Below are 63,526 nucleotides of genomic sequence, written 5' to 3'. Positions count from 1 at the left end.
AAAGTTAGTCAATCTTTAATAAGTCTGATTCAATTTGTTCAATAACTGAAGAACGCAAGAATCACTCTCACACGTCAAAACTAAAAAAATCTAGAAGTAATATTCATCAATGACTGCCAAAATTTAGGTTACGTATGTTTAAATAGTTCTTAAAAATAATTCTAATGAATCTATCATTGTGAGCTGAACTGACTCATATATAAAATTGACCCAAAAACCCTAAACTAAAAGCCCATAACTTGATCCAAACAAGCCTTGAATCCTAACTCAAAATAAAGTTTTAAATAAGCCCAAAGATTAAAGAAAATAATAAAAATATTTAACATGTCATTAAATAGCACCAACTGTTATTTCCTTATGTAGCTATGATTAATAAAGAATCCTTATAATTGGTAGACTGGAGACACATTGGCTACTTCAGTAGGTGACGTGTTACCTAATTAGTTTTGACCGTCCCTTAAAAATATTTTAAAAAAATCCAGGTGGACTAGCCTGGGCCACGAGGCCCAAATGCCTAGGCTCATTTTTAACGGGCCCAGATGCAGTAGGCTCTTTTGTGCAATGTTTTTTTTGCAATTATTTTATTCTCTTATTTAGATGCAACATAAATGTAATAAATAAAATTATTAGACCTTGTTGAGTTCTTGGTTTGGATCGGTGATTCGACATGTTATGACACTATACTTGGAAGGTTTTTTAATGCATTTTCCTCTTAGTTTTTTTTTTTAATATAATTTAACCCTTTGTTATCATTGATTTTTTTTATTTCACTTAAAATTTAAAAAAGAAGCAATTTAATAATTTTTTTTCACTTATTTTAAAATAATTATGCCTAATTGGGATCATGTTTTTACCTGAGTTCTAAATTTTATTTGTTAATTAAAATTGACTTAGATCAAATATATTATGATATATTTTAAAACATTTAGCTTAAATTCTTTTATTTACTTCTAGATTTAATCCGATTTGTGATCAATTAAGATACAATGGAGGTCCAGTCGGGAAGATAATAAGGGAAGGAAAAAGAAAGATAAATTATCTAGTCACTTTAACTCATTATAGTCATATCATTACTCGGATTGTAAAGTTTACATGTTAACTAAGGTCTATATAGTTTATCGTAATCTTTTCATTTAACTCCCTCATTTTTTTTTCCAGATTTAATCATTTGACAATTCTTTATTTTCACATTTAAGCTAGGGTTAAACAAGACTAAAATGACAAATGCATTTTTTTTTTTAACCAAATCACCATTTGAGTGAAGCATCTAGTTTGTTGTTTGTCCGCTTTATCAAACAAGTTATACAAACTTTTTTTTTTCATTTATTATGATATATTGGTAGAGTTTTTAATTATCATTTCAAATATTTTATCGTATGCAGGTAAATGAAAAACAACGTTTATATATAATTATATGCTTTTTATCTGACATGTAATGAATCATGGGTCCAAAGCCTAGTCCACATGTGAAAGGATTTTTAAATTGAGTTACGTAAAACATTAATATATTTGGTATGTGCAATAAAATATTTATTATTATTTTCTTAACAAAATATTTCTCTTTTAACAATAATATGTTTGCATACAATATTTTCCTTTTCTTTTTGTTTTCCCAGAAAGAATGGACAAAGTGGATTTGATGGGAGAACTTTTCTTTAAAAAAGTGCATTTTTATTGAGTAAAATTTATAAGATTAAATTAGAGGAAGAGATAAGATGTGTGTGTGTACATATATATTAGAGAAATAGATAAGATATATATATTCGAACAATTGACAACTCTGTGTGCATGGACCTGCCTTAAATATTGTGTATATGATAACTTCTTTTAGTAGAGTAAGCTTAAGTTCTAGTAACTCTTTTTTTTTTAACCCCCAGTTATAATGAAACTAGGGAGAGCTGCTTTTATTTAGTAACCTCTTTTAAACCTCTTGATGAACCAAAAAAAAAAAAAATCTTTAGATCTAGTTACAATTTTAATAATTAATTATATGCGAGGATTACCTTACAATACTGGGAAGATGATAAAGGTGTCGTGAGTAAAAGGGAAAACTCCGTTTTCATTATCAATAAATATGGGAAACAAGATTTAACTCTAAAAAGAATTTAATATATTTTGCAATTAATATTTAGAAAACATTTATTAAGTTTCTCAAAATATACTGAATTAATATAGAGAATATATTCTTAAAAACATTTTTAAAAGAAAGTTTAAATCCTAATCAATGATTTAAAAAATATCTACAATAAGATATATTAAAACAATATTATTTTGAAAAAATAAGTTCATGAAAAAAACTTAAGAGATTGACAGTCGGGTCAATGCAGGTTTTTAATTAGATTAACCTATTTTTTTTATATTTTTTTTTCAATCCGAATCAATCTAGATCCTAGTTCAACCTATCAGCCAGACTGAGTTTTAAAATATTTTTTTTACCATCTAATTTTTGTGTTCTTGTAAGAATGATAAAATACTCAAAATTAATTTCAAGCCTTTCATTATATATTTGATAATGATATATCTTTTGTTAATTAAAAAAAATATTCCTCATAAAAGCTAATAAACACTAGATTTTAATATTAATGGGTGGTCTAGATGAAAGCAATTAGATATTTTAATTTTAAAATTATTCATAGAAAAAATAAACATAACAACATAACCAAACATTAAAATAAAAAGAAAAAGAAAAATTAGAAAACTATCAACAACACTTTAATTATCATTAAAGTGATTTAACACTGGCTATAGTAATTATTGATTTTCTTTATTTTTCAAATTAAAAGTAAATACTTGAGTCCTTTTTTTCCTGAAAAGTTCTTTTCAATTTGTTTATTTTTTAAAAAAATTGATCTACAAAAAAATATTTTTTAATAAAAAAATATTTAGCATAGTTTTAAGAAAAGTGTTCCTTTTTATTTTGGGTGAAAAACACATTTTAGAAATTATGAAAAATTTAGAATATCTTATTGTTTGTTGATTATATCAAATTTGATTTTAAATTTTAAATTTTCTATATATTTGTTTTGACTTTTTTTTTAATTTTTTTCATTATAATTTGATTTAATTTGGATTTTATATTAACTTTGGGTCTCTTTTTTTTATTTCTATTTATTTGAAATAATTTATAATTTTTTTAATTTTTTATCTGTTAGGTTTGGTCTTTATTATTTTAATTATTATTTATTTTATTTAAAATAATTTATGAGATTATATTATTTTTAATTTCATTCCTTTAACTTTTTTATCTATAAAATTTGATGCTCATTCTTTTAATAATCTCAGAAAAAAATTAAAAACATTAATAAGTTATTTTTAAGTTTATTTTTCATGCCATAATTAAATACTGAAATATATTTTCCTACTCATTTTCTATGATCATAGTTTTGAAATCTAGCCTGGCTTGACGGAACCCAATCAAGACCCAGCCGTAAACCCGTTGATTTTTGTTCTTTTTTTTTTAACTAAAATGACGTTGTTTTGATTTTTAAAATTTTTTTTTTACCCGGCCGACCTCAGGACCTGGTCAAAACCCAGAACTTGGATCCTAAATCAGGCCGGGTCTTAAAATTATTCCTATAACACTATCAAATATTATAAAAAAATTATTTTTCAATGGTTCATTTTTTATAAAAATCACTTTTAAAAAAATTATTTAAACGTGTTAAATCTCAGATAATTACAAGTACTCTTTAGTCCTTACAAAATGAGCACTCATGGGTTAAATTTCTTAATATTTATACTATATCCATTATTCATGGAGTTTTGAGTATTTAAAAAAATATCCATTATCCACTATTATTTATTAATCAATAAAAAATAAAATAGTTAATATATATATAGAAATAAGTATGTATATGTATACTAAATGATAAATATTATTTATATGTGTGTGTGTTTAATATCATATTTTACAAATATATTTATATAATATAAATATATCCTTCAAATTAGATTTAGATAAATTTGATAATATTTATATTCAATTTATTATTTATTATATATAAAAAAAATTATCCTTTAAAATCAGGTAAAGTCATTTCATATTCATAAGATTAGATTAAATTATCATCAGTACTTGCAACTTCCTTGCGAAGGTTAACGACTTCAAAATATCGAAGTCCTTACAACTTCTTTAGGAAGATTTACTGCTTCCAAAAATAAAAAATCATCGCTTTCAACCATCACATGCCCTCCCCTCCGTGTATAAAAATCCCCACTCACATTAACACACCCCTTCTTATTTATATATTTTTTTTATTTATTAACTCTGGTTTTTATTATTTTAATTATTATTTATTTTATTTAAAATAATTTATGAGATTATATTATTTTTAATTTCATTCCTTTAACTTTTTTATCTATAAAATTTGATGCTTATTCTTTTAATAATCTTACAAAAAAATTAAAAACATTAATAAGTTATTTTCAAGTTTATTTTCCATGACATAATTAAATACTGAAATGTATTTTTCTATTCATTTTCTATGATTATAGTTTTGAAACCTAGTCTGGCTTGACGGAACTCGATCAAGACCTGATCGTAAATTCGTTGACTTTTGTTCTTATTTATAAACTAAAACGATATTTTTTTTGATTTTTTTAAAAACAAATTGACCCGGCCAACCCCGGGACCCGATCAAAACCCAGAACCTGGGTTTTAGATCGGGTCGGGTCTTAAAACTATGCCTATAACACTATCAAATATTATAAAAAAATTATTTTTCAATGGTTCATTTTTTTTATAAAAAATTACTTTTAAAAAAATTATTTAAGCGTGTTAAATCTTGGATTAATTTTAAATTAAAGTTCGATGAATAATTACAAATACTCTTTAGTCCTTGTAAAATGCTCACTCACGGGTTAAATTTTTTAATATTTATACTATATCCGTTATTTATGGAGTTTTGAGTATCTAAAAAATATCCATTATCCACTATTATTTATTAATCAATAAAAAATAAAATAGTTAATATATATATATATATAGAAAGAATTATTTATGTGTATATTAAATGATAAATATTATTTATATGTGTGTGTGTTTAATGTTAATATTAATGTAAGTATATATCATATTTTACAAATATATTTATATAATATAAATATATACTTCAAATTAGATTTAGATAAATTTGATAATATTTATATTCAATTTATTATTTATTATGTATATAAAAAAATTATCCTTTAAAATCAGGTAAAGTCATTTCAATATTCATAATATTAGATTAAATTATCATCAGTACTTGCAACTTCCTTGCGAAGGTTAACGACTTCAAAATATCGAAGTCCTTGCAACTTCCTTAGGAAGATTTACTGCTTCCAAAAATAAAAAATCATCGCTTTCAACTATCACATGCCCTCCCCTCCATGTATAAAAATCCACACTCAACACCCCTTCTCCTCTCCCAAGTTCCAAAGCTCCACCACCACCGATTTACGGCCATGACTTCCGCCTCCATCACCACTACCACAATCAATCCCCCACCATGTGTTCCCCACCTTATCGAGTCATGCTAGCCACCAGCACCTGGCTCCGAACTCGACGGAGCCGTTGCGTCTTCCTCCTCCTCTTCTCACCGATCCTCCTTCCATTCCTCTGTGTCACCTTGCCTCTACTCTGTGCCTCCGAGCTGTGCATCCGCCTCTGCCGCCGTGGCCGGGGCAAGAACAAAGATGACGGAGGCGATCGGTTGCGGCTGTGTGAAGAGGGGTTTTGTGACTGTGATTGTGAAGAGGAAGAGGGGAAAGAAGCTGGGTTATTGCAAAGGTATTTAGAAGATCAGCTACGGCTCGTTGGATCTGTGTATGAGTGTGGTGATGAATTCGATGATCGTGACGATGATCAAGATGGTCAAAATGATCATGAATATAATCTTAACACTCCTCTTTTGGGTTAGTTTTTTTATAGATTTTATTTTTTTGTGGGGTTTGATGTAAATTACATCTTGGATTTGATGTTGTTAATTATGGTATGAGTGATCTTGTTAATCTTAGGATTTGGTAATGTAATTTCAATCTTTGAGACTTAAAGTAATGATACTTCCAAGTGATAATTTTTGCCTTCCAAGTAAGAAAACATAATTTTGCTCGTTAGTTCCTACTTCCTTAGCTTCTGGATTCATCCTAGGCAGGCATTACAATTTCATTACATTTAAATTAGATTAAAAATTAAGAAAAAAAACCGGGAAAATACTGTAACGAGCTGCACTGTGCTTCTCTTCACATATTTAGGATTTACAGTTACTGTTTTTTATTTATTATCAAACTCTTTCTAATTGCCCTGTTGAAGGACCAAAAAGAAGAAAAACAATCGTAACCTATTTGAAATTCGGGCGACAAAGTTAGACTTCTTTTTTTGTTCTTTTAGTCTTTTTACAAAGATGATTACTGCGGTCAAGTTAATTTTTTATTAAATGTCAAAATAAATATTTAAATATTGTAAATATTTTTTTTCTTAGTATAAAAAAATAAATTGTGAGAGGTTGTATACAGTGTATCTCAGTTGACTTTAGTAATCCAAAAACAACTCATAAAAAGACTATTTAACTAAATGAAATTTAAAAATAATTTTTTTATATAATATTAAAATAACAACATATTAAAAATGATCTAGAACAACCAGGGTTAATATGTTAAATTTATGACTCATGTTATGAAATTATGATAGCTCTATGGAAAGTAAATCACAATAAATTATGAAACTTAATTTTTAATTAATCAAATATTAAATGATGAAATTAGAAAAAAAAAATTAAAAATAACTCGAGTTAACATGTCAAACTAGGTTATAAGACCGAGATAAACTCATGAAAGCAAATCAAAATAACTAATTTTAATCCCCAACCAGCCTAATATTGAAGGATGAAATTAAAAAAAATCAATAAAAAAATACAAAAAATAACCTGAATCAATCCATCAAACTTATAACCCTGGTTATCAGACTGTGATAATCTTATAGAGAAAAAATAAAAAAAATAAAATGATTTAACCTGAGTTAATCTATCGAATCCACAATTTTGGTCTTGAAACTGAGATAACTTATAGAAAAAAAGTCAAAACGAATTATAAAACTCGATTCTCAATCGCTCGTGTCGAACCTAATGTTGAACGATGAAATTTATAAAAATTTTAATTAAAAAAATAACATAAAAAATAAGTCAAGTCAACATGAATTACCCGTTAAGCATTATTTATGAATCATGAGACCAGAATAATCTAGTAAAAAACAAACTAAAACAAATCATAAGCCTAATTTTCAATTAAACACAATATTAATTGATGAAATTGAAAAAAAAATCAATTAAAAAAATAAGTCAATTGGGTTAACCCGCCAAACCCGCGACCCGAGTCATGAAATGAGGACAACCCAATATTAAAGAATGAAATTGAAAAAAAAATAATTAAAAAAAAGTGTAAGCCAATCATGTTAACTTGCCAAACTAGGTTAACCTGCCAAATCTAGGATATGTATTATGAAAGTGTGATAACTAAATAATAAAAATATAGTAATAAATGATGATTTTTTTTTAAAAAAAAAAAAACATTGATTGAAAAAAATCAAACAAGAAAAAAAAAAACAAAACATTATTCCAATAAATAGTGTTTTGTGAGAATAGTACAATAAAACTACCTCCTTTTTTAGTTTGTGGTTAATGTTTTGGTTTAAAATTTTGTTTTATTCATGTTTCTCCTTCTGAATTTAAAAAGATAAAAGATAAAAAAAAATCATCTAAAAAGTGGAGGAGAAAAAAAGTTGTTGGATGACTATCTTGGTTAATGAGTTTTATTCATATTTCAAATCCTGAATTTATTTTTTAAAAAAAGAAAAATAGTTGTCTATCAAGAGAAGGAGAAAAAGAAATTTGTTAGTTTGTCATGATTAATAAATTTTATTTGATGAAAAGAGTTTTGATTGAGATGTTTTTATTTTTTATTCTGTAAAAAAAAAAGATTATGAGAATATCTTTTGAATTTTGACAAAATAATAGTTGGTCAGGAGTTATATATAGATTTGTTGAGGTTTATGATGTATTTTTTTAAGTATTTTTAAATGAAAAAAAAAACTTACAAATAGATATTTTTGCATACAAGAGGTCGAGAAACATCTTTTTAGCCATCTTAGAGCATCTCCAATGGAGAAGTTAAATGGAAAGCCAAAAACAAAAAACTAATATTTTAGCTTTTTTTTGCTTGTTTTGCACACTCCAGGGGGGAAGCCAAACAAAATGCTAAAATGTCTTCTCTCCCACAAATGTTATTTCTACATATCTCTCCAAAGAGTCAAAACCAACAAAGTAGGGCCACTAAAAAAATGAACCAATTAAATATAGCCATGTGAAAAAAAAAAACATCAAACTTATTAAAAAATAATAAAATATTTGTTTCTTCCACTTTAATATAAATGGCTTTTTTCCATTGGAATAAACATGATAAAAAAAAGCTATATTTATACTATTTAAAATGTTATTTTATTAATTTAGTTTTTCAAAATAGTATTTTGTATTGGAAATGCTTTTAGATCCTAAAAAAACCAATTAGTAGACGATGAGAAATCTACTTTATATATAATATTATATATAGAGGCGAACAACACCCATTAAAAAAAAAATATATGAGGTCATGACACGCGGTCTTAGCTTTGCAAGCCCACTCTCCCTTGTCCTCCTTTGTTATGGACCATAAACAAATACTTGATTTCTTTTTGTTAAAGCCTTTATGGTTTTTTCTTAGATTTTTTCTTCTATTTTAATTAAGTGTTATTAAAATAAATAAATTAAAAGTATATTTAAGATATTACTTTATTAAATATCATTTTATATTTACTTTGTTTTCGAATAAAATTATAACATTTGTTATAATATTAGTGAATGATTTTTTGTGTAGCTCTTCATGATTTTTTTTTTTAAATTTTATCAGTTAACTTTCCTCGACATCTCTAATTTTGTTATTATATAATTAAATAAATTTTTTTAAAAAAATTTTCCCTACAACATCCCGTGAGCAATATATTATTTTTATATTTTGTAACATACTCATGTAAACATTATCAAAATATTTTTTTATTAAAACTTGATTTTATAATATTAATTAGTTTTTGTTTTAAAAAATAAATAATCAGGTAAAAACAATCTAAAAGGGAAGTGCATTATAAAAAAACGTTTTGAATAGAGAGATAATTTTAAATTGTCAGAATCTTTTTTATATATATTTATTCTAATTTTTTTCAATTTTTTTATCAAATAAAGCACATAACATAGAAAAACTAATTGTTTTTTGCGTAAAATAGATTAATAATAAAAGAATGAATTTCACTAGCAAGTTATTTTATTTAAATGGAATTTAAATTATAACTTTTCTTAAAAAAAATATTATTGATATAATTAAATAAAAAATAATTTTTTATAGCATGAGATGAAATATTTTAGTGTGTGTGTGTGTATATATATATATATATATATCGTGATAAAGGACTGGTTAATCTAGTAAACCGGGTAAAATATCCTCCCCTTATTTGTTTCTTTTTGGTGCGCCATTTCTTGCTAAAAAACAAAGAAAGATATCAATTAAAGTGGGGTTTTGTTTTAAGAAATTATTAAAATAGGATCTGAATTCCGGATTTGAATCAAATACATAATATCACAGATTTGGATAATGATTTTTTATACCTTTTTTCACACACGAATAATAATAATAATAATAATAGAAAAGGGAACATTTTATATAGGAGGATGATGGACATCAAACAAAGGGTAGAATTCAAGAAATGAAGGTATTGGATAAGTAGTCAAGTACGTATAATTTTTTATCCTACATATTTTCAAGCATAGTTATTAGATACATAATATATTTATGACAAAATAAAAATAGATTAACTTGAGTATGCCTAGTCAATTGTTCAAAAAGAAAAGAAAAGGAAAATAATAACAATAATACAATAGTAGTGAATGGTATTTGCAATGATTTTTTTTTTTTTTTTTAACTTTTAGTAAAGTTAGAATTCCCTTCATAAAACTTTTGATCAATGTGGGCAATCACATCCAAAATCTTCAAGTAACTTTCTCTGGATGGGCAAAATTCAACCTCGTTACACCACTTTCTTGTCGCCCTCCCTTGTAAAAAACCTGCAAATTAACAAAGGCAGGATCACAATGAAAAAGACATTATGATTGGGCAAAAAAAGAGTGCGAAGATTCTCCATTAGGGAAGTTACTTAGGTGGGCTAAAAATGTGCCTAGCTTGGTAATAATCTTAGCCTCACATCTTTAATTCATTAAATCCTTTCTTGCAAGTAATTAATCTTGTGGGTTGTCTTTGAAAATTTTTATTTTTTTTAAATTTTAAATTAATATATTTTTCATATTTTTAAATTGTTTTTACGTATTAATGTTAAAAATAAAAAAATATATATTATCTTGATGTATTTTTAATTAATTGTTTTTTATAAAAATAATATCTATTGTATTTCCAAACAAATTTTAAGGGACCGTTTGGTAGTGCGGTCGAAACTGCGTTTCGTTAAATTTCAAATTTTTTTTTTTTTTGCTAAAATTGAGTTCGGTTTGTACTTTTTGGATCGTTTTGATGTGCTGATGTCAAAAATGATTTTTAAAAAATAAAAAAACATCATTAACATGTATTTCGGCACGAAAAGCTATTTGAAAAGCAACCGCTACCACACTACCAAACACGCAGTGTGTATTTTGAATTGAAGTGTGGTGAGGTGAAATTGAGTTTTTTTTTAATAAATACATTATTTTTAAAGCATAAACTATACCCACCGGAAAACTAAAAATATATATTTTTAGTTTAAAAATAAAATCCTCATTGAGATCATAATTTGATCCCACATGTTGGTAATGAAAGTGAAAAAAAATAGCTATATTTATATATGTTTAGAATATAATTATGGTTGTTTTTTAAAGTATTTTTCATATTAAAATATATTAAAATGATATTTGTTTTTAAAAATTATTTTTAAAATAAATATACCTAAAATATATTATAAATATTAAATTTTTTTAAAAAACAGGTCAACCCACGTCTCTATACAATCGAATTGATGAGGGTTGGTCTCTGCAACAGTACTCTGCCATATGTGTGGTCGTTGGAGTTGATCCCTTGGTCATGTCTGAAATGGCCACTGACAACTGAAAATCCATTACTACAAGGCACAATCAAAGGGCCATCTTGTCTCCAAATCCAACTCTGTTGGCTGTAGATCAATCAGCTTCTGTCATTACAGGTACAGTGCTTGAATTCTCAACTCCTTTGAAATATTTTGAATCCGTTGAAGAAAATGTACATGAAAATCCATGTTGAAAATTATATTTGATGACAGGCTCTGTATAAAATGATATTCTTGTACTTTGGTGTATTTTTTTAACAGATCTGTATAACTCAATTAATCTTACAAGTTTTAAAATTAATAATTATATAAACTTTTTAATGATTATTTTATAAACAAACATAAAATTCAAATATAAAATTATAAAAAAACCAAATCTTTAAACTCAAGTTTTTACAACTAAACCACTTCCTAAAAACTTTCTTTTACTTTGTATTTGTTCTGGTGTAGAAATGGCCGAGAGCTTTACATTTTATGTGCTTGCATCGAACCTTACAGCATATTTATGCAATTGAGAAAGTTAATGCATGGTGTCTACAATGAATGATTACATGAACTGATTTCTTGGATTTGGGATTCCCTGTTTCATGATTGTTCTTGCATTGGTTCTCTTCTTGTTTGGACCTCAAACTTGAAGTTATTAGATCAAAGAAGGGAATTGCTTCTTTACGACAATTGGTCAGGTTTTCGTTGCAGCAACGATCGAGTAATATGCAGACCATGGAAGATGATCATAGAACCTTGGCCCATGAAGGCTGCGACCAACTCAAGTAAGAGAAACTATATGTGAACAACTGGAACTTTAATGTTGTCTATAGATAAAGAAGTTCCTTGACCTGGAAATTTGGATCCTCCGATGTTACAGGTTCCTCAACAAAGCCTTGCTTTCGCTGGATATTTGGTTTGGAGAAGACGGGTTATGCAGTATTGATGAAGATCAAGAAGCGAAGGAAGTCCCAAGGGTTTATTCCTATAAGGGCTACAGAATCTATTATATGCCATTGCAGATGCACAATACTCAACATTTTTCACCATGCGAGGAGCTAGTAAGGATAGAACAATTGCATCAGGCTTCATAATACCAACTGCTACACTTCTATCCTTCACAAGCCTGACCCTTTATCAAGAGCTTTAGCTGGGAAACCCACTGGAATTAGAATGCTTCAAAGGATTGGAACTGGTTTCTTCTCAGCTACCATTCCCAAGAGGGTTGCAAGCTATTCCTTTGAGCAATCAAAATAACGGTGGCCATATACACAAAATGTACACCAGTCTAGTATAATTATTTTGAATACAAACAGTATTTCTTATAATCGTGCTTCGATTCTGCTAATTAACTAGGGAATTGATTGACAAATTTGTGCACTCAATTGCTACATCTCCAAGGACCTGAAGAAGACAGCAAAGCATCATTGCAGAGATGCCACATCATTGTACCTGTCATTCTACAGCGAAAAACATTAGGTAGCAAAAGCACAACAACAAGTCAACGTTCATCACCTGCCATTCCAAAACGATGAATGATGAACTCTCCCCAATCTCAAATCATTTGCCCGCATCTCTTCGTCAGCATATGTCGGCAATTGTCCTGCCATGGGGCTCCAGTTCCCATGGCTGCTATAGTTATTAGCACCAGGAGGCCAAGTATGGAGCAGTGGAGGCTGAGGCGGGCAGTTACATCCCCATGCCCCATCCACCATCGGTGGTGGTGGTCCTGGCGGCGGCGGCGGCGGCGGATAATAGGCTTGTGGTGGTGGTGGCGGCGGCGGCGGATAATAGGCTTGTGGTGGTGGATAATAATTCTCTTGGGAGGAACATTGTATACAATCTGATGTATAATGAACTTGAGACAGAGTGTCTGTTTCCTGGGAGTTGCCTTCCAAATCCAACGTCGGATAATGAGCTTGTTCTGATAAACTTTGAACTTCCGATGTTGGATATGGCTGATTATTGACTATTGGATACCCAGTGATGCCAACTTGTGAAGAATTAGTCCCCATGTTCTTCACTTTACAGGAGAATTTTAGCACCCCATTGGGTTTCCCATCTGGAGTTCGAACCTCGTAACTCAAAAACCTGACAATTTCATTAGCCTCCTGGATCAGATCTTTCAAGGGTACACGAACTTTCCCAATAGTTTTGTCTCCAAAATAGAGACCTTCATGACAGAGATCAAAGTGGATAAAGAAATTATCACAATCTTGAAATGTAACCTCGGTCAGATCGAAACGCATCTGGTGATTCCATTCGGAATTCCCATCTCCTTCTGTGTCAGTGGGTGTTCTTTGTTGCTGTTTCTGCAGCTCCAGTGGTTTTTTACCAGTATCATCACCATCATCATCTCTCACGATTGAAACAAGAACATAAACTAAGAGTTTTTTGAAGAAATTGAACGAGCTAACGCCTTTACAATACATCACTTTGAGTTCCATGGAGCCTGAATCCATAGAATATTATTTTCTTTTTATGATCTCTCCCCACTGCTTCTTACAGAGAAAACCGTTGTGGATGCTCTCTCACACGTCATATACTCGGTCGGTGGTATATGGGCCCAGGATTTTCCTATCTCGCAAAAGCGTTCCGACTGTCCTCGATGGTAAAACTTTGGTTCATTTTATTCATTTATTTATTTAAAAAAATTATTTTTTAAAATTATTTTATTATATTAATATTAAAAATAAATTTTAAAAAATAAAAAATACTTTAAAAAACAATAACTTTTATCATATTTTCAAACATCTTTAAAATCCTATGCTGAGTTACCCAAAAAAAATTTACATTTTCATATTATTAAATATTTTTAATTTTTTTTTATAATAAATATATCTTTAGTTTTCATATTATCACAAAAGGTTTGGATGGTTTTTTTAATCAAATTAAATATTATAATTAAAATTTCAATTAAATAAATTCCTTAGGATTTTTTTACTCAAAACCAATTGGATAGAAATTTATTACTTGATGGAAAGACACGATTATATCCCTATTGTTATTCATGGACTATTGGTACTTGACAATTTATATTCAATGCTTATTCACTGATCCGAGTTGACTCGGGTTGATCCATAAAACCCGGGACCCGATCCCTTGGCCGGGTCAACCTCTAGGCCGGGTTTAATAACTATGTTTTGACAAATCAACTTTGTATGCATGGTTTTAAAACCCGATTCAGTCTGGCGGGTTTACTTAGGACTCGGCTGATTCGAGACTGAAAACAATCTAGGTTTATAAAAAAATAAGGGTAGTTAAAAACCCGGTTAACCGGGTTTACCTGTCAAAACTTGATTAAAAATCTAGTTATAATTCATTGATTTTTTTATTTATTAAAATAACATTATTTTAATTTATAAAAATATATGAGATTGATTTTAGTGATATGATTAAAACATGTCACCTGAGTTTGGGACCCAAACCAGATTTAAAAACACTGCTTGTCTGGAATGCCGTATATTTCTTCCTGCATAAACTTGGTAGGTATTCGTATGGGCTACGGCCCTTTCCAAGCTCAAGCTGCTGCAATATTTGATCTCTTATCAGACTTGGACTCATAGTGGGCCAACATGATGCTAGCCATGACACGTGTATTGTTTTTAGTGGTCAACAATGCCGTGTAAGAGAAATCAAAGAAGAAAGAAAGTCTCATCAAGGTAATTAGAAAAACCCAAAGACGTGATAGAGAGAACCATCCTAAAAGGATTAAGATCCAACAATAATAATAGTAATAATTATTATTATCATAATAATCAATGAGTACATTTAGCACACACTAGTTTCTCTTACGTTCTTTTATTGCAGACTAGTTATATGACCCGTATGATATTACGATATTAGGGATTAATATTTTTTACATAAAAAATATAAAAAAAAATTAAGATTTAAAAATGTTAGGTATTTTTATAAAACTATACTTAAGAGTCTTGAGTTTGACTGCAACGCTTGACTGAAAGATAATATTTATAATATTAATAACAACATTAAACTTGTATGACCCAAGTTTAAGTGGATTTGTCTGCAATACCAGACTCAATAGCCTTTGATAAAGGTTTAGCTGTAAGGTCGTGTTATAAAAGTGTGATAATTAAATAGATTAATTAAAAAGTAAAAAACAAAGACAAAAAACCAACATAAATAAAAAAAACTAATGAAGAAAAAGAAAAAAAATATGAATTAATTATGTTAACCCTTCAAACTAAGTTAACTCGTCAAACCTGTGATTCGTGTCATGAAAGTTTGATAACTAAATAGAAAAAAAAATTGACAGGTTTACCTAAAATTAACTGGGTTAATCAGTTAAACCAAGTTAACCTGTCAAGCTTGGGATACATGTCATGAAAGTTTGATAATTAAATAGAAAAAATATTAACAAACTAAACTAAATCAAAAAAATAATTAAAAAGAAAAACAAAATCCGGGTTAACTCGTCAAACCAGGTTAATCCATTAAACCTGAGATTCGTATCATAAAAGTCTGATAACTAAATAAAAAAAATTTAACATTAACAAACTAAACCAAACAAAAATAATTATTAAAAGAAAATAAACAAAAAAAAATTACGTATGATTTACTTTTTAGTATTTGTTATAATATAATATAATATAATATAATAATTTTAATAATATAATATATTAATAATGAGAAAGTGGAAGGCAATAATGGGGAAAGTGGAAGGCGTGGGGTAATTATAATTATAATATAATAATTATAATAATATAATATATTAATAATGGCAAAGTCAAAGGCAATAATGGGAAAAGTAAAAGGCGTGGGAAAGCACATTTAATTGTACCTAAATTCCTTGGAGTGATAGAAAAGAACTCTGGATTTTCAAAAAAAAAAAATTGACATTATAATTAAATTCCGTACAATGATTTAAATTTAAAATACCTTAATTTGACTATTTGATTAGCTAAGATTTTAAATCAAGTTATCTGAGAATTATCCTAACACAATCCTATTGATTGGGTAGCTCCAAAATAAAAAAATAAAAATCATCTTACTCAATTTACTAAATTTATTCGAGTTATGAATTCTACTGGATTGAATTATTTTTTTATTTTATTTTATTACATGCTAAAAAAATATAAATTCTAATTTTTAATCAATTCAATATTAAATAATAACATTTAATAAAAAATCTAATATTAAATGATATAATTAAAAATAAAAATTAAAACAAAACCACTTAAAAAAGTTACACGTCTAAATGCAAAAAAAAAAATTTGTTTTTTATGATGATTTAAGAAAGACAATTAAAAAAATTCAATAATAACATGGTTTGATTTTTTTAAAAAATTCAAGATGAATTTTTTAAATATAAAAATCAAGATGGCGACATATTTGACTTAAAAAAATCATGATAATCTTATAAAAAAATAAATTAAAAAAAAGTAATTGAGAACAAAAATATATATAGACAACAAAAATAGGTATTCATAAAATCAAATATCAACTAAATATCAGGATATTCGTTCGAGACTGCAATCTTTATTAGTAAATTAAAAGGAATCAATTAGAAAAAAAAAACTTAAATAAATTGAATTAACCCGCCAAACCTCCAATCCTTGATGATATAATAATAGCTCAATAAAAAAATAAATTTAATATTAATTAATGAAATTTTAAAAAAATTAATTAAAAAAGAAAGAAAGAAAAGCAAATTCCTATTTAAATGAATAATGTTAATGATGATAAACCTTAATAAATGAATTGGAGTGGTCAGAAACACGCAAGAGTTCGATTTCACTCCACCTATAATTGACAGCTTGTTGATGGTGAAACACGGTCGTTGCTCTCTCTATCTCTATCTCGAGTGCTTTGGCTGGATCTTGATAGCTGTAGTGTAATAACAATCATGCCCCGTTCTGACACACAAACTCCCCTCTTACACGAAGCTGTTGAGGGCTGCGCTGACTACAATGGCCGCCCTGTTTACAGGTCCATCTCTGGTGGATGGCGATCGGCTTTTTTCATAATAGGTAGTAACAAAAATCTAACTGCTCTTGTAAACATTAACAAAACAAAACATTGACACAGAAGCTGTTTGCAGGTGTGGAAGTTGCAGAGAGGTCAGCGTATTATGGGATATCTTCCAACTTAATAACTTATTTGGCGGGAACGCTTGGCCAGTCAACTGCTACTGCTGCAGAGAATGTAAATGTCTGGTCGGGAACGACGATGTTACTTCCTCTGTTGGGTGCATTTATTGCTGATTCTTTCCTTGGTAGATACAGGACCATCGTTGTTGCTTCCTGTATTTACATTTTGGTAATAATACAAACTCTCCTTCTGTCCCTTTACATATTGTTGATTCATTTCAGGCCCTTGGGTCATAAGATGGAGTTTGATTCTCTCTGATTTAACCACAGGGGCTGAGCTTGTTGACTCTGTCAGCAGTGCTTCCTTCTTCTAGAGATTCTGGCTGCCAAACTGCTGATGCTATCAGCTTGTGCTCTCCTGATCCCCGACAAGTAATTGTGTTCTTCGTTTCTCTCTATATCGTAGCAATTGGTCAAGGAGGTCACAAGCCCTGTGTTCAGGCTTTTGGAGCTGATCAGTTTGATGGGAAACATCCCGAGGAAAGCAAAGCCAAAAGCTCATTCTTCAATTGGTGGTATTTTTCTATGAATTCAGGGATGGTGGTAGCGCTGTTGATCTTGAACTACATCCAAGACAACCTTAATTGGGGACTTGGATTTGGAATCCCGTGTATTATAATGGTTGGTGCACTTGTTGTCTTCTTGCTTGGAACTAAGACATATAGGTATGGTATCAAAACGGCAGAGAGAAGTGCATTTCTGAGAATTGGCCAGGTATTTGTTGAAGCTGTAAGGAATTGGCGAACTAATTCTTCTGCCATAGATTGCAGGGAAGAAGCTCTTGGCATCGTACCTCACCAATGTTCTGAGCAATTCAAGTAAGAGAAACCATTTTCCAAGTTTTTTACGTTTTCACAGCTAGAACAATAGAAGTGATATACACTTATCAATATGCCAAGAAGATTTAGAATCATCAAAAACCTTCTCTAAGCTTTAATCATTTAGGATTATCAAATTCTCGAATATCATAAACATTAAAATATTGAGCTCTGTTACAACTTTTTTAAGCTGTCATGAGAAAATTTGCAAGCCCTGTGGTAATTTTTTTTTCTGGGGACACCTAAGAGCTATAGATACAGAGAGAGTCAAAAGAGGATGTATATGACATTTTTTAAAACTTGGGGGCTGGGGCTAAACATAGAGGTATACAGCAGGCTCACCCATGTTTGTACCCACAATCTCTGGCGAGGTTTGATAAAGAACACAACGCAAAAGCAATAGCTAGGTTGCCGATTGATACTTGAACTGTACTAAACCACGATGTGAGACTCCTGTCACCAACGTGATGTACAAAGCATCTTAGTTGTGTTTGATTCGTGTTTCTTATGGCATTCAACAAAGAAGATTATCTGTTGACTAGTGCCCTGCCAGTGGCTTGAACTGTGAAATTCAGGAGTTTGTGAGAGAACTTCAATTTTAGAATATCTTATGCTGTGACTTGTAAGGGAAACAGCTAGTTCATTAAATAGGATTACTAGCTGCTTTATTGTCATCAAAAGGGTGTCGGTTCACATCTCCTCGCACAACAACAGAACAGAACAGAACATTTTATCATGGTTCAGAACAAAAAGCTCTTATATCAGTGCATAAAATGAGTTGTGCTCATCCACCAATTTCGGATCTTCTGATGTGTTAATTAGGTTTCTCAACAAAGCCCTGCTTACCCCAAATGGCTCAAAGGAAGACGGGAAAGTCTGTAGCATTGGTGAAGTTGAAGAAGCTAAGGCAGTACTCAGGCTTGTTCCCATATGGACTACATGCTTGATATATGGTATAGTTTTTGCACAGTCCTCGACTTTCTTTACTAAGCAAGGAGCAACTATGGACAGATCGATTTCACCAGGTCTTGATCTCCCTGCGGCATCACTTCAATCCCTCATCTACCTCTCCATTGTTTTTCTTATTCCATTCTATGACCGTGTCCTTGTTCCTACGGCAAGAGCTCTAACCAGGAAACCTTCAGGCATTTCGATGCTTCAGAGAATTGGAACTGGGATACTTTTATCTGCTCTGTCTATGGTGCTTTCTGCTGTTGTTGAGATGAAGAGACTGAGAACTGCTCGTGAATATGGACTAGTTGATCTGCCAAATACAACAATTCCAATGAGCGTTTGCTGGTTAGTTCCACAATATATCTTGTATGGAGCTGCTGATGTTTTCGCCATGGTTGGTCTCCAAGAATTTTTCTACGACCAGGTCCCAAGTGAATTGAGGAGTGTTGGTCTTTCACTCTACCTTAGTATCTTTGGTGTAGGAAGCTTTCTAAGCAGTTTTCTTATCTCTGGCATTGAAAAAGCAACTGGTAGGGATGGCCATGATAGCTGGTTTGCAAATAACCTCAATCGAGCTCATCTTGATTACTTTTATTGGCTACTGGCTGGGCTAAGTGTTGTCCAGTTAGCTGCTTTCCTGTACTTTTCAAAATCTTACATATATAACAGGGAAGGCACTAGATAAATTCACTCGTATTTTGCAAAATTCTTCCTAAGATTATCACTCATTTCAAGTGATTTAACATGCGACAATGTTTCAGCTAACGATTCTTACCTGCAAAAAAAAAAAAAAAAAAAAAATGTTATGAAACGCACATCACAGCAGAAAAGATTACTTCCATCCATGCATTATGAACAGATATCAGAAACTACAAGCTTTATAACTAGTAATTTATTTTTTCAGCAGACACAGCGGTATCGTTAACTGTTATGAATCTTTTTATTATACCAAAGACGCTTTTGTATAAACTATGAAGAGCAAATTATAACTTTATTCCTGTGGTTTTGATGATTTTGTAAACTAGTTTCTTCAGTTTTGAAAATCAAAAGCTATTCCTTCAACAAAAATTGAATGATAACTGTTTAATTAATTTTCTAAATTGCGCTTTTCATGTGCATTTTTTGTTCGTTTGTTTAATTAATCCATGATAAATATGCTACCAACACAAACAAAAATATATATTTAAAGATTTTAATATGCATAACTAAGTATAAATCAACTTGTAATTCATATCAAAACAAAATCTTAGTACACATGCCAGTTAAATAATATATCTATGTTTGAATTAAAATAAAGAAAGATATTTGTTGAAGCACTTTAAATAGTAAAGTTTTGTTGTTATAAATAATGAATCCTTTGTCTTTAAAATTTTATTGCTTATTTTTTGGTGCAAATGTTGTTTGCAATAAGTCTTTTAAGATTTCAATAACACCATCTTAGTTTAGAAACATTTCTATACAAAGTTTTTGAAGCGAAGTAGATGAACTTAATAATTTCTCAACAAAATGAACTTAAACTTTAGATTTGGCATGAATATACACTACTATATTTAATAGTTTTACCGATAGAATATTTTGTTGGTATTTACTCTATTATTCCATCAGTGTGAATTTTACTTATTGATTCACAGACAAAAAATGTTCGTCGATAATTTCTTTTCTGTTTTTTTAAAAAAACCTAATGGTTTTAAAGATGAAAAATACACGCTAACAAAATTAAATGTTGTGATGTTGCACCTTCTAAAAAAGGTTTGTATAAGAAATACTTCTATTGATTTCTACAAGGAGAACCTTATATTCCTTACAAGATCATGTTAAAAATAATAGTTGGCTCAACATCTAGTTCTAGCAACATAGATTGAGTTATAGATGATACTAGTATTCATTATAGGAGTATGGTTATAAATGCAACATGAATGAATCATGGTTATTCAAGTGAAAGTCCATATGTAAATAAAGAACCAAATGTAGATGAAACTAGGTTGTTTTAACTTTTGAAAGATTTTAATGAACTATTATGGGATGGGTGCTCTAATCACAATAAATTTTTAGTCATCTCATGACTATTTACCATTAAGTCAGATTATAAGTTGAGTGACTTTGGTTTTGATAATATCATCAAATAGGCAAAAAGTATTTTATCTAAAAGAAATAGGTTGAAATAGAACTTTCATACTATAAAATCTATTATGAAACCCGTTGGCCTAGGATACCAGAAATTGGTATGTGCACAAACTTTTACATGTTGTACTATTATAAAGATGCAAATTTAACTGAGAGCACAACTTATGTGCATGCTCAATATAAACTCAATACTAGTAGATGAAAGACACTTGTTGCATATAAAAATTGAGATGCTTCTTAATCACCTTTTGGTTGCAAAAACTTACCAATGTCTCAAAAGATTGTTGAGCATATAACATTGCTTTATTCACATGATGCAATAGATGGAGTTATGGTGCACCCTTTCAATGGTAAAGTTTGTAAGTAATTTAATAGGTTGCATCCTTAATTTTCAATGGAGCTATGGAATGTACATTTTGGTTTGCGTATAGATGGGTTAACACCATTTGGGTTATTTATCACATCCTATTCTTGTTGGCAAGTCATATTAATAGTTTACAACTTGACCATAAGGATGTGAAAATAATATACTATAAATTTAAATTGAGGGATGAAATTGAAAACCAATAAAAATAATATAAAAGGGTTAAGAAAAGAAATTAAAAATCAAAAGAATGATGACCGAATAAATAAATAAAAACCATAAATCTGAATTGGGGAATGAAATTGAAAACCAATAAAAATTGTACAAAAAAAAAAAAAAAAAAATAGTAAAAGAGTGAAATTCATTATGATATGGCACCAAAGTTAAAGTCATTTTTACTCAAGAGCAAAGTTAAAGTTATATGCATTTAAAAATAAAAATAAAAAGCCAAAATAACTCTAAATTGTTTGGCTATAAGAGTAATTTTATTGTTTAAAAAATTATAAAAGATCTTATTACTCCCACCAACCAAATCAAATGTTTTTGTCATGGGAGGCAAAGTTATAATTTTTATTATTATAATACAATATTAGATATCATGGTCCCCACCCTTTGATTTTAGTTTAATTTATTATTGTTATTGTTACAATGTCTTCAATCGTATCAATTTATCTTTGACTTTGGAAGCTTGCCTGTACATGCATGATAAGAGTGAGCAAAATAATTAAAAAATTGATTAATTTAAAAAAATTAAAAAATATATAATTAATTAAAAATTTAAAAAAATCATTTGGTTTAGTTTGATTTCTATTTATAATCATAAAATGAAAAAATTGAATCCAGCCAAACCAAAATTATATATATAAAAAAAAAACAAAAAAAAAACTGGTTTTATCAAACATGTCTTGTGAGCTTGTTCCTTCACAATGTTGTTGGCCGACTCTCACAAATTATTTAATTCTTGAAATGTTTATTAAAATAATTAGTTTTAGTCTCTCTCAATCCCACCTAATACAAGCAGGATTAAAAAGAAAATCCTATGAATTCGGGGAATCTTAAATTTAAAAAAAATTAAGAAACCATCACCTTTGGTCAGGGACTTCTATATGAACAGAAAACTAAAAGGACCAACATGTAAAAAGATCAGGGACTAATTGTAATTTATCCAAAGCAGATATTATAAGCGCACTTATCGAAGCAAGGGCCATTGAGGGCAACGTGTCAGCAGAACAAGGAAAGCGATCTCCACGTGCAACTCATAAGGAGATGGAGAAGCAGACAGAAACCATTGTTCGCAGAGTCTGAGGCTGCTAGAAATGGCCACCGAAACTCCACCCCTCTTGCCCTATGCCGTCGATAGGTCAGTTGACTACAAAGGCTTCTCCAGTTCTGGTGGATGGAAATGCGCATTTTTAATTATAGGTAATTAATATAGGAGTATTATTATGTCAGTGTTTATTGCTGTTATTGATTAAATCCGTCAATTAAGATTATTAATTAGTACCTGGCTTCGGACAATCTACTGATGGGTCTTGAGTGGTACTGATTCAAAAAGAAAATCCTCTGGTTGATTTACTAAAGAAAATAATGCAGGTGTTGAAATTGCAGAGAGGTCTGCTTATTATGGGATATCAGGGAACTTGATAACCTATTTGACAGGGCCTTTAGGGCAGTCAACGGTTACGGCAGCGGAGAATTTGAACTTGTGGTCGGGAACAGCGTGGTTGCTGCCTTTGTTAGGTGCCTTTGTAGCTGATTCATTCCTTGGCAGATACAGAACCATTATTGTTGCAGCATTTATCTATATCTTGGTATATCCCTAGCTTTTCTGATATATATGATCGTATTGGAGCTTGAAAGAATCAAATTCAAGGGAAATGAATTTCTCAGAGTTAATAAAATTATATTCAACCTCATATATAAGGTTGCCATCCAACAACTGTTTGAGGTGTTGTATCTTCAGACTTGGGTTAAAAATTATGATGTTTATGCAGCTAGCTAGTTAAGTGTATGGAATTTAATCTCAATTCGCAGGGACTCGGCTTGTTGACTCTATCAGCCGTGCTTCCATCTGTCCGTGCTTATGACTGCCAAAGTGCCGATACTATCCAGTTGTGCTCTCCTGATCCAAGTCTCATATTGTTCTTCGTTGCTCTCTATCTAGTAGCATTTGGACAGGGTGGGTTCAGGCCTTGTGTTCAGGCCTTCGGAGCTGATCAGTTTGATGGGCAAGACCCTGAGGAGCGCAAATCCAGAAGTTCATTCTTCAATTGGTGGAATTTTGGTATGAGTGCTGGCGTAATAGTGATCCTGCCGTTCTTAAACTATATCCAAGACAACCTTAATTGGGGTTTCGGATTTGGAATCCCATGTGTTGTTATGGCTGTTTCCCTTGTAATTTTCTTACTTGGAACCAAGATGTATAGGTATAGTATCAGAAGGGAGGAGGAACATCCGTTTCTGAGAATTGGTCGAGTCCTTGTTAAAGCTATCAGGAATTGGCGAATCTCTCCTGCAGTATCTTTCAAGGAAGATGCTAGCTGCATCGTGTCTCGCCAAAATTCAGAGCAATTCGAGTAAGAGAACTCATGCTGCAAACTTTGTTCAGAATTAAATTTATACAATTGAATATTAATGTTTCAACTGGCAAGAAGTATTTTCATGAATGATATATTAGCGATTCCTATGAAATGCTAGTAAAACCATTATAATTTGTTAAAGCATCCAACCCAAAAGCTCGATTTAGATGGCAGATAAATACTTACAATGGAGAAGTTGCAAATGTGACAGGTTCCTTAATAAAGCTCTGCTTGAAATCAGTGGCTCAGAGGATAGCTGGATGGCCTGTACCCCTAGAGAAGTTGAAGAAGCTAAGGCAGTGCTCAGGCTTGTTCCTATATGGACTAGCTGCTTGATATTTGCCACTGTGGGTTCACAGGTGGGAACTTTCTTTACTAAGCAAGCAAGAACAATGAACAGATCAATTTCAGAACGTCTTGAATTCCCTGCAGCTTCAATTCAATTATCAATTCCCTTGGCAATTGTTGTTTTAGTTCCTATCTATGATCGTGTCTTTGTCCCCGTAGCAAGGAGATTAACTGGGGAACATTCTGGCATTACAATGCTTCAGAGAATTGGAACTGGGTTATTCTCATCTGTTCTGGCCATGGCAGTTGCTGCTCTAGTTGAAATGAAGAGGCTCAAAACTGCTGAGGAACACGGACTAGTTGATATGCCAAATGTGACGATTCCAATGAGTGGTTGGTGGCTAATTCCTCAACTTGTCTTGCTCGGAGCTGCTGATGTGTTTACCATAATTGGTCTGCAAGAATTCTTCTATGATCAGGTCCCAAGTGAACTAAAGAGTGTAGGTCTTGCTCTCTTCCTCAGTGTCCTTGGCGTAGGAAACTTTCTGAGCGGCTTTCTCATCTCTATAATTGACAAGACAACTGGTAAGGATGGTGATGATAGCTGGTTTGCAAATAACCTGAATCGGGCTCACCTTGATTACTTTTACTGGATACTAGCTGTCTTAAGTGTTGTTCAGCTGGTTGCTTTCTTGTATTTTTCAAAATCTTACATTTATAAGAGGGCAAGCATATTATAACTCTCATTCTACGTGAATTTGTTTTGTAAATTTTCAATTCTATAGCAAATGTACAATCATTTCTTTACAATCACTTTCAGTAAGATAATCGATTATACCAATTTGATGTTCTCATAAGCAGCGGAGGAGCTTAATCTACTATACATGAGTTTGGAAAAACTAAAAACAAAATGATTGCATGAATTAGTTTTATTCATGTAACTTACTATAAATATAGGGTAAAAGGTATAAAGTAATATTAAATTGAGTCAAAGCTAAAAAATTAATTTTATTTTCATAATCCTTCCATCACTTTAATTTTGTTGGTTGTTATATTTTTCAAGTATAAATAAATAAAGTATATAAGAAATATTAGCTAAAACGAAACATTATTTATATTTAATAAACTTTGAAATAAAGTAAAAAATAATAAAGAAAGATTATTGTATATTTATTTTAATTGTACTCGTCGTTCTTTCATAAAATATAAATAATTAATTATCATACTAATTATGAATCTTTCAATAATTTATTTTTCTATATAGATAATCAAATAATTTGCAAGAAAATCTTTCATTTGATTGCGAAGTCTTTTTTTTAACAATTTTCATTGCTGAAAAAGCTCGTTCAATAGTTAGTGTCGAAATAGAAATAATCACAATAAGCTAAATCAACCTGTCAATGAGTGGAAAGATTATTGATTTTTCAGTTTCAACCAATCTTTGACATAAAGCAACAAGCGATAACATATTCTTTAACTTTGGATGATTAGGCACATCAAGCTCATAATGTTGCAACTGAAATCTCAAATGAATTATTTCTTGGTCAAACAAATCTTCAGGATAGAACTTGTTAACAAGCAAGTATATATCTTCTACATTGAATAATTTATAGCTATTTTTAGAATTGAAAGTTGTGCTCAACTTAAGAAGCTCGGTCGTCTACTCAATGAATCTATCATTCAACTCCAGTAATTGTTGATCAATGGTAACTATAAATATATCAACTCGGTAGTGATGCTCAACTGTTACTGAATTGTTTTTACATAGAGAACTTCCCACACTAGAAAAACAAGCATCAATATCAAGAACTTCAATGTCTTGATGCTTACAAAATGATGACACTTCTTCTAAAAGATTTTCCCAACAATCATCTCTTAACTTCTAAATTAAAGTCTTTGTGGTAGTCACCAAATGCATAACATTTAAAATGTCTTGAGATTTTTGTTGCTAGGCTTGGTAAAGCACAGTAATAATTCCTATAATATTCTTTATTATATGTAAGATGAATGTAAAATTAAAATGATATTAGCAACTTAAATGAAAAAACCGCATCACCACGTTGAGAAGAAGTAGATCCATCTGAAGAAATGTTTTCAAGAACCAAGAAAGTTGCTCCAAACTATTTTTATCAAACTACAAATTGATTTGAAATGCGGACTACATTTGCTATCTTCAGGTCGCTACAAACCACTTACTTGATTAGCTCATTTAATTGTTCAATCTCACCAATATCAACTAAATGTTTAATTATAGCTGCTTGAAAAACCCATAATTAATCATTATACTTACAAGAAGCACTAAAAATGTTGACAATAAAAATCAAATTATGAAAGAAAGTATGAACAACATATACTTCTCTAGTAGCATCAAAAAGAACCAATTGTAATTGACGAGCTAAGCAATATATATAACATGTATAAAAGCAATCATTAATGAATATACTTCTCTAAAAGCACATGCTTGAAATGTGAGCCAACGAATAATATCTATTGAGGCTTTAATACGCAATCGATTATTTAGATTCTTGAGAAGTTTTCCTCTTAATTACCTTTTCAATATGCATGACTGATTTTTCAATTTTTTCAAGCACTTGGTAGCAAATTTACAAGCTGAATTTGGACATTTTCCTATATAAGTAAAAAAAAAAAAAAACACATTATTCCCAATCATTAACTTTCTTCCAACAATTGAATCCTTTAACAATAAATGTGTCTGATCCTAGCTTTCCAAATGGTTTACTTGGAAATAGATAGCAGGGGAAACAAAATGCAATATTTTTCTCGGAATATTTAAACCATGAATAACTTTTAAACCAGTAAGATCGCAATCGACAAGGATATTTCTTACCAAATGTTATTCAATCGTTAATGGTTCCTTTAGTGTTCCTTTTAGATTTCCCGAGGCTATTAAGAGATTGATGGAACTTAGGAGATTTTGTTCTTTGTTACTGGAACCAAGGTTGTTCTTGTCTATTTATGCTCACTTTTTTTACTCGAAAATGGTTTTCCATTGCTTATTTCATTTTGAGGAGAGTTTGGTTAGGGAAAGTATATAATGTTTTTCATAAAGAATAGTTTGACTTCACTAATCATGCTTAATTACAACAGGTTTAAGTAGACTTTTCACATTAAGCATTTCATCATTAACTCTTTGAAAATATATTATGTTGCTCTCATCAACTTGTTGTGTGATGGAAAAGAGCTCAATTGTGCTCATTTTAACCGGTATGCTCATATTGAAGCAAGAGATGAGTTTGGTGCAAATATCATAAAAATCAAGGCTGGAGTTAGGCTTTATGCTATAGTACCACATTTGAGCATATTCGTGAAATTTTATTGAAAGGACTTTGTGTATGTCACCATTTTTTTGTGTCACAAGCTCTAAGTTACTTTGTAAATTATGTATATATTCCCTTTGGTCTATAAATTCATCGTAGTTATATAGGTTTGCCTTCATGAACATGTGATCTTTGAAGAGACAAGTGTGTAACACCCTATTAAAAAGTGGAGGATATCTCGCTTAAAAGTGATATTTATTTATAAAAGCTTATATTATTACTAATTTCATCTCACATTATATTGTTTTTTTATGAGGAGTAAGCGAGTGAGATTCAAAGTGAGATTAATGGTGGCAACTACTTTTATGGTTAGGACTCGTTGAGGCTCTAGTTTTTATCATTAGAGTTCATGTCTAGAGCATCCAATTTAAAAAGCGTTCTTTATGAAGGGAAGGGAGCGACTCTTTTAAAGGGTTGGAGTATAAGTGTTCTCATGCTTACTTTCTTACACATTATTTTATCATGTTCCTTTATGGAACTAGAATAGTTATTATCCACTCAATGGTACATATGAAACCATGTGGTGTTCTTTAAAAGACAGATTTGAAAGAAATTTATTTCTTTTATCTTTTGAAGACCTCTATTATATATTACTTTAGAAGGCTAGTTTACATGATTATTAAGGATTAACATCCCTAACTTTTTGCCATTAATAGTGTCACTTCCTAATAAGATGAAAAAATGTGAAGTTATTATTATGTAACTAAGACAAATCCAATGAGCGCTTCATTTGATGCGTTAATTGTTTGAAGATTTAGAGTTGGTGTATTTTGTTAAACTTTTATTTCTTAGTATTTCTAAATCATCAGTCATGAAAAGAATATTTGGGTGATGTGTGAAATGTAAATGAACTAGCAATTATAAGGTTGGTTACTTTTTCATCCCCTAGTATTTCCAAGTCATCTGTCATGAAAAGAACTTTTAGGTGATGTGTTAAATGTAAATGAACTAGCTTTTGTTCAATTCATCACAAATGGCATCATTGATGAAGTTGTAAAAACCTTATATTGGATTTGGGTTTTCCATGACTTCTTATAGGTCGAGGTTTCTGGGCTTTGCTCATTCCATGTTCTCTTGTAAAAATAAATCCCCTATCAGAACATGAAACTCTCTGATTTTTTAGTAAATTATAGAAGAAAAATAATGTATAGCAAAGAAAAGTAAAATAAAGAGCATATCAGAGTGTATATTATGATTATTATTTGTGGTATGTGATTTAATTTTGTGCTACCTAGTGATTTGAGATATTTATATATCTTAGTAACATGAAACTACCTCGTGAAATGTAGAGTAATGATGAAGATGAATTATCTATGCAGGTAAGGCACCATGATTATTAGTGAAAAAGGTTGGTTCCTGGTAATTAATGAGTAAAGTTGGCATTATACTAATAGGGTGTATGTTGTATTACTATTGGTAGAAGCTATAAGTGAGAAAGGTTAGCGTATGATAGCCATTTGTTTGAAAAGATAGGTGTCACGCTAACAATTTATGTATTTGTAAACATAAAAGGTTGTGATGTTGTACTAATAAGGTGTATGTTGCACTAGAAAGTTGTAGCATTGTAAGAGCAAGTTTTAGGATCTATTGATGTGTTTTAATTTCTCCATGCATTTCGTGTATTGCATACACTAAAAAATATTGCATCCTAAAAAGCCATGGTTAATTTTTCCTTAAAATATCATAAAGTGTAATCATTATAGTATTTTAATTTAAAAAATAATTTATTAAAAATAATAAAATATTCAAAACCTTTTATTTTAGAGATTATAGATGTAAAATAATTTTCTAGTTATTTTAATTAGAAAAAATGGACACCATAGATATGGATACTATTAACCACCTCACCTAACATTCACCTAACATTGGCAAATTATACGGCGTTTTGTTTTATTCATTATATTCTTTTGGTTTAAATATTTATGAATCTTGAGCTTAAAAAATAAACAAATAATTCATACATTTTTTTTTTTTTTTAACTCTAAGCAAAATGATGATCTGGGTCTTGCTCGGCTATGCGTGTTTGCACCAAGCCCATTACAGGCAGTACGATACCATGGAGAGGCCTGTCCATTTTTACAAAGGGTTAGGTCTATTAATGGGCTCGGCCACCAGAAGAAACGAATATCTAACAAGGAAAAGAAATGAACGGCCAAGATTTCGTTTGTGCAGTTTTTTTTTTCATACTAGGGTTTATGTTTTCTCCACTGATCCAAGCCAAGCCCTCTCCTTCTATCTTGTAAACTAAAAACCCCAGTCACCCCCACCATCCAGTCACCGCTGTTGATCTTCTCTGATCCAATGGGTACTTTCTCTCTCTCTAAACTAACCCTTTTGTTTTTTCCACTTATGAATAATGCAAATCTCTCTTGTTGTATCAGCTAACTATTACCTTTGTAGGTATTACATAAATTCATTTTCACAGAAAATAAAGAGCTTAAGTTTTTGCTTCAATCTAGAGATATTGTAAGCATGTGATGAAGAGCTTAAGTTTTTTTTTTTTTTTTTTTTTTTTTGTGGGTTTTATGTAAATAGGGGCTTACAAGTACGTATCTGAGCTATGGAGGAAGAAACAATCGGATGTGATGAGGTTTTTGCAAAGGGTTAGGTGCTGGGAGTACCGTCAGCATCCTTCAATTGTTCGTGTCACGCACCCCACACGCCCTGACAAGGCTCGTCGGTTGGGCTATAAGGCCAAGCAGGTAACACTTTTTTTGAGTCATTACATCTGAAAGAAGTATTTCTTCGTATGTTATTTCAAGTTTTTATATCTGTTTAAGGTGCCAGATTTACTGTTTATGATGATTATGGCACAAAGTTTTAGAGGGCATAGTTTGTTTTGGTCGATGTGTGTAATTATGTTCCATTATGTTGATAGACATAATCAGCTTGTGCTTGTCTTAATGTTGCTGTTTCTGAACAATGAGGTTTCTCATTTCCATTGTGTGATTCTTGCTGGTTAAGTAGCTTCTTGATGCATATTCATTCCTGCCTGAGAGAGTGTCTACTTACATTTGTGGAATGCTTCCTGATACCTGCAATATCAAAATAATCGATCATATGAGCAAATGGGCTCTCGTTTAGTCAAGCTTATTTTTGTCTCGATCAGATAGAGTTCTTCTTGCTGTTCTTTTCTGGATTTTTTGTTATTGATGTCTTGAATTTGATCTCCTAGTTGGTTGAGAAGAAATTGCTTGGATGTTAAATTATTAAGTTTGATTTTTGCTTGACTTGTTCTGTTCAAACTTTCAGTTTGTCTTCTAATGGAACACTAAGAATTTGTGATTTTGATAGTTCGGTGATTGCTTACAACGTTGAAGATATAAAAATGGAGATCAGTAACACCATTGTTTAATCAAGCTATTAAAGTTGCTATTCTTACCCGTTTTCCTTTAGCTCATCTTAATTTCTGCTCGATGAAGTGCGCTTGGCTGCCACACATAAAAAGTCTATTGCTTTGCACAGCTTTATGGATACTGAAAGTAGTTTGTATCTTTTAGGGCTACGTGGTTTATCGTATCCGCGTTAGGCGTGGTGGGAGGAAGAGGCCTGTTCCGAAGGGTATTGTATATGGTAAGCCCACAAACCAGGGTGTTACTCAACTGAAGTTTCAACGAAGCAAGAGGTCTGTAGCAGAGGAGCGTGCTGGTCGGAAATTGGGGGGCCTCAGGGTTCTCAATTCATACTGGATTAATGAGGTTAGGCAGCGGAGTTTGAATGTGTCTGATTTCACTCGTCACTTTCACCACAAGTCATCGCCTACATAAGAGTTGTACTTTCTCACTGTTATCTCTTCACTTGCATTAGTAATGCATTGTCTTTAATGCAGGATTCGACTTACAAGTACTTTGAGGTAATCTTGGTTGATGTTGCCCACAATGCCATCCGCAATGACCCAAGAATCAACTGGCTCTGCAATCCTGTCCACAAGCACAGGGAGCTCCGTGGCCTTACCTCTGCTGGGAAGAAATACAGGGGTCTACGTGGCAGGGGACACTTGCACCACAAAGCTCGACCCTCTCGCCGGGCAAACTGGAAGAGAAACAACACCCTCTCCCTTCGTCGTTACCGATGAGTTCAGTGATGAGCTTGTTTTTATGTTGTCGCTTGTCGGATTTGTTTTTGGAGGACATTGTAGTCATTGAGTGCAAAATTTTGGATATCTGAATACATGAAAGTATTTGTCTATTTCAATCGGTGCATGGTTGTTTCAAACTAAAGTGGTGGCCTGCCGGGATAATTTTTTTATAAAATAAATATGTTTAGACAATGATAAAATCAATTTAGGTTAATTTCATGTGATTCGGGATGTTAGATTAGGATAATTCTAAAAAAAAAAAAAACTAAAAAATATTACAAACCTTATTTTGTAAACCTGTAAAATCCAATATGAGATTGGGATTTAAAAATAAATAAATAAAAAAAGACTTAAAAAATTTCAAGTTAAATTAAAAAAAAAAACATTGAGCTAGCACTTATTAACTTGACCCCCTCGCACCTGAGATAACTTAGCGTATAGATAAGTGTAAAAAGTCACAATGCATTGAGATCAATAATTTAATAACAAATGATAAAATTAATTTTTAGTCACAATGCATTGGGATCAATAATTTAATAATTTAATAACAAATAATAAAATTTTAAAAAAAAATAATTTAGAAAAAATCAAGTTAATCTAGGTTAATTAATAAAAATAAAACAAATCACAAAGCTCAAAACTAATAAATTGAGTTATGAGATTGAAATTACATTGTAAAAGAAAGACATAGAAAAAATTACAAAGCAAAATTCTTAATCATAAATTTTTTTTTAAAAAAAGAATTAAAATTAAAAAAATAGGACTAGATCCTGTACAACAAATAATTGAAAGAAACTAATTAGAGATTAAATTGAAAAGAAAATAATAAAATAAGAGCTATAAAAAAATGATGATCACAATTGAAAACAAAATAAAATAAAATTTTAAAAGACAAAATAAATAAAAAAATATTAAAGATAAAAAAAATGTAATTAAAAGAATGAAAACTTGATTGGATATAAAAAAATAAATGCCAAGCAATGAACCTGAAAAAAAAATACTTTAAAAAATATTAAAATTAAAATAAATAAAAATTAAAATAATAAAAACCAAATAATTTGAAGGACACAATTGATTTTTTAAAGCCTCGGGTACAAAAACCAAGCCTATAAAAGATAGAAAAAGAAGAGGAGAAAAAAATTCATTGCCACTGAACCGCCCCAACCTGATCAATGTTTTTCTATTGATCCTTAGATTTTTTAATGGAGATTTTGAATGCTTGAATTTACCTGGTTTTTACAATTGAATGTTTTAATTTTTCAATTAAGCTAAAATAAGTATCTAATTCTTTTATTTTGTGAAATAAAGTGTTTAAGTGGATGTTTGTTAATCAAATTCTACGGCAACACTTAATTAATGATATTTATATTGACACTTGAGAAAATATTTAGGGCCAATATTATTGATTATCAATCAATGGGATGCTATGTCATAAAGTCCACCAAAATCTAGCTGAAACATAGAAAATAATAATTATTTAATTAAACATATATATTAAATCGATATTTATTGTTCTGTTACCTAACTTAACTTTTCACCTTCTATGCTAAACGCATGTACTCTCGTATAATCTAACCTTCATCTAATAAAAAGCTGTTCATCTCCTTCCCAAATAAAAATCCATAATTTAAAAAAAGAAAAAAAAAAAAGAAAGAAGAAAAATAGAAAATTAACCTAGAAGGCTGTGCTATGCAAACAGGCGTGTATCTGCGGCTGTGCGATGCCCGGCATTATTGTGTAATTAGAAATGTAATTATAATTATTTTTTAAAATATTTTTATATTAAAATAATATTTTTTTATTTTTTTATTTTTTTTTTAAAATCAGCTTATCAAAAGATTTAAAATATAAAAAAAATTAATTTTTAATAAAAAAATTAAATTTTTTTAAAAACTTGATTTGCACCGGTTTAGGATTGTTTTTAAAATAAAAGTTATTAAGATTTATTTTTTTTATTTTGAAATTACTTTAATATTAAAAATATAATTTAAAAAAAATATATATTTTTAATTTTTTTTTTTATAAAAAATAAACTCTAACAAACTGAGTTTGTTATTGACTCCTGAAAGGCTATATTTCAATGGGGGTTTGGAGTTTGTCATGGAAGCTCCCGAACTCTTTGATTTAAACTCGTACCAATTTGTTTTTTTCTTTTTTTTTTCAAGGAAATCATCATGCAAACGACTATCGTCTACACAAGGTGTCTTCTTGAACCTCTAGCCCTGCTGTCTTCCATGGCAGTGTTCAGAGGCGGAACTAAGAGGTGGCAAGCAGGAGCCGGGCAATGCAAACATTCTTGCAAAATATTTTAAAATTTATTTTTATTTAGAATTTAAATTTAATAAAGAGTTTTCTAATAATAAATTATTATTTCATTAGTTATCTTTAAATTTAAAATTATCTCTTCGTATAAGTTGGAAAAAAAATAAATATATTTTTTAATTTAATTACCTTTTTTTTACTGTTTTTCTATTTTCATTTTCTAGAGTCCTAATCAAAAAAATATAATAATACAAAGCAATACAGAAAAGTTAAAATAAAGTTTTCAATTAATTTATTGTTCATCGAAACAAGGTAATTAGTGACCCAAATTTAAAATCTTTTGTTTTTTTATGTTTGTTAAGAATTTACTGAGTTGTGTGTGTGTGTGTGTATATATATATGTATGTATGTAATTCTGCTATTTTTTTTTTCTAGATCTACTAGTTTTATCTTTCTTTTTTTTATTTCTTGCTATAATGAATGTTGTTTTTTCTAATGAATTGGATATAATTTTTTTCCTTACATGTACTTTACTATCACCAGATTCAATATACAATTAAACACGATATTTTTTAGCCAAATTAAGTTTTTTGAAAAACACATGCCCAGTTTTAATTCAATATAAGTTTTTTTTTAGAAACTAATAATATTATTTTTTATGTTAGATTTATTTTTATATATCAATTTTTTTTAATATGTTAATTTTGATTTTATAAACCAATATGGTTTACATGTAAAAAATTATATATTATTATATTAGTTTTGGCCCTCCTATTAAATGATGTCAGCTCCGCACCTGGCAGTGTTGAATGTCATTTAAAGTTTCAATTTAACGCATAAATTCATCAACTCAACGTATAACATGTATTTCTAGATCCAAATAAAACAAAATAACACCAAAAGACAAATATCCAAATCAAATGGTCTTTCTAGCGGATGCACGTCCCTCAATTCGGCTCATTCCACTGCCGAATATGTTTTTCCGGCAACCCTTTGTCTCTCCCCCCTCCCTTTCTTGTCTAACACGTGAATGGTACACCTTACCATCCAAGCCTTTAAAAATTCTTTCGCCACGTGTTGTTTTAAAGAAAGACCATCTTAATTTCAAGGCTTCAGCGATCATCTAAACCCTTAAAAATTCATCCGCTTCCTGTTGTTTTTCTAAGAATCTTTTCAATGATTTATATTATTCTGTAAAATATACAGTGAGTGGAAAAGACACTCAAATGATGTGAAGGTAGGTGAGGTAGTGATTACTAGATGCGATGTCCGCAGGATCATATCTAAACCTTGAAAATTCATTGGTTACCTGTTGTTTTTCTAAGAATCTTTTCAATGATGTATATAATTCCTTAAAATATACAGTGAGTGGAAAAGACACCGAGTAAGAACAAAAGCGTTTCAAAAGTAGTGGTGTGGCCAGGGCTAGCAGAAAGAAATGGCCATCAATGATTGCTGAAATGAAGATAGGATTTTAAACACTGTATCGATTATCGAGAGTAGTGGTGTGGCTAGGTCTAGCAGAAAGATATGGCCATCGGAACTCCGCTGTTATTGGACAACCCCGTGAAGGACTCCGTTGACTACAAAGGCCGTCCGGTTTATAGATTCAATTCTGGAGGATGGAAATCTACACTTTTTATTATAGGTATGTGTTGGTAGCAGAACTAAACATCACTCAAAAGATATTTGGTATTTTGTTTGATGTAAATATTTAACCCAGCTAGTCTGCGTTTGCAGTTGTGGAAGTTGCAGAGAGGTCTGCATATTATGGGATATCAGGGAACTTGATAACGTACTTGACAGGGCCCTTAGGACAGTCAACGGTTACTGCTGCGGAGAACATGAATGTTTGGTCTGGAACATCATGGTTGCTGCCATTGTTAGGTGCATTTGTTGCTGATTCTTTCATTGGTAGATATAGAACCATTGTTGTCTCTACGCTTATCTACATCTTGGTAACTATTTAGATTTGCTTGTGATTGTCTAATATTTGCTGACGTAACTGTTCATGCTAGTCTGAACATAAGGGCATCCATAACGTAATCTCAATTCACAGGGACTTGGCCTGCTGGCTCTGTCAGCTGTTCTTCCTCCTCCCGGTTCTTCTGGCTGCCAAATTTCCGATGGTGCCGGGTCGTGCTCTCCTGATCCGGTTCTGATTTTGTTCTTCTTTGCTCTCTATCTAGCAGCACTTGGACAAGGTGGATTCAGGCCTTGTGTTCAGGCTTTCGGAGCTGATCAGTTTGATGGACAAGACCCTGAGGAGCGCAAAGCCAAGAGCTCGTTCTTCAATTGGTGGAATTTTTTTATGAATGCTGGCATCGTAGGAATCCTACTGGCCTTAAACTACATCCAAGACAACATTAATTGGGGTCTGGGATTTGGGATCCCATGTCTTATTTTGGCTGGGGCACTTGCAGTATTTTTACTTGGAACTAGGACATATCGGTATAGTATCAGAAGGGAAGAAGAGAGACACGCGCTTTTGAGAGTCGGTCGGGTCTTTGTTGCGACCATTAGGAATTGGCGAATCACTACTGCAGTAGCCTCTGAAGAAGAAACTCACAGAGCCCAACCTCACCAAAGTTCTGGGCAATTCAAGTAAGAGAGAACTAATCTTACGATTTTTTGAGAATTTTTATAGAAGCGAATATTAACGATACCTCAACCAGAAAGAAGTTTTTTTGATAAATCAAGAACCTTTTGGAAGTACAAGCCTTTTTTAATTCAAAATGTCAAGGTTTTCTTGTGCTTACTGTTTTCAATGAAGCATCCAGTGAAATACTCGGTAAAAACCATTTTGATTTGTTGAAGCATCTCAATTTGGTAAGCAGACAAATCCATAATTTATTATATCAGAATACGTTTAATACCAAATAAATGTAATATTCCTATCCTGCAGACAAAAATTTAGCTAAACTTTCACCTTCTAAGACTGCAATTTTCGATTTTCCAATGTGGCAGGTTTCTGAACAAAGCCCTGCTTGACCCTAATGACTCGAAGGGAGACAGCAAGGTTTGTAGCCTCAGAGAAGTGGAAGAAGCCAAGGCAGTGCTTAGGCTTGTTCCGATATGGACAACGTGCTTGATATATGCTATTGTGATTGCACAGCCCACAACTTTGTTTACTAGGCAAGCCCTAACTATGAACAGATCAGTTTCAGAAGATCTCGAATTTCCTGCAGCTTCAGTTCAATTATTTATTCCTGCCACGGTTGTTGTTTTAGTTGCAATCTACGATCGTGCCTTTGTCCCTGTAGCCAGGGCTTTAACTGGGGAACCTTCTGGCATTACAATGCTTCAAAGAATCGGTACTGGGGTGTTCTTATCTTTTCTTGCCATGGTGGTCGCTGCTCTAGTTGAAATGAAGAGGCTCAAGAAAGCTCAACAATATGGACTAGTGGATTCGCCAGATTTGACGATTCCCATGAGTGCTTGGTGGTTAATTCCTCAAAATTTCTTGCTCGGAGCTGCTGATGTGTTCACCATGATTGGAATGCAAGAATTCTTCTATGATCAGGTCCCAAGTGAATTAAGGAGCGTGGGTCTTGCTCTTTTCCTCAGTGTCATCGGCGTCGGAAACTTTCTAAGCAGCTTTCTTATCTCCGTCATTGATAAAGCTACCGGCGGCGATGGTCATTATAGCTGGTTTGCCAATAACCTGAATCGGGCTCACCTTGATTACTTTTACTGGCTACTAGCTGCGATGAGTGCTGTACAGTTTGTTGCTTTCTTGTATTTTGGAAAGTCTTACATTTATAGCAGGGGAGGCGCACCATAAAAGCAGTGATTTCTCAGCCTCACTGTACTGTGTTATGTATTGATGTTTTTTATATGTAAATATATTAAAATAATATTTTTTTATTTTTAAAATATATTTGTAATATTAATATATCAAAATGCAATCTAAATTATAAAAATAATAATTAAAGATAAAAAAAATTAAAAATACTTTTTTAATACAAAAATAAACGCATTGTTAATGATATTTATAATGCAGCCAACTGTGAGGTTATTAACCTTAGGCATTTATGCTGTATTTATAAATGTGATAGTGATTTAAAATATTTTTTATTAAAAAGTATATTAAAATAATTTTTTTTATTTTTAAAAAAATATTTTTAATATCAACACATCAAAACAATCTAAAAATATAAAATAAATAATTTTATTTCTAAAAATTAAATTTCAAATTTTTAAAAAATACAATTTTAATCACATTACAAAACACTGCAGCACCCTGTAACTACAACTACTGTTCTATAAGCAGACCGAAGTAAATGAATTGAAGAAGTATATTTATTTAGCAAAATTTATTATCTTATGCAAATAGTATAGTAATAGTTTTCTTTCTAGCAATACACCGTTCCGGGTTGGATTAATAATTTTTTAAAGCTAATTTTTTTTTATATAGATTTTATAGAACTATTTAGGCTGATAATATTGTATGTTTGAAAAAAAATAATTTTTTTTAAATTAATTTTGTACATATGTTTTTGGATTGTTTTGATGTGCTGATGTTAAAAATAAATTTTAAAAAATAAAAAAAATATTATTTTGATATATTTCTAAGCAAAAATACTTTGAAAAACAAATGTTATCACAATTCTAAATATTATCTTAGTATTGTTATTAAATCTGATCCAAATGGTCAATTTTAAATTCTCCCAAGATAACTCGTTGCTGGGATTGATTTAAAATTAATATCGTGAGAGTTACTTTGATGTGAATCGGTTAAGTTGATGGATCCAAAAATAACTCGAATAACCGATAAAAAACATAATTTAGTTTAAAAAAAAAATTCAGGATCACATCTTTTTTTTTTTTTTAATATTAAAGCGACGACATATTAAATGAATCTGAACTTCACGACTTAACCCACCAAACCCACTACTCAAATAATAAACTCTACTAGATTTAACAACTTTATTTTTTATAATTATATTTTATTAATGATATGATAACAAATATAAATGCTTGTAGAATTGAGCATTAATCAAATACCAAGTCATTTTTTTAAGATTACAATAACCTTATAGAAAGCAAACTTAAACAAATTATGAAGATCAATTCAAAATAAACTAAATATTGAGGGATGATATTAGAAAAAAAAAAAAAGAAGCAAAAAACCATTCAATTGAAAGATGATTTAAAAAAAAAATTAATTTTTCATTGTTATTAAAATGGATCTAACATATCAACCTTGAAATCTCTTAACCTAACTTCTTGTCTAACCCAGGTTTAAAATTAATTTATACGGGAGTTGACTTTATATGATTAAGTTGACTTGACGGGTTCAAAAACAACTCAAATGACCACAAAAAGTATGGTTTGCTTTAAAAATATATATCAAAATGACATCTTTTTTTTTTTTAATATCGAGACGGAAACATATTGGATCTCGACCCAGGCTTTGCAGATTAACTTGCTAAACCTGCGACTTGTATCATAGTCTCCATTAGTTTAATTTTTTTTTAAAAAAACTATTTTTAATTTAATGATATTATAAAAAATAATAAATGCTTATAAAAATTGAATATCAACCAAATATTAAAATATTAGAAGAAAAAAAATAGAATGTGTATTTAAAAAAAAAAGAGGAAAAGGGATTTGTTTTTGAAAAATTAAGTTGTTGCATTGTTCATATGAACAATAAAGAAAACATTGCAACACCATAATGTTTTTCATTTCTTTTAGTAAAATACTAGATCACTTACCTCAATTTTTCTAAAAGAAAAAAAAATCCAAACATCACTAATGTGTTTCAAGAAGGAAAAAAATTTAAATCATATAGAGATTAATCCGATATGACCAGGCAACTTAACAAATTTAAAAACAACATAGATAATAATAATAATAATAATAAAATATAGTTTGACTAAATCAAATTTAAAATAATCTTTTTTAATATTAAGAAAATAACATATTGAATCGACATGGGTTAACCCAAGTTAGCTTGTAAAATTCACGGTCAGGGTCATAAAATTGTGATAATCTCATAAAAAACTAATAAAAAAACATATTGATTTTAAATAATGAAAACAAAAAATAATAATAATTAAAAAAATGGACAAAAAAATATTGATTCAACCCATGTTAACTTTTTAAATCTACATTATAAAATTAAAATAACTTGAAAAAAAATTAAAATAAATTATAAAACTAAATTATAAGGACACCATTTGATAATTTAAATATAGATTTGGGTACGATTGATTGTTAAAATGGACCGAGAAAGGGTAACCGATTAGACAAAAAACACTTTAAATCCAACTGAAAGGGAAATAACTTGTGTCATAATTTTAACAAGTTAACTCAAATTAACTTATATTTTTTTTTAATTGAATTTTTTCAATTCCATCTTTTAATACTGGTTTGATTGATATTTGAGTTTTATAATTTATTTTAATTTTTTTTATGAAAATTATCCTGATTCTACAACTCAAATTAAAATTTAACAAGTTAACTCAGGATTGATTCATGTTATTTTTTTATCCTTTATTTTAATTAAAAAAAATTATTTCATTTTTGAAGATTAAATTAATAAAAAATTGAGTTTTATAATTTATTTTTATTAAATTATTCGAATCCCATAATTTTATTTTAGTATAATATATCATAAAACACAACCTAAAAAAAACTGAAAATGCAGGCTATTTTAATGATTAGTGGTAGCATTGAAAGTATTTTGAATTATAGAGATAGGAATGAAGTATTGATGAATCTATAGGGACCAAACTAAAGTTTACGCAAGAAAGAAAGAAATGCAAAACTCTGAGGGCCACTCAATCGGAGAGAAGAACATTAATAATAATTGCTGCGGTGGCTGCTAACAATAGTTGACCAAACACCAGAGAGAGAGAAGGCCATGTCCTCCTCTAGCCAAACACCACTCCTCTCATACGACATCGTTGATGGCTCTGTTGACCATAAAGGCCGACCCGCTTATAGATCCAATTCTGGTGGATGGAGATCCGCATCATTCATAATAGGTAAATTATTTAACAAATTTTAAAATTTCTCATTTTTATTTAATTTCTTATATTTATGTATACATATTTTTCTTTATGGAAGTGAAGGTGTGGAAGTTGCAGAGAGATTTGCGTATTATGGAATTTCTTCCAACTTAATTACGTATTTGACCGGCCCGTTGGGTCAGTCAACGGCTACTGCGGCGGAGAACGTGAACGTGTGGTCGGGCACGGCGTCGTTGCTGCCCTTGTTAGGTGCATTTGTTGCTGATTCTTTTCTTGGCAGATTCAGAACCATCATTTTCGCTTCGCTTATTTACATTTTGGTAAAACATCCCGTCTCTCTCTCTAATATTGCATGAATCAAGACCGGGGACGTTCATACAGCTTTAACGAACTAATGTGCTTAAGACACTCGCTAATGATAATAATCTATGATACTTAACCATGGTTTTGTTCCTTGATGATATGTCTTTTCGAAACCATGGTTTTGTTCCTTGATGATATGTCTTTTCGAAGTGCATTATGCTCAGTTTTGGACTTGCAATTATCAGCTGTTTTTGTTTAATAAAGTTTCTCTCTCCATTGTAAAAGGGACTTGGCTTGTTGACACTATCAGCTCTACTTCCTTCCCACGCTGCTGCTAATGGCTTCCGAAGCACTGATTTGCCAAGTTCTCCGGTTCCATCTCAACTGATTTTGTTCTTCTCTGCTCTCTATTTAGTAGCGATTGGCCAAAGTGGGCACAAACCTTGCGTTCAGGCTTTTGGAGCGGATCAGTTTGATGGACAGGACCCTCAGGAATCCAAAGCAAAAAGCTCTTTCTTCAATTGGTGGTATTGTTTCATGTGTGCCGGAACAGTAGTTACATTGCTGGTTTTAAACTACATCCAAGACAATCTTAACTGGGGTCTTGGATTTGGAATCCCTTGTGCTGTGATGGTTATTGCACTTATCATCTTCTTACTTGGCACTAAAACGTATCGATATAGTATAAAAGGGGATGAGAAAAGCGCATTTCTGAGGATTGGTTGGGTTTTTGTGTCTTCGATTAGGAATTGGAGAACCACCCCTTCTGCAATAGCATTTGAGGAAGAAGTCCGTGGAACCCTACCACACCAAAGTTCTGAGCAGTACAAGTAAGAGACTTTAAAGTAAATAGCATCTGCCCTTTTTTACGATTTAAAAGTAAATACAAATGCATCAAAGTAATCAGGAGACTTTTAAGTACGCTTCAAAAGACTTTTTTAGGCTTTTTATTTGTAACCATTTTGGATTCACAAAGAACTTAATATCCTATCTGGAAATAGTTTTAAGATCTGTGATTCTTCTAAACATTCATGTAGAAAACTACTAGCTTCTTTATAATTTTCAATTTTTAAATCACCCAACCCAAAAGTACTGGTTAGTAGGTGGAAAGGTCCTTCAGCTCCATGCAGCGATTACATTGAATTGCATTGTATTTTGTCCCAAACAAATGTACGACTTCTGCCTTGAACATTGCTTCCTTGCATGCAAACCCAATAGCGCTAAATGTTATAATTGAAGAAGTCAATAGAAATTGAGATAAATGGATCCACAACCAGCATAAAAAATTGAAGGGGCTGAGGCATGAAGTCTATAAACAAAATTTACCATGTTAAAACTCCAAGCCCAAAAGCTAATTTAGTCAGTGGAGAGATCCTTAAGATATATTCACCCATAATTTATTAGGCTGTATAATTGTTTTGTATGCATAATAAATGTAGTGTTCAGCCCGTAAAATGATTTACATAACTTCTGAAATGCATCTGGTTTATGTTTCTATAGGCATTCAACAAAGGTTGTTTTCTGTTCTTGCCAGTTGGTTGAAGATCTTAGTTATAAGGCACTGTGAGAGCACAATCTTTAAGCATTTGAATTGTTGTTTAAGCGTTTGATATGGCTTCAAGATGCTTTATCGACTTCAAGTGCTTGTTGATTCCTAGCCATATAGTTTAGAGAACAGGAAACTTGAATGTTATAGTGAGGGAACTCCTATATTTCACCATGTAAAATGACTTGTGCTACTCTAGGATGTTTTACTGACAGTATCTCATCTGGTTTTTCTTGCATAAGAACTTGGAGTGATGAAATTTACATAAAGCAGTCTGAATTACTTTACTCCACATAGCACCTCTGAGATTGCAATTTGGATCTTCTAATGTAACAGGTTCCTCAACAAAGCCCTGCTTGCACCAAATGGCTTAAAGGAAGATGGGAAGGTATGCAGCGACGGTGATGTTGAAGAAGCAAAGGCATTACTTAGGCTTGTTCCAATATGGACTACGTGCTTGGTATTTGCTATAGTGTTTGCACAGACCTCAACTTTCTTCACTAAGCAAGGAGTTACTATGGATAGATCTATTTCACCCAGTTTGGACTTGCCAGCGGCTTCGCTTCAATCCTTTATGAGCCTCACCATTGCACTCTTCATTCCAATCTATGATCGTGTCCTTGTTCCTATAGCAAGAGCCTTAACCAGAAAACCCTCTGGCATTACAATGCTTCAGAGAATTGGAAGTGGTATGTTTATATCTGTTGTGGCTATGATTGTTGCTGCTCTTGTTGAGGTGAAGAGGCTCAAAACTGCCCAAGAACATGGGCTAGTTGATCTGCCAAATGTGACGATTCCAATGAGTATTTGGTGGTTAATTCCTCAATATGTCTTGTTTGGAGTTGCCGAAGCATTCACCATGGTTGGCCTGCAAGAGTTTTTCTATGATCAGGTCCCCAGTGACTTGAGGAGTGTTGGTCTTTCACTCTACCTTAGTATCTTTGGTGTTGGAAGCTTTCTAAGCAGCTTTCTTATCTCTATCATTGAGAAAGCAACTGGTGGGAATGGCCGATATAGCTGGTTTGCTAATAATCTGAATCGGGCTCATCTTGATTATTTCTATTGGCTGCTAGCTGGGTTGAGTGCAGTACAATTGGTTCTTTTTGTATGTTTTACAAAATCTTACATTTATAATAGGGGAGGCACTGTGTAAACTATAAATAGAATGTTCTCTGAACACGATCGCAATTGTTGATCTTGAACCCAGTTCACTACCTGCAACAGGGAAGCAGCCTAGGATGTTTCAAGATAATTCTTTGTTTTACGTTTCAAAATGTAATATATTTCGGTATGTAAACGTGGAACTACAGCGTAATTCTTGTTCTACTTTTACTTCATATGCCAAGGCCTGTTTGGTATTTGATTGGTGCATTAAATCATGATAGTCTGGCTTAATGAATCAGGTCTACGTTCCAGTTTCTTACCCAGCGAAACTAAATCAAGTTCGAAATCTTTGGACACCAATAGTTGAAAACATATGAACTTGCCAGCTGCGGTCTTGTCTTGTGAGTTTGATATTTGCTCTGTTAAAGTTCGTTACTATAACTGACTCTCGCTATAACTTACTCTCCTGGTCTGCAAGGGACATCCCCTCATGCTAATAATTATCTCCTCTAGCCTAGCCACTATTTCCAACCAATAAATAGCAAGCATGACACGACACCATTTTATAAAAATATATTTGTTTAAGTTCAAGCCACTAAATGCATAAAAGCTCACTCAAACTCAAACAATACATAACTCTCTTTTCTACATGATCTCTTTTCAAAAACATATTTTACCCGTTTTACATTTGTTAACTTAAACATCAAAAAGTCTTCTATTCTAATTTTGCAGGTTAGTCACCTTCAGCCTAATATAAAAAACAAACACAACGAAAAAAAAATCTAATTTTAAATTTTAAAATATTTTAAAATAGTCAAGATTAAATAAATCTTTAACTTAAAATAATTTAATTTAAATAAAATATCAAAATATTATGAAATTAAAATGTTTTAACACAAATATTTTAAATATAAAGTTAGGTCAATGTTATCAAGTTTAATGAGATCTAAAGTATCCCTTGTTTTGCTCAAATTCTTACAAAGTATAAACTTGAAAAAAACAACATGAATATAAATCATATATATTAGTTATAAATCTAATTTTAAAAAATTAATATCATTGTTAATGAAAATAATAATAATAATTTTTAATATTATTATTATTAATATCATTGTTATTGAAAATAGTACTAATTTTTTTTTATATATATACTTGGATGATTTAATTAATTAATTGAACCAAGTTCAATTTAATTCATTAACTTTTCAAAACTGGAACGGAACATGTAAAATGAAATTGGAATATTTTAGATAGAATTTTACCGAAAAATTTAGAACAAATTGAGATTTAAAATGAGATAAAAATTAATCTATTTTGTTTTTTTTTTTTAAATTAGTATAAAATATTTTAACCTTTTTTAAAATAAAAATAAAAATTGACAACCTTGCTAGTCACAGAAGATTGATTCCCTGTAATAATATTATATAAATAAGAGAGGCTGACAAGCCAATAACAAATAAAGCCAGACATTATTTTGCTGAACAAGACGGCAATTCTTTTTAAATGTTATCCTCCATATGTTAGCACTTAGCATGATTGGAACCAGATTCTGATTGCTGGTCATTTTAACTAGTAATCAGTAGCTGTAGTAAACTGAGATGTCCATTTCTAACCTCTCCAGTTCAGAGACACAAGAGGTCCGAACTCCACTCCTAAACGATACTGTTGATGACTGCGTTGATTATAAGGGCAACCCAGTTTGTAGATACAACTCTGGTGGATGGAGGTCTGCATCTTTCATTATAGGTAACACAGCTGTTTCTTTTTCTAGATTTAATCCAGCCAAAGCCATTATCTTGTGTTCTAACTAGCTTGTTTGGTGTACAAGTGCAGGTGTGGAAGTTGCAGAGAGGTTTGCTTATTATGGGATCTCTTCCAACTTAATAACGTATTTAACTGGGCCGTTGGGTCAATCAACCGTTACTGCGGCTAAGAATGTGAACGTATGGTCAGGCACAGCGTCGTTGCTGCCCTTGTTCGGTGCATTTGTTGCTGATTCTTTTCTTGGAAGATGCAGGACTATTATTATTGCCTCACTTATCTACATTTTGGTAAAAACATCTCTCAAAAACTAATTTTATTGGTTAGAGAGTTTGATTTCTAGATGTTTATAAGAGGTGTTGGCTTAGGCAGTATGAAAGTTTGTTCTCTGTGTCATCGTTGTAGGTTCCAATCTAGAAAGGGTGTGGGCAAAAAGCTTCTCGTGAATACACCAATTTGAATATGGATGACATGCCAACAAAAATCACTTAGTTTCAATCTACGAAAGCTTGGCTAGGATACCAGATCTTTGGATTACAAATAAAGTAGGCCTGTAGTCTCATAAAAGCAAATAAAAAAGTTTTGATTTTGATTTTTTATTTTATTTTATTTTTTGAGTATCATCAATCAGAAGTTAGCTGATGTATCTGCTCAGCTATTTTTCTTAGATTTAGCTGAGTTTTCTAAAAGGAATATGTTCATCTATGATTGTTGAGTAACTCAAGTAAATATTCTAGTCCTCGAGAATTGAGATGAAAGTTGCCATCTACATTGGCTTCGAGTCACATCATTTTAGTAAACTATGGATGACACACACGCACACATGTAGTAAGGAATTGACAGCTGAAACAAAGTTGTGCATTGGCAAAACAGCACTCGTTCCTGCAAATTTCTTGGATCACCTGGCCCTTTTAACTATCTTGGGTTTATTTGAAGTACCAAGGTATTTGGAAATTGAAAACAGTTCTCAAAGCTTAATCTTTGCAAGAATCAACAGAACTATAGTCTATTCGGGAGGAATTGAGATAGTTGTGGCCAAAGTTCAGTAATTGCCTACTATACTTCGTATTGGTTGCAGTTTCTTTCATTGAAACCAAACCTGATTTCACAGGTTGATAACATCTTCCTTTAGGTTTGTTTTCTTGATCTCTATTTGGATTGGCTGGACATAAATTAAGGATTTTAAACCTACCCTATTAAATAGTCAGCATGATTGTGTAATGTCTTTAAGACACCAGATACTACATATCCTTTCTTTTCTGTTCTTGAGGAGTGGGTAAACAATTTGTTCATGATTCCTGGAAATTAATAAACTTATGCTGTTCAGCTTTGGGTTTAAAGTTTCTGTCATATTTCGAATTTAATTGTAGGGACTTGGCTTGTTGACGCTATCAGCTATGCTTCCTACATCTGAGTGTCAAAGTGACAGTATGTCCTGTTCTTCTAATACACTGCAAGTGATTTTATTATTTATTGCTCTCTATCTAGTAGCACTTGGCCAAGGTGGGCACAAGCCTTGTGTCCAGGCTTTTGGAGCAGATCAATTTGATAGACAAGACACCAAAGAGTGCAAAGCCAAAAGCTCATTCTTCAATTGGTGGTATTTTTTTATGAGTTCAGGCATCTTAGTATCACTGCTAGTTTTAACATACATTCAAGACAATCTTAGTTGGAGTCTTGGATTTGGAATCCCATGCATTATGATGATCTGTGCACTGATCATCTTCTTACTGGGATCAAAGAAATATCGGTACAGTGTTAAAAGGGAAGGGAACAACGCACTTTTGAGAATTGCTCAGGTCTTTGTGGCAGCTTTCAGGAATTGGCGATTTACTCCTTCCTCAATAGCTCCTGAGGAAGAAGGTTGTGGAGCTATACCTCACCAAAGTTATGAGCAGTTCAAGTAAGAGAATTTATCGTGTCTTTGAGGTTAAAAATTTAACACAAATTGCATCGAGCTGACCTGAAGATTTTTGTTGGATGGAAATTTTTAAGTAAGATATTGATTGAAAATACTTTATTTTGTGAGCTTTAACCAGTTAGGATCAATGCAAATTCCATGATATCATATTGTGATAGCAATATGAGCTCTGATATTCTATTTAACCATTTGTATGGATAACTAGTAATAACACCGTGATTCATTTTGGGGATCCAAAGCGCATTGTAGTAGGTGGAGATCCTGAAGCCTAGCCTCTAATGGGTGCTTAAGTGCACCTTGCACTTTTAACACTTTCCACAAAACAGTTAATTACCTTTGAAATGTCTCTGATTTATGTGCTATTAGCATCAGTAAACGGCTGTTTGTTATCCTTGGCAATTGTTTGAAGATATCAATTTTAGATTTTGTTAGGAGATACACTTAATTATTTGTTGATATGTGTCTAAGATGCTGTATTGTCTTAGTGTGCTTGTTGATTTGCATCAACCAGTGGAGATTGTAACACTGATGTACAGAAGGGAGTGATTTTACATCACCATATATATTAAGTTGTGATGCTGTATGATATTTTATCAAGTGGGAGATTACTTCTGCTCTCTGTGGTCTTGAATCAGTGAAGTTTTACTCAAAAGACCTTTTGCTTTACCCTATGAAGCTTCTCTAAGATAAAAATTGATTCCAGGTTCTTAAACAATGCACTGCTTACAACAGATGGCTCAAAAGAAGATCAGAAGGTTTGTACCTTTTGTGATGTTGAAGAAGCCAAGGCGGTACTCAGGCTTATTCCAATATGGACTACATGCTTGGGATATGCTAATGTGTTTCCACAGTCCTCAACTTTCTTTGTCAAGCAAGCAGCAACCATGGATAGATCAATTTCACCAGGTTTTGAGATACCAGCAGCTTCACTTGAAAGCTTTAGCAGCATTTCCATGATCCTCTGTATTGCTATCTATGACCGTCTCTTTGTTCCTGTTGCAAGAGCTTTAACAAGGAAACCATCTGGCATTGCAATGCTTCAGAGAATTGGAACTGGACTGTTTTTATCTGCTGTTTCGATAGCATTTGCTGCTCTAGTTGAGATGAAAAGGCTCGAAATCGCTCAAGAATCTGGTCTAGTCAATGAACCAAATGTGACTGTTCCAATGAGTGTTTGGTGGTTAGTTCCTTCATATGTCTTGTTCGGAGTTGCTGATGTTTTTACCATGGTTGGTCTGCAAGAACTTTTTTATGATCAGGTCCCTAGTGATTTAAAGAGTGTTGGTCTTTCACTATACCTCAGTATCTTTGGTGTAGGAAAATTTCTTAGCAGCTTTCTCATCTCTGTCATTGAGAAAGCGACTGGTGGCATTGGCTGTTATAGCTGGTTCGACAATAATTTGAACCGGGCTCATCTTGATTATTTTTATTGGATACTTGCTGCGCTAAGTGTAGTGGAATTGATTATGTACATGTATTATACAAGATTTTACATTTACAGTAAGCATGAGAGAATCTAAGGTAATGTTTTTCTTGTTACCATCTATCTGCAATTACAATTGTTTCAAGCATGTAGCTTGTGGGGAGAGGAGTGGCATATATAAGGAACACAACACCTCGTTTGCTGCTAGTCTACCACTGCTGTAATTGGTCAAAATATTTGGTTGTCCATTTTTGTTTCAAATGTAAATGGTCTCAGTAAATTTGTAATTGGTAACAATTTCCTAAATGTGTATTTTATATGGTGACTGATTGTCTGGCTTTTGTAATTTAGTTGCCTATAAATGTAGTTCTCAGCTTACTGATATCCTGAGCTTTTGAGTTGTGAGATATTTGCATGCTCATGAGCTCACAAGTTGACTTCAGCAGGCGTTCTGTTTATTTCATGTTCTGCATCCATTCATTTGGGTCTGGAAGTATGATATTCATAGCGACCAGTGCTGCTGAATGTAACAGCATATATATTATGTTCCCAGATTCTGCCTCTACAAACATAAGACCAGTTTGATTGGTTCGGATTTGAGCTCAACCGGTTATGCAGCCTTGTCCAATGTTAATAAGTTGCATTATGTGTGTCAAGAAAATGCACTGCATGATGCGAAGCCATGGAAGATGATGTCTGATCTTGAAGACAGAATGTGCTGCATTTGCCTGAAATACAAAGACAGATGGAAGAGGTGAATATTGTTAGTTTGTTTCATTAAGAAATAGAGAAAATAAAAGCTATGTTGGGGCAGTGAGGGAGAAGGAGAGTGTGATCAGTGACAAAGAAAGGGAGAAAATATTTATGGTGACATGGAAAAAAAGTGGGCGGTCAGGATTATAGTGCAGAGAGGTTGAGGGCTTCGCTCTCTTAGTATGGTGAGGTTGGAGATGTTTGTCATAAAAAAGGTAAAGAAGAAAAGAGGTTAGGCACTTGTTGCGATGGCAACTAAAGATGCAGCTGTAAGTTCATTGTTCTAATCGAAGTATTTGCAGTTTTTACATGCATGCACCTTGGATTCTTGCAATTACTTATGTTGGGTTTTTTTTTTTTTGGTTTTTGGACATGCTGCTGCTGCTATGGAAATGTGAATTGCAATCTTTTGAATCTCTTATAGTTTTACCTTGTCAAAATGTTGAAGAACAAGGTTTCATACCTTGGAATCTGATGTCCTCAGAAATTTTGCTCTGATTAATCATCAAGAACGTGAAGATTTCGTCTTAGGGAAGCTCCATAAGATTAGTTAGACCTTCATTTAATCCCTGTTCCTTAATACTTAATGGTCTTTAAAGACATTCTTAGATAACATGGATGAAGCTTCTATTTTTCTTGAATTATATGTTTTTGCTCATGTTTAGAATTTACAATCCATGACATACAGCGCAATGTGTTCAAATACTTGGAGAACCTCACTCACTCGACTAGGACAAGACTGTTAATTGGAGTGCTCCTTGGGGTGGCTATTAGCCCTACTGTGGACTGTTTTTCCTTAATTCTGTGCCCGCAGCTTGCAAGGAAACTACTCAGTAGGTCCTTTATAAAATGAATGACCTTAATTTTGTTAGAAATACTTGCACTTTCCATGTCTTACAAACTATGAGGAGCATAGATGTTTCATTTTTATGCAATAGACAACTATTTTCCTGATATTATGTGTTTCTATAGGATATAAGAAAATGATATGATAATTTCCCTGTTGTTCTTTAATTCTTCTCATGCATTTGTTTCCTGGTTTGTGTTTCTGATTTTCATCTCTTCTTGTATACAATCTGCAGAAAACCAAAAAATGAAATGCACAAGTACTCTTCAGGGTTAATACCAGAACTTTTCTATTTGTAGTTAATTGTTTTGAGCTAAGTGCATTGTCAGATCTAAATTTTCTTAGCAAGAATCTGTTCCAAGAGGCTTAAAAAAGAAACCAACAACTGCAATTTCAAATAAGTTTTTTTACTCTTCTCCACATCTGAATTATTACTATCCATGTTCTCTTTGTATGAATGATTTAACTTTGTGAAAATGGGAAAGTTCCAGGAAGGCATGGCAGACTGGCTTTATAGTTTTTTCTATATATTATACTCCTACGCGGCTCTGCCAAAGGGGATTATATATCATAATTTCAATTGATTGAAGAACTTGATGTATAGCTGTAAATTTCGCAGGTTATTCTGGTAGACTGGCATATCATTTCATTTTTTCTTGTCTGCGATGCATTGTAGTCGTTTGCATCAGGCAACTCCATTTCTATTCTCTAAGGTGTGTTTGCAGTAGCAAGATATGAATTTACTATGCTAGTCTCTTCTCTTAGCTGTTTGCGTATGGTCTCGCATAAGTATTTTAAGAAAGCAATATGGTAGCCTTGTCATTCCCTTCTGCACTTGCATCCCTCATTGACACTCCAACCAAAGAATTTCATTTGCTGGTTTCTGTCTCATCTGGCATCATTATGCGCAAAAGGCCTTTCAATTCTCTCCTTGTTGTTTGTAACCATTTTTTATTTAATCTCCAATACTTGTCATCTTTGTTTGGTCCTGTAGAATTAGTCATCAGGGTGCTGATTTTATTATCTAATGTGCAGAGATTAGTTGACAATCAAAATTTGTAGAGAGCATGGCTGCATGTAAAAACCAAAAGAAAGCAGCGATACGAGACTCTCATAGGACTTGCTTTTGTTAACCTTTTGTGCTTCGAAGTCTCAGTGATGCGCAAAGAGTTGAATGAAATAGCTGGTAGAATTGCTTTCTCCATCGATCCTTCTATTTCTGCATAATTTATCCTTGTCTAATGTTCAAGTTCTCTGCAGGCATGAACTTTGATTGCCTTTATGGTACAGGGGTTCTCTGCATTATGTTTTTCTTTTTCTGTTTCATCATTATCTCTATACCACCCTTCTGTTTGTAACAGAAACAGAGGAAAGTCCATGTAGGACTTCTATCTCATCATAACAGAAACAGAGGAAAGTCCATGCAGGACTTCTATCTCATCCTTATCTAGTAGTGGTTTTGAATCCTCTCTTATCTTCTTATCTCGTGTAACAACTTCCCTCTGTTAACAATATAAATGTACATGTGATGATAGTGAAAATAATCAATAAGATTCTTCTAAACTTATATTGTTTACATGGTATCAGAGCTTTTTGGCTAACACCCTTAAACATATCATTTTTCATGGCTTCCTTTAGTCCAAACATCACTTTTCCAATTATTAATCATCTTATCTCTGTCAAATTAGATGGCTCTAATTATCTTGGTTGGGTTTCTCAATTTCTTCCTGTTTTAAGGAAACATGATCTTCTGGGCATTGTTGATGGCTCATAATCTTGTCCTTCTAAATTTCTTGTTGATTTAAATGGACAAGCTACATTCACAGTGGATCCAAAATTTTATTATGGACCAAAAAGGACCAATATTTACTTGGTTGAATGCTACTCTCTCGAAGACAATTCTCCTTACAGATTTTGGCTTGAATACTTCCAAGGAGGTATGGGATTCACTAGCCAATCAGTTTACTGCTCCAAATCGCTCTCGTGTTTCACATTTGAAGAGACAACTTCAAAATCTACAGCAGATTATATTTATACTGCCAAAGGTCTAGCCAATCAACTTCTTGTTGTGGGCAAGCCTATTGACAATGATGATCTGATATCTCATATTATTGGTGGTCTTAATACTCCTTATACTTCTTTCATCACTTCTCATTTGCAACAAGAGATATTTCGCTCTCGTTCAATGAATTTCAATCTGAACTGCTTAGTTGTGAAACTTTGTTGGAAAATTAGACCAAGACAGTACCTCCGGAGGTTGGCTAATTTGCACTATTCAATCAATATCGAGGTTCATCCGGATTCAACAAAAAGCATAGATTTGGTCAGCCCAAATATTCTCCCTGCACTCAGCAACCATTATATTCTCCTCATACACAGCATTCATCTTGGAATGGCAGCACCATCAACACAAGTTCTGGAAATTTCTTTAGAAATGAGAATCAGCCTATGTTTATGGTTTTTAACAAAAATCGTACTCTTTGCTAGATTTGTAACAAGCCAAACCATCAAGCATTAGATTGCTATCATCGCATGGATTTCTCCTATCAGGGAAGACACCCACCATCTCAGTTGGTTGCAATGGCAACACACACTCACAATGTCAATGACAATGAACCATGGTTTGCTGATAGTGGTGCTAACAATCACATCACTACTACATTGGATAACTTGGCCCTACAACAACCATATCAAGGTGAAGAAACAGTGACTATTGGGAATGGTGGTGGTTTGCAAATCTCCAATACTGGCTCTACACTTATCCAAACACCTACGTCTACACTTCATTTAAACAATGTTTTTCATTGTCCTTCAGCTTCTGTTAATCTGCTTTCTATTCAACAGTTTTGTGCTGATAATAATTGTTATTTTCAACTTACTTCTAGTTGTTTTCTTGTGAAGGACATGCAAATGGGAGAAATTCTGTTACAGGGGCCAAGTAAAGCTGATCTATATCCGATATACTTGAAACATTTCTCATCAAATAAAAGTCGTAGTTTGGTTGCTTTTATTGGTGTCAAAGCTCCAGTTTCAGTTTGGTATAATCAACTTGGTTATCCGTCTTCTTCTGTATTCCAACATTTATCACATCATTTTTAGTTGTCTGTGTCTGGTCTATGACGAAAAGAATCTTTATGTGAGCCATGTCAATTGAAAAAAAAGCAAAAAGCTTCCATTTTTCATTTATAGTCGTGTATCGAATTTTCCTCTTGAGCTTATACACTCTAATGTGTGGACCTCTCCAGTAGAGTTAATAAGTGGCTGCAAGTTTTCTGTCTTATTTGTTGATGATTTTTCCTGTTTCACTTGGCTCTTTCCATTGAAACACAAGTCAGACGTCTTTGTTTATTTTCTTAAATTCAAATGCTTAGTTGAAAATCTTCTGTCTCGAAGAATTAAACCATTACAAACTGATGAGGGTGGAGAATTCATTTCTTCTCAGTTCAGAACATTTCTTGCAAATAATGTTATTGCTCATAGAATTTCTTGTCCATACACATTCGAACAAAATGGTATAGCGGAACGCAAGCATCGTCATGTGGTTGAATTTGGCTTAGCTCTTCTTACTCACTCACATTTGCTTAACAAATATTGGGTTGATACTTTTCTTATTGCCATCTATCTCATCAACAGATTACCCACTCCAACATTAAATAACAATACTTCATACACCAAGTTATTTAATGCAGAGCCAGATTATTCTATTCTCAGATTTTTTGGTTGTGTGTGCTATCCATTACTAAGACCTTAAAATGATCATAAATTATCTTTTTGCAGTAAACGGTGTATTTTTTTGGGTTATTGTTCCAATTCTAAAGGATATCGATGTCTTGATTCTTTAACCAATAGAGATTATATTTCACGACATGTCACGTTTGATGAGCATGTGTTTCCAGCTAAGGATATATATTCAGCTACTCCCCCACAACAAGACTATCCCTCTACTATCTCTCACACGGAATTGACAAGTAAGTTTTTATCTCTTCCACCGACTTTAAATTTATGTACTCCTATTTCTCCTACTGTTAACACATCTGCAGATATTTCCCCACAAGGTACATCATCCTCTCTTCTAGTTCCACCAATCGTATTTTTGTCACCTATAGTTTTAGAATCCCCACATCATATGCCTGAGATATTTGCACCAACATAATCTATACCCTCTCATTCCCTAGACATTTCCTCTACTACACAACCATCTTTAGAGTGTTCTTCTTTGCCTTCTTGGATGTTTACTCGTAGCAGTATTGGATCTCTCAAACTTAAACAACTTTCTGACTTTCACCTCTATCACTCTACAAAACATCCTCTCAAAGCCCTTCATATTATCATCCTTCCTCCTGAACCAACTACCTTTTCATAGGCCTCAAAGAGCCAACATTGGATAGATGTTATGACTGCTGAATTTAATGCTTTAATATCCAATGGTACTTGGACTTTGTGTCCATGACCCTCTCATAAATATGTGATTCGAAACAAGTGGGTTTACAAACTTAAACAAAAATCAGATGGCACTATTGATCGTTATAAGGCAAGGCTTGTGGTAAAGGGTTTTGAGCAACAAGATGACATCAATTACACTGAGACTTTTAGTCCAATTATTAAACCAGCTGCTATTCGTCTCGTTCTTGCTCTTGCAGTTGATTGTGATTGGATTCATCTCAGTCTGATTCTGTTTGTCGCCTCTATAAATCTCTTTACAGCTTGAAACAAGCTCCTCACGCCTATTTTCAACGTCTCTCCCAGGTATTCCTTGATCTTGGTTTTATGGGATCCACTGTGGATACATCACTATTTGTATTTCTTCATGAGGCAGTGTGTATTTATGTTTTGATTTACGTTAACGATATTATTGTTACAAGCAATAAGCAACTGCTATTTCTGATCTCATTACCAAGCTTCAACATGAATTTTCAATGAAGGATTTAGGACCACTTTTTTATTTTTTGGGTATTCAGGTTCACTGAAATAGAGAAGGTCTTCATTTGCATCAATCTAAGTATATTGTTGATTTATTGAATTGTGCCAACATGACATGAGCTAAACCATCCAATCTCCATGTATTTCTAGTAAGAAGTTGTCAAAATTTGATGGTGATCCTCTTCCTGACTCATCACTTTATCGTTGCATAGTTGGAGTATTACAATATTGTACCTTGACAAGACCTGATATTGCATTTAGTGTGAATCAACTCTACCAATTTTTACATGCTCCCACAACTACACACTTTATAACTACACACTTTATTGTTTTGAATCCTCTCTTATCTTTGTATCTCGTGTAACAACTTCCCTCTGTAAACAATATAAATATACATGTGATGATAGTGAAAATAATCAATAAGATTCTTCTGAACTTATATTGTTTACACTGTTATCGAGTCTTTCTGATGAGGATTCGTCAACTGAATTAATTTTTACTTGAATCTGATGTAAGAAGCCCTTTCAGCAATTAATTTCTCATGTTCACATAATTGCATTTTGTTATGAACTGATTGTGAACAATATTTGGTTGCATGCCAAGCATGTTAGTTATCACTCTAGAGTCTATCCAAGTTCTATGAATGTGTTAGATACATGGCTAATATCTATTTACACTAGCCTCTGAGGTGAAGGTTTTTTTCCTTCAAATCTTTAAATGAGTTTGACTTTATGTTTGTAGATAGTTCAAATCAACAATTGTTCGTATAAGGTAGTTGTATTGTTAGATTCAAACAATGAATGCAATCTTGTCCTTTGATAGTATCAACTTCACTACGAAGAACACATTATAGTAATTAGAAAGGGAAGTTCTAGTCTTTTCTTGATTTCTTCACTTATGTCCATCATATAAACTAGAACACTTGAATTTACATATGGTATTAGTGTTGGGTTTCTCGAATATTATACACACAGTGAAAATTATGAAATAAAATTATTCAGGAGTCCCTAGGATCCTGTTAGATAAATCTAGAGTTATTTAGAAATTTATTACCTGAAGATCTTATCTTCTTCGGCTTTGAATAATTCTTTAAGGGTTGGGTTTTTGCAAACCATAAGTCATCCAATTGTATGATCTCTAACAGTAATCCATACTAACTAACAATGAAAAATCTTCTAAATTCCTATTTAAGAGAGAAGAATTAATATGCCTAGAGTGTTTGCTCTAATTTTGTGTTTATGTAAATTTTTTTTTCTGTCTAACAAACAACCTCTAAAAAATAGGAGGCATGGCTTACAATTCTATAGGAAAATCTAAAAAAACTTATAATATCTATATATTAATTTAGGATAATTTTAGAAATTAACTCAATTAAGTCGTTACTTGATTTTTCTAGGTCTATTAATATAATCCATGCATTAATTATATTATATTCTTTAATTTCTAAAATATATTTTAATCATACTTAATTAAATTATCATAATTTAATTTCTAACTAATAATTCTTAATTTGTATGATTCATTAGGTTTCTAATATGTTGGTCCAAATATAAATTATAATTATAATTAAATAATTTAATTTATTATCAATTAAATAATTGATTAATTTATATTTAAAAATCAAGTATATTGTGTCATGATCCCTTAAATATTAGAAAAGTCATTAGTGATTTGACTTAATATTTCAGTTACTGATTTCTTAATGTAATTAATATTATTTAATCAATAATGTTTTGATTTAACATTAAAGCATGAATTATGTTTATCATGTTAAAACATATTTGTTCTCTACATAATAATCATTGATTATTTGAATAAGATTTGAAACTCTTTTTAAATTTCATTATATATTAGCCAAGAATTTTTCAGTCAATAATACTATTTGAGAATAGATGAAATATTTTTCTTAATTCACCTAGGATAATGAATCCTCTCTTGATCATTCAAGTGCATTTATATAGTTTCATGTTATACCTAATTTATGTTATTTCGTTATCTTGATTAAAATAACATGTAATAAGATTAAAGTATAACATTCTCTATATAAGATAACTTTGTGATCTTAAGTTTAAGTATCATTAATATAATCGTCGTGTAAGTCTTTTCATAGATATAGATGATCTCTTCATATGAAATTCTCATGTGGGTCAGTTCCGTGTATATGTCTTATGACAAACACTTACATATTAATTCTAGATATCTTTTATACTTCAACTTATAAAAATAATTGCTTTTTTTTCATTAAAAAAAAAAACATAATATTTACTAGTCTTTACGATTAATGAATATCCAATATTTAAAAGAACATTTTAGGAACAATACTTTAATACAATATGAATCTTATAATTATAACAACTTTATAATTTTTATTGAAAAATATTTTTGTCCCATGAACTTTATATTTATTGTAGATTCATTAATTTAATAATATATGAATATTAAAAATAAATTAAATTTTCATTAATAATAAATATATATTTATATGAATGTAATAATATTACGTATAACCCATTAATTAATTATAAAGCATATTAAACTAATAATTACTATGCACAACCGGACAAACTTCTTCAGAGTTGTTATTCCTGTTTATATAACGATTTTAATCAATTGTTAAACGAAGATTTTACAAAGATTTAGATTTTACTATTCTTATTTCCCCCATTTGTTAATTCATGTGGATGCTGGCTGAGGAGGAGAAACTTCGAATGCAATATCCCAACTTCCAAAATCTCAAAACTCATATAATACTTATCTTCAACAATGAAATGCAAACATCATACATGAAAACAGAGGGGGCAAACTCCAACTGTAAAAGACTCTTCTTACATATCTGTAGGATCCCAAGACCAAACAATAAGAACATTAGGCTTGCTGAAAGATGTCCCAAAGGCAAGTAGAGTTTCCCTTCTTGGCATTTGAATTCAAATCCAGGTCCCAATATTGTCCTGAGATAAAATGTACCTTAAAAAAAACAAATTAATTCAATACTTGTCCTCCAAACTGCATGCAGGCTATTCAATTCCTGAGAGGCTGGAGGAGAACTGGAAGGCCTTTTACTGGCATGGCAAAAGAAGTGTACATAATCTTCTCGTTTGGAATCACCTTCTCCCATTTTACTCTGTTCACCAGATTGTGCATAAATACAAGAATCTCCAACCGAGCGTATTCTTTTCCTGCACACATAAAAGGTCCTCCACCAAAAGGTACAAATGTGTATGGTGCAGGGCCTTTCCCCTCAAATCTTGAAGGATCAAACTTCTCTGGATCTGGGAAATATTTGGGATTTTTGTGTGTTGAGTATACACTCCAATATGCCTGCAGATAAGTTCATATACATCATCGTTCAAGTTATTACATCCAAGATTTGAAGGGTGTTTCTGTTCATTGTATATTTATTTTTTCGTAAAATACCATTCTTACAACTTGTGAATCATGACATACCTTCCATCCTTTTGGAATGGTAAAACCTGCAAAAGAGAAGTCTGCTATAACCTCTCTAAATGTTCCTGAAACAGGTGGCGAGACCCTCAATACCTCACAAGCCACACTCCAAGAATACTTCATCTTTTGAACATCGTCCCAATTCAACAACTCTCCAGGAGCTTTTGACATGGCAATCTCCTTCTGTTCTGTTGATCAAAAACCATATTGAATTTCAATTTATTAACCTTCCACAGCAATTTCATAATTTTCATTTCTATGTGATAGATAGGCCTTTGATAAGAAAAAAGCATAACTAAATTGTATGCAATACAATATCAACATTAGAAATTTTAAGTGGATTCAAAGCCTTGGCAGAACATATATTATATGAGCCACGAAAATGGAAATTGTTAGCAGCTAACTACCTACTGTACACATTCAAAATATTTTTATACTATGAGGTTTGAAGTCAAAACCGTTGAAGTTTCAAAATTAGCACTAATTGACCAACATTGCTAACTCTTTAATAATCTCAAGCATCTTCTTGTCTTAAATCTTACAACTCTGTTATGCATTTTATACACGAAATGTCTAAAAATCAGTTTGTGTTGGCTTGCAAAGAATAAGGCTAATTAAGGATATATACCTTCCAAAACCCTCTGATAGATATGGGGATACTCAGCAAGATAGTACATGACCATTGTGATCGCACTACTGGTTGTATCATGGCCGGCGACAAGTAAACCCAGAACCTTGTAAGCAATATCCCTTTCATTTAAAGGTTGCCCATTATCGTCCGATGCAAGAAGCATCAGGGTCAATAGATCAGTAGCTTCAGCACGTTCTTCATAATTCTCCGATGCTAGCTCCCCTTTCCTCTGCTTCATGATGGCTAGAAGCTCCTCGCGAATGATTTTGCCTCCTCTGACTGCACGGTAATAGGTTGTACCGGGAAAATTTATAGGTACTGACACAAGGCCATTAGTGACAAGATTGAAGTGATTTTCAAGCCTGCTAACATGAGCAGGATCCTTGATGTTCATAAACAATCTACAAGCCAGTGCAAAAGTGTATTTTTTGGACAATGGCAACACCCTTACTTGTTTGTATGGGGACCAATCTGCCTCCAAATGATCTTTCGCCATTGAATCCATAACAGGAATGTAATGTTTCAGAGCTTCTGGCTTGAGAATTTCAGGAAGAAATCTGCGCAATATGGTACTATCATCTTTGGAAGAGGTAACAATTTCCTCAGGAAAAGACAATATTCTCTGTATTGGGCGAGGCCACCAGGTGGTGACATACTTGTTTTCGCTCGAGAATAAAAACTTGTTGCCTGAGGCACCACAGAACATGGCCAAATTATCTCCAAGAAGGGATGTATGAAACACATCCGTCGAGTATTTACTCATTCTATCATTTACGAATTTCTCAGGTGTTCCACTCCTGCCAGCTCTCACAAAGTCCCATGTTTCTCCGATGATCGGCCATCCTGTTTTTCCCGGCGGAAACTTGGCATCGGAGGATTTTCTTCTGTATGCTGAAAAGACAAGATAAAGAGATATACAGAGTACAGCAGGAGGAAGGAGATAAGAAAACAGGAGTCTGAGATCCATGTCCATATACTTGGCCGCAACAACCAAAAGGATTATCAGCGGCATGGTGGGCACATCACGTTGCCATGGCATAGAAAAGGATGGTTGATATATATCAAAAGAAGAGGTCGATCAAGTCCTTTTGGTCAACAAAGATGTTTCTGGCTGGTCAAAACTGGTTTGCTCAACGTTTCTCTTTATGTTAGTGACTTCTCCGGTGCCGGGCCAGTGATGGTGCCGTACAGATACTTTAAATATTAAATTAAAAGAAATCTAAAAGATTTATTAATTTAACAATGATTCCTCTCACAAGTCACAACAGTATTCTGTCCTTCTTTCTGGTTTTTTAAAGAAGATTTTGTCAAACCTTTATTTTTTAAAATTATTTGTTTTGGTTCAAAATTTAATTTTTGATATATTAATTTATAAAATTATTAAAAAAATAGTATATGAGAGGAAAAATATTTGGGTTAGCAATACTAGCAACTAAAATGGTTGATGTTAGCAACAACAAGTTCTCTTTCATAAAAAAAATTTGATGATAGCTGTTTTTTTTTCTATAAACATAACGACACAAATGAAAATATAAACAAAAAAAATAAAAAGTTAAAAAAAAAAAAAATTAAGGTTATGTTTGTTTCTTGAAAAGTGATTTTCAGGAAATCATTTTTCAAATTTTCTTGTATTTGTTTGCCATTAGAAAAGTTAGTCAACGGAAAATACTTTCCAGTCAAAAGAAAATTTAGCTTGGTTTCTAGAAAAGTATTTTTCTAAAAAATTTAGACGGAAAACACCTTCTGAAAGTTGTGAAAAATTTAGAAATGTCATATTATTTGCTGATTATATCAAATTTGATTCTCAAACTTTTGATTGCTATATATATTTTGTTTTTGAATATTTATTTTTCAAATTCATCTTTTAAAATTGAATTTTTATATTAATTTTGGTCCTCATTTTTATAATTGTTATTTGCTTTTTCTTTATCATTTTTTTATTGAAATTTTTTATCTATAAAATTTGGTCCTCATTCTTTCGATTGTTACTTATTTTATTTGAAATAATTTATGAAATGTTAATTATTATTATTTTAATTTCTTCATCTTTTTTTTTTTTTTTTTTAGATTTGATCTCTATTATTTTGATTATTATTTATTTTATTTGAGATAATTTATAAAATTATATATTTTTTTTCAATTTCATTCTCATTCAGCTTTTTAATTTGTAAGATTTGTTCCTCATTATTTTAATAAACTTGAAAAAAATTAAAACATTAATTAGTTATTTTCCAGCTCATTTTTCATGACATAATCAAACACTGAAAATTGTTTTCCAATTTATTTTCCATTACACTACCAAACATCGAAATATAATTCACTTTCTTGAAATTTACTTTCCTGGAATTCACTTTTCAAAATAAAACTACTTTCCAACAAACAAACAGGGCCTAAAGTCTAATAAGGTTGTCACACAAAACTTTAATTCATAATTTTATTAGTTAATATTTATTTTCAAGTAGTCTACTTTTTTAAGAGATTTACAACTCCTTAAATAAGCTAAAAAATTAACTTAAAAAAATAATAAAAAAAACTAAAAATAAAGGAAAAGAAATTAAAATCTTAAAAAAACTAGGAAAATTAAAATTATTAAGCATAATATTTAATTTTCTAAACTATAGAAAAAAATAAAAATAACTAAGAAAACAAATAATATTTTTTTTCTAAATACCCCTTTTGCATCGTTCTCCATGGGTTAAAAAGAACTCATCATCAAGTTTAAATTATTCTTGACTCAATCTCGTGGTTATTCAATCAAGAGTTTCAAATTATATGCTCACTTTTTTTTTTTTTATTAAAAACATCATATCTATCATGCTCAGTTTTCCTAACAATGGAACCAATCTTAGTGTTAGAAAAAGATTTGAAAATTTGTTTCGCGAATTTTATTTGAAGTATAAGAACATTAACTTTGATTCCATCAATTCTAAAATTATTCTTAAGTACATGTGAGGCACATCATTCATAATATATTTCATCTAAAATCACCTTTGGAGTCACAACTAATTTTGTTCTTTTTTCATGGACATCACAAATGAAAAATTTCGTATCTATATCTTCTCCTTCAATATCATCTTTATCATCCTTATCGAATTTTTGTTAGCCCAAATATCTTTAATCACTTATGTATTATTTCTTTTGATGATAACAACATATTATTGCATTTAATATGTATGTCAAAGTAATATTGCTATAGGAATTATTTGAAGTTATGGACTCCTTGGATGCAAACTTGAAGCCTATATCTTTATGTAATCAATTATTTAAAGGATCTTATTTGGCATCACAAAATGATTTTCATCATCCTAAAATATTTTATCACTAAATTACCATACAAAAATATTTTAAGTGAACAAAATATTTCATGGTGAAAAATACCTCATGCAAAATTATTTCTTCGTAATTTTTGGATCTCTCACTTAAATAAAGAGCATGATGTTTATCATGTGCTCTTGCACTATAAAATATCTGATTTTTCACTTGTAGCTAAAAATATCATCATTGGGTTCCTATACCATTAATTTATTAAAACTAAAGTGATAAACTTGTAATTACGAGAGAAATGTACACAATACTCTTTTCTTTTTTTTTTTGCAACAACTTTTTTTCTCTCAAAACCCTAAATCTAGCCCTTTCTAACACTTGCAAAAACACTTGGAAGAGCAAGAATTTCTTCTTTTTATATGATTGTGAGTCACAACTAGTTCTTGATATTTTTCTATATATACCCAATTGATTTTCAAGTAAAAACTCTCTCTACATATCTTTTAAATTCTTAATTGTTCTTACTCTTAATGCTTTGATATTTCTCATTATAAAAGCTTTGATCGGTCTCTTGTATTCTTTTGAAAATGTTTGAATCTTT

The 63,526-nt window shown here is 31.5% G+C and overlaps 9 protein-coding genes and 1 pseudogene across 9 annotated transcripts; 8 read left to right on the top strand and 2 right to left on the bottom strand.

Moving 5' to 3' along the window:
• The first annotated feature begins 5,248 nt into the window (after positions 1 to 5,248).
• Positions 5,249 to 6,056, top strand: LOC118035462 (uncharacterized). Its single transcript, XM_035041038.2, has one exon. It carries the CDS (start codon positions 5,490 to 5,492, stop codon positions 5,898 to 5,900), a length of 411 nt encoding a protein of 136 aa, XP_034896929.1. The 5' UTR covers positions 5,249 to 5,489; the 3' UTR covers positions 5,901 to 6,056.
• Positions 6,057 to 11,900: 5,844 nt separating this feature from the next.
• LOC118035464 (uncharacterized) lies at positions 11,901 to 13,649 on the bottom strand. The gene is made up of 2 exons (XM_035041040.2): positions 12,629 to 13,649; positions 11,901 to 12,517 (listed from the first exon to the last, which is right to left on the bottom strand). Exons 1-2 carry the CDS (start codon positions 13,573 to 13,575, stop codon positions 12,502 to 12,504), a joined length of 963 nt encoding a protein of 320 aa, XP_034896931.1. The 5' UTR covers positions 13,576 to 13,649; the 3' UTR covers positions 11,901 to 12,501.
• A 3,215-nt stretch (positions 13,650 to 16,864) lies between these two features.
• On the top strand, positions 16,865 to 19,701 carry LOC118035463 (protein NRT1/ PTR FAMILY 5.10). The gene is made up of 4 exons (XM_035041039.2): positions 16,865 to 17,103; positions 17,175 to 17,392; positions 17,494 to 18,041; positions 18,864 to 19,701. Exons 1-4 carry the CDS (start codon positions 16,980 to 16,982, stop codon positions 19,678 to 19,680), a joined length of 1,707 nt encoding a protein of 568 aa, XP_034896930.1. The 5' UTR covers positions 16,865 to 16,979; the 3' UTR covers positions 19,681 to 19,701.
• A 2,997-nt stretch (positions 19,702 to 22,698) lies between these two features.
• LOC118035467 (protein NRT1/ PTR FAMILY 5.10) lies at positions 22,699 to 25,191 on the top strand. The gene is made up of 4 exons (XM_035041042.2): positions 22,699 to 22,905; positions 23,077 to 23,294; positions 23,518 to 24,059; positions 24,274 to 25,191. The coding sequence occupies exons 1-4, from the start codon at positions 22,800 to 22,802 to the stop codon at positions 25,088 to 25,090; spliced, it is 1,683 nt and encodes a 560-aa protein (XP_034896933.1). The 5' UTR covers positions 22,699 to 22,799; the 3' UTR covers positions 25,091 to 25,191.
• A 4,645-nt stretch (positions 25,192 to 29,836) lies between these two features.
• LOC118035468 (large ribosomal subunit protein eL15) lies at positions 29,837 to 31,876 on the top strand. Its single transcript, XM_035041043.2, has 4 exons — positions 29,837 to 29,993; positions 30,224 to 30,390; positions 31,189 to 31,386; positions 31,518 to 31,876. Exons 1-4 carry the CDS (start codon positions 29,990 to 29,992, stop codon positions 31,761 to 31,763), a joined length of 615 nt encoding a protein of 204 aa, XP_034896934.1. The 5' UTR covers positions 29,837 to 29,989; the 3' UTR covers positions 31,764 to 31,876.
• A 3,534-nt stretch (positions 31,877 to 35,410) lies between these two features.
• LOC118035466 (protein NRT1/ PTR FAMILY 5.10) lies at positions 35,411 to 37,904 on the top strand. Its single transcript, XM_035041041.2, has 4 exons — positions 35,411 to 35,676; positions 35,769 to 35,986; positions 36,088 to 36,632; positions 36,996 to 37,904. Exons 1-4 carry the CDS (start codon positions 35,559 to 35,561, stop codon positions 37,810 to 37,812), a joined length of 1,698 nt encoding a protein of 565 aa, XP_034896932.1. The 5' UTR covers positions 35,411 to 35,558; the 3' UTR covers positions 37,813 to 37,904.
• Positions 37,905 to 40,834: 2,930 nt separating this feature from the next.
• LOC118035470 (protein NRT1/ PTR FAMILY 5.10) lies at positions 40,835 to 44,215 on the top strand. Its single transcript, XM_035041046.2, has 4 exons — positions 40,835 to 41,023; positions 41,111 to 41,328; positions 41,597 to 42,141; positions 43,194 to 44,215. The coding sequence occupies exons 1-4, from the start codon at positions 40,900 to 40,902 to the stop codon at positions 44,008 to 44,010; spliced, it is 1,704 nt and encodes a 567-aa protein (XP_034896937.1). The 5' UTR covers positions 40,835 to 40,899; the 3' UTR covers positions 44,011 to 44,215.
• Positions 44,216 to 45,408: 1,193 nt separating this feature from the next.
• LOC118035469 (protein NRT1/ PTR FAMILY 5.10) lies at positions 45,409 to 49,393 on the top strand. The gene is made up of 4 exons (XM_035041045.2): positions 45,409 to 45,707; positions 45,795 to 46,012; positions 47,093 to 47,625; positions 48,347 to 49,393. The coding sequence occupies exons 1-4, from the start codon at positions 45,560 to 45,562 to the stop codon at positions 49,161 to 49,163; spliced, it is 1,716 nt and encodes a 571-aa protein (XP_034896936.1). The 5' UTR covers positions 45,409 to 45,559; the 3' UTR covers positions 49,164 to 49,393.
• A 3,350-nt stretch (positions 49,394 to 52,743) lies between these two features.
• LOC118035564 (small nucleolar RNA Z247) lies at positions 52,744 to 52,864 on the top strand (annotated as a pseudogene).
• Positions 52,865 to 58,306: 5,442 nt separating this feature from the next.
• LOC118035471 (beta-amyrin 6-beta-monooxygenase-like) lies at positions 58,307 to 60,903 on the bottom strand. The gene is made up of 3 exons (XM_035041047.2): positions 59,659 to 60,903; positions 59,031 to 59,218; positions 58,307 to 58,904 (listed from the first exon to the last, which is right to left on the bottom strand). The coding sequence occupies exons 1-3, from the start codon at positions 60,698 to 60,700 to the stop codon at positions 58,605 to 58,607; spliced, it is 1,530 nt and encodes a 509-aa protein (XP_034896938.1). The 5' UTR covers positions 60,701 to 60,903; the 3' UTR covers positions 58,307 to 58,604.
• Positions 60,904 to 63,526: the final 2,623 nt, after the last annotated feature.

The sequence above is a fragment of the Populus alba genome, chromosome 13 (assembly GCF_005239225.2).
Source record: "Populus alba chromosome 13, ASM523922v2, whole genome shotgun sequence".
NCBI classification, from domain to species: domain Eukaryota; kingdom Viridiplantae; phylum Streptophyta; class Magnoliopsida; order Malpighiales; family Salicaceae; genus Populus; species Populus alba.
Note: the sequence above shows the minus strand (reverse complement) of the source record. Positions and strands in the feature narration are given on the sequence as shown.

Bases quoted from the DNA above. Each gene is read 5' to 3' on its own strand.
- LOC118035466 (XM_035041041.2), top strand. From the start codon at position 35,559: ATGGCCATCGGAACTCCGCTGTTATTGGACAACCCCGTGAAGGACTCC. The intron at 35,987-36,087 runs GTAACTATTTAG...CTCAATTCACAG, and splicing joins CTACGCTTATCTACATCTTG to GGACTTGGCCTGCTGGCTCT. The intron at 36,633-36,995 runs GTAAGAGAGAAC...CCAATGTGGCAG, and splicing joins CAAAGTTCTGGGCAATTCAA to GTTTCTGAACAAAGCCCTGC.
- LOC118035467 (XM_035041042.2), top strand. From the start codon at position 22,800: ATGGCCACCGAAACTCCACCCCTCTTGCCCTATGCCGTCGATAGGTCA. The intron at 23,295-23,517 runs GTATATCCCTAG...CTCAATTCGCAG, and splicing joins CAGCATTTATCTATATCTTG to GGACTCGGCTTGTTGACTCT. The intron at 24,060-24,273 runs GTAAGAGAACTC...CAAATGTGACAG, and splicing joins CAAAATTCAGAGCAATTCGA to GTTCCTTAATAAAGCTCTGC.
- LOC118035464 (XM_035041040.2), bottom strand. From the start codon at position 13,575: ATGGATTCAGGCTCCATGGAACTCAAAGTGATGTATTGTAAAGGCGTT.
- LOC118035463 (XM_035041039.2), top strand. From the start codon at position 16,980: ATGCCCCGTTCTGACACACAAACTCCCCTCTTACACGAAGCTGTTGAG. The intron at 17,104-17,174 runs GTAGTAACAAAA...AGCTGTTTGCAG, and splicing joins ATCGGCTTTTTTCATAATAG to GTGTGGAAGTTGCAGAGAGG. The intron at 17,393-17,493 runs GTAATAATACAA...ATTTAACCACAG, and splicing joins CTTCCTGTATTTACATTTTG to GGGCTGAGCTTGTTGACTCT.
- LOC118035470 (XM_035041046.2), top strand. From the start codon at position 40,900: ATGTCCTCCTCTAGCCAAACACCACTCCTCTCATACGACATCGTTGAT. The intron at 41,329-41,596 runs GTAAAACATCCC...CCATTGTAAAAG, and splicing joins CTTCGCTTATTTACATTTTG to GGACTTGGCTTGTTGACACT. The intron at 42,142-43,193 runs GTAAGAGACTTT...CTAATGTAACAG, and splicing joins CAAAGTTCTGAGCAGTACAA to GTTCCTCAACAAAGCCCTGC.
- LOC118035471 (XM_035041047.2), bottom strand. From the start codon at position 60,700: ATGCCATGGCAACGTGATGTGCCCACCATGCCGCTGATAATCCTTTTG. The intron at 59,219-59,658 runs GTATATATCCTT...TTTGATCAACAG, and splicing joins CTATCAGAGGGTTTTGGAAG to AACAGAAGGAGATTGCCATG. The intron at 58,905-59,030 runs GTATGTCATGAT...ACTTATCTGCAG, and splicing joins CCATTCCAAAAGGATGGAAG to GCATATTGGAGTGTATACTC.
- LOC118035468 (XM_035041043.2), top strand. The intron at 30,391-31,188 runs GTAACACTTTTT...TGTATCTTTTAG, and splicing joins TGGGCTATAAGGCCAAGCAG to GGCTACGTGGTTTATCGTAT. The intron at 31,387-31,517 runs GTTAGGCAGCGG...TCTTTAATGCAG, and splicing joins ATTCATACTGGATTAATGAG to GATTCGACTTACAAGTACTT.
- LOC118035462 (XM_035041038.2), top strand. From the start codon at position 5,490: ATGTGTTCCCCACCTTATCGAGTCATGCTAGCCACCAGCACCTGGCTC.
- LOC118035469 (XM_035041045.2), top strand. From the start codon at position 45,560: ATGTCCATTTCTAACCTCTCCAGTTCAGAGACACAAGAGGTCCGAACT. The intron at 45,708-45,794 runs GTAACACAGCTG...GTACAAGTGCAG, and splicing joins GTCTGCATCTTTCATTATAG to GTGTGGAAGTTGCAGAGAGG. The intron at 46,013-47,092 runs GTAAAAACATCT...ATTTAATTGTAG, and splicing joins CCTCACTTATCTACATTTTG to GGACTTGGCTTGTTGACGCT.